Consider the following 54,725-nt stretch of genomic DNA (forward strand, 5'->3'; position numbering starts at 1 on the left):
AGGCAAGAGATGTAAAAGGGCAATATTTATGTAAATATATATTCCAGTTTGGTAAGATTCTTTAATATGTCATTCAATTTGATATAAACTATCTGTTGCTTAAGTATTCATTTTGGGGGTATAGTTTTCCTTTAAGGTGGGCATACACGGGCAGATTAATTCTGCTGATATCGGTCCATTAGACTGATTCGGCAGTTTATCTGCATGTGTATGGGGATTTCTGGTAGGTCTCCCAGATCGATCTCTGGCCAAAAATAAATAAATTTTTTAAAAATATTTTCCCCATTGGTGCCCATTTCCTTGTTATAATGTGATCATTTGGTCCTAGGGCCGAACAATCGGATTAACCTGAAATCTCCCTGCCGTTGGTGGAGACAGTAACACCAAAAATGAAAGTGTTTTAAAGTAATTCAAATATATTCTAATATATTGTTGCTCTGTGCTGGTAAAAGGCACAGGATATACAGCTGATAACAGATAATCTCTGTTTCTGCTCTGAAGCAGCATGCCTACAGATTGTACAGTTCAGTGCATACAGGGCATCATTCCGCAGGAAAGATTTGCACAACTAATTATTTTTATTCCACTGTTTGCCTTACGCATGGAATTCTGAACCTCCAGTTCTTTCTAACTAATCACGTTACATAAACCTTTAATAATTATTTACATAGCTTGGGCACAGGGAAGTTGGCTTATAACAATCTGACCATCTTGGAACGAATAGAAAAGCATGGTGCCGTGTCCAGCTTTGAGGTTTCAGCCTACTTTTAATTAGGGATGCACCGAATCCTTTGTGAAAGATTCAGCTGAATACCAAACCGAATCCGAACCTTAATTTGCATATGCAAATTAGGGGTGGGAAGGGGAAAACATTTTTTACTTCCTTGTTTTCTGACACGTTACGTGATTTCTCTCCCTGGCCGTAATTTGCATATGCAAATTTGTGTTCGGATTCGGTTCGGCCGGGAAGAAAGATTAGCCCGAATCCTGCTGAAAAAGGCCGAATCCCGAACTGAATCTTGGATTCGGTGCATCCCTACTTTTAATATAGTCCGACCTTTGAAAGTTCTGAATTATGGAAAGGCCATCCCCCATAGGCTCCATTTTATACAAATAATCCAAATAATCCAAATTTTTAAAAATTATTTTCTTTTTCTCTGTAATAACAAAACAGTACCTTGTACTTGATCCAAAGATATAATTAATTCTTATTGGAAGCAGAACCAGCCCATTGGGTTTATTTCATGTTTACATATTTTAAGCACGTTTGTAATTTACATTCATTATTTATTTTGTTTTGATTCCAAGATATTAAGGGATACATATACTGTTAATATGAATGAATTTTGTTACAACAGCGCCACCTGCTGGTCAGTTTCCCACCAGTCTGACCAGCAAGTAGTCAAGGAAGTTGTCAGGAGAAAGAAAGAGACTGCTCTGATGTTCTTCTGCTTAGGAAAGATGTGAGAAATGTTTCAACTTTTTTTTCCTAAGCAGAAGAACATCAGAGCAGCCTCTTTCTTTCTCCTGACAACTTCCTTGACTACTTGGTGGTCAGATTGGTCAGAAACTGACCAGCAGGTGGTGCTGTTGTAACAAAATTCATTCATATTAACAGTATATTTGAATACAACATACCAAGTGGATGGATCTTCTGTATCCACTCCGCCAGGTACCCCAGACATAGCCAAAGGAGACATGTTCTCCCATAGCAAGTTCCCATGAGGAGAACTAATATGGGCCTCCTCCAGTTTTTTGGCCTGAAGGGTTTTTTCCGTCATTTTTTGTTTGACTATTTTTTTCCAACCGTGAAGCCTTTTTTTTTTTTTTTTATCACATCAGAGGATCACTGCTCATGCTGTGATTTCATTCCAGCAGGCTGATTTTTGGGAATAGGATGTAAGGATCTAGCCAGTTCAAAACAGATCATCATATCTTTCAATGTTAGCTGTGATTAGTGCAGCATTTTTAACACTATGTATGATCATAAACAAAAGCTAAAACTGAAGCACAAGAAAAAGATAAAGTCTTTATTAGTAGTGAATATGTAAGATGGACAGAGAATTTACAAAATGAAACATCTGATTCATAGAAAAATTCTGTAAAAGGGTCCAAATCAGTTCCTTTCAGTGGGAGCAGCCAATAAGCACCATGATTTCAGACAGGTCATCAAATGTATCACACATATCTTGGTTCTCATCTTGCTGACAGTCCCTCCCACTGGGCCACCACTCAATCCATGTATCTTTACCAATGATATAGGAATACCTGCAAAACAACCACAATGTTAAATTTCATGCAAAATCTACATCTTGCTTTTGAGGCAGGCCCATGCTTGTGAATGGTTCAAGACAGGTTAGATTGTGATTGGATCATTATGTTCCTCCTTGAGAAAGTATCTTTTTTTTTTAGTCCTTTCCGACACATGGTAAATTAGACGTTACCAGGGCCGGATATTAAATTAACAGATTGGCTAGTCTCCACACATTATTTCTACCCCAGGGAAAACACATTGTGTAGGATAGTTCCAATCGGTGTCATAAATGCTTCATTCTTGCCGAGTAAGCCAGTTTACAGTACCTCCCTACAAAATAGAATTCACTTGCTTCTGAAACAAGCTGCTAGTAGGAATACATGTCAGTGTTGCTGGCTATAGGCTACCCAAATCAGAGCTTGATACCCCTTGCCACTAAGACTCAGTAGCTGGCTCCTTATTGAACAAAAGTTGTCCATGTGGCACTCGGTCAATATCCACTTGTAAGAATTAAAATAAATATTGACCTAGAAACTAGTTTAATCCTTGAAAATGACTTACCCATCTGGTTGTCTCCAAAGGTCATCGGTTATACCCCAGATTAAGTAATCTTTGCCAACCTTAAGGTCTAAAGCTTTTCGACATTTGATGTGGCTGATGAAATTACGTTCCTTACCCTCACCAACTTCATCTGTACCTGGAGGAACATGAGAAGAATATTGCTGAATATCTGCTGAAATGTGTGCACTCCTAGCACAAAATCGAATGATTGACCAAGTGTCAGGATTGCTCTGTCACTCCGCTTCAGTGACAAGATGGCGGCACCCAGAGCAGTGCACTGATGTCACCATGCTGCGCCATACGTGTGATGTCATAATGCCAAAAACGGTGCAAAAAATAAAAGGAACACCAAGACACGTGTTCAATGCCCAAAAATAGGTTGCACTTTTTGGGGTTCCTGGCTGCTATTTAATTCTTTATTAAGTGATTCCTGGACTTTAGACCCTCTGCATTGTTCCTAACGACAACCATTTGCCACCTGCTTTTGAACCTTTTTCCTGAATCACGACTTTGATCTTTCGTGACCCCTTGGACCACACACTGGACTTAATACCGAGTGTTTTCGCCTAACTGGCGAAAATTCACCAGCGACAGCTTCGCAGAAATCGCAACTACTTCGCCAGGCATAAATTCACTAGGACATGGCTAAAATGTGAAGTTGTGTCCAGGGCGCCGAATCCTTGCGAATTTTCACTAGCGTTACTTCGGCAATCGAAGCAAAGATGCAATAGCGTTTCCTAATTTGCATACAGCGGGAAATGATAAAGTTACAAGGATGTATATGTTGTTGTTATATTGCCCTACACATGAGCCCACTGTATAGTTTATGTTCCATATGTTATAAAATGTAGGGGGAAACCCGTTTAACCAAAATATATTTTATGGACCTTTGCAGGCTGTCACTCTGAAAAAAGGAAAAGACACCAGCATTTTTTGGGACTTATTTTTTCCACTAAAAATTGAGGAAATCCTATGCACTCCATTGCACTTCGTCTGGTCTGAGCTGGCGAAGGCAAGTCTGGCGAAAGTTATGTCCAGTTACGCCTGCGCCCGTTAGTAAATCGGCTAAGTGTCTGAAGGACGTCACGCTGGTGAATTCTCACCAGTGTTAGTCAATTCGCCCTTTAGCAAATCTGCCCCCTAGGTACTGGGCATTGCTAGGACACCATCAAAGGCATGTTCATGAGCCATCAATTAGATGAGAGAACTATAGGTTCCATGCAGGATGCTGCCACTTTGCAGCGTGATTTGATTAAATTGAAAAACTGGGCAGCAAACTGGAAAATGAGGTTCAATGTTGATAAATGCAGGTTATGCACTTTGGCAGAAATAATATAAATGCGAGTTATACACTAAATGGCAGTGTGTTGGGAGTTTCCTTAACTGAGAAGGATCTAGGGATTTTTGTGGATAACAAGCTATGTAATAGTAGGCAGTGCCGTTCTGTGGCTACTAAAGCAAATAAAGTTCTAGTATAAAAAAGGGCATTAACTCAATGGATGAAAACATAATTATGTCACTTTATAGGTCCCTGGTAAGGCCTAACCTGGAGTATGGGGGGCAGTACTTTGTGAGCACAAGGTCCCATTTAATAATCTGCAAAAAAGATATATGTCCCAAGGCCTCTTAGAGTAAAAACAAAAATAATTTATTGATCAATAAATTATTTTTATTTTTACTCTAAGAGGCCTTGGGACATATATCTTTTTTGATATAAACTTTTTTGCAGTTTGATTGCCTTTGGAACTGGGACGGGTCCCTTCGGCCAGGTTGAATAGTTAGATGGACTCCCGATCCCTCAATTGATATATCCCATATAATAATCACCCAACTTCCCTGTATCCTTTGTATCTGTATTGAGCTGAACTGAACAGCTCACCTTCCTTAACCACTGTCACAATTGTCAGCACATAGTTGTCGTAGTTGTCATTGTACTGTATCTCCTTGACGTTAGCCTTGTAGACTGTGAAGAAAAATACGCAATTAATGACGGAAGCAGAGTAACAAATTTGCTGGAAATCGTGTTTCTTGAACTTTTTATTTCTACTGTAAAAGCCAAATGCAAAACTGGCTGGTATTGTGCATGTGCTTAAAGGAAAACTCTACCCCCAACAATGCAGGTCTCTAGAAAAGTTTTTTGCATAATACAGCTCATATGTAGAACCCTGCTTAATTTTCATACTTTCTTACTAGTATGTACCATTGGGTACTCCTAAATAGAAAATTGCCATTTTAAGTAATAAGAACCGCCCTTTGCGACCATATGGTTCACAATTCACACAAACAAACCTATGGCACATAATGTTAAAGTAACACCAAAAAGTGTTTTAAAAGAAAGACAATATAATGTAGTGTTGCCTGCAACAGGTAAATTCTGTGTTGTATAAACACTACTATAATTTATATAAACAAGCTGCTGTGTAGCTATGGGGGCAGCCATTCAAGCACAGGATACACAGTAGATAACAGATAAGTACTACTATAGTTTATATAAACAAGCTGATGTGTAGCCATGGGGGCAGCCATTCAAGCACAGGATACACAGTAGATAACAGATAAGTACTACTATAGTTTATATAAACAAGTTGCTGTGTAGCCATGGGGGCAGCCATTCAAGCACAGGATACACAGTAGATAACAGATAAGTACTACTATAGTTTATATATACCAGCTGCTGTGTAGCCATGGGGACAGCCATTCAAGCACAGGATACACAGTAGATAACAGATAAGTACAACTATAGTTTATATAAACAAGCTGCTGTGTAGCCATGGGGGCAGCCATCCAAGCACAGGATACACAGTAGATAACAGATAAGTACTACTATAGTTTATATAAACAAGCTGCTGTGTAGCCATGGGGGCAGCCATTCAAGCACAGGATACACAGTAGATAACAGATAAGTACTACTATAGTTTATATAAACAAGCTGCTGTGTAGCCATGGGGGCAGCCATTCAAGCACAGGATACACAGTAGATAACAGATAAGCACTACTATAGTTTATATAAACAAGCTGCTGTGTAGCCACGGGGGCAGCCATTCAAGCACAGGATACACAGTAGATAACAGATAAGTACTACTATAGTTTATATAAACAAGCTGCTGTGTAGCCATGGGGGCAGCCATTCAAGCACAGGATACACAGTAGATAACAGATAAGCACTACTATAGTTTATATAAACAAGCTGCTGTGTAGCCATGGGGGCAGCCATCCAAGCACAGAATACACAGTAGATAACAGATAAGTACTACTATAGTTTATATAAACAAACTGCTGTGTAGCCATGGGGGCAGCCATTCAAGCACAGGATACACAGTAGATAACAGATAAGTACTACTATAGTTTATATAAACAAGCTGCTGTGTAGCCATGGGGGCAGCCATTCAAGCACAGGATACACAGTAGATAACAGATAAGTACTACTATAGTTGATATAAACAAGCTGCTGTGTAGCCATGGGGGACAGCCATTCAAGCACAGGATACACAGTAGTAAAACAGAGTTTTCAGGCATCAGATCCAAAAATTTTTGATTTTTTGCGCCATAATCTAGAAATGTCACAGTTTTTGTCATTTTCGTGATTTTTTCTTGGTTTTTAATGATAAATAACGGTAAATAGTGGATTCTAGATTGGTCAGCTTTTTTTCTATTAATCAGAAAAATTTGGATTTTAGTAAATAACCCCCTTAGTCTGCATAACTGACCATGAACCACTCTCAACTTTCTTCCCCAATTAGATATACAGCATTACATTGACTCCATTGTGGACTTGATTTGTGTAATTGCATGATTTGGTAAGCTCGGAGCACTTGCTACATGTCCCATGGAGTTATGCATGACCGATTCTTACCGTAATCCACACCCGGCGCACATGCCATTTCCATTCTCTTTTTGGCTGTGACTTCATCCTCTATTTGCTGCTGCAGGAAACAGTTCTCTGTAAGGAGGAGAGAGAGAAAAATCAAGGGTGAGACTGTTGAACAAAGAAGGCTGGAATAAACCAAACTCCCCATTGTTACTGTTAGATTATGTACATTTATTTTTCATGGATCTGTGTAAATTCTGGGCAGTGGGATTGTAATAGTGGTTAATTGCCTGAACATCAGTGTCTTAACTATAGAGCAAGCAGACCCCAAAGTCGCAGGGGAAAAGGGGGGCCCAGGCTGTGAGGTCTGCTTCCTCTGTAGCTAAGAAAAACCCTCTTCCCCAGCTGCTCTCTTACCTGCAGTGGGGCAGGAGCTCAAGTCGGCACGGGGCTGAGAGTGGGTGGAGTCAGGCAGTGAATGGGTGGGGTCTGAGTGGAGAGTGGGTGGAGCCATGGCAGGAAGTGGGTGGGAGAATGCAGATCAGAGTGTGCCGGGCCCCTCTGAAGATTTTTTTTCCAGGGGGGCCCGGCGCACTCTAGTTACGGCACTGCTGTACATATAGTATATCTACTAACCCAACAAGTTTACTGTCTTTTCTTGCCATTCTATACAACCATTCCTGCATTGTCCTCTCACCTAGTTGCATAGTTAAATTGGGTTGAAAAAGACAAAGTCCAAATAAAAACCCAGCATCCATACACAAACCCCTCTCTACTTTCACATAAATGATATATACCCATATCTATACTAACTATAGAGTTTAGTATCACAATAGTCTTTGTATTATGTCTGTCCAAGGAATCATCCAAGTCCCTCTTATAGTCATTAACTGAATCATCACCCGGCAGTGCATTCCCCAACCTCACTGTCCTGACTGTGATGAACCCCCTACTCTGTTCCTTTAAATGAAACTTCTTTTCCTCTAGTCTGAAGGGGAGGCCTCTGGTACGTGATTCTCTTTATGGGTAAAAAGGTCCCCTGCTATTTGTCTATAATGTCCTCTAATGCAGTGTCGGACTGGCCCGGCGGGACACCGGGAAAAAACCCGGTGGGCCCCGACCCTCGTGGGCCCCCGCCGGGCCAGGCCCCCTCAACAGATATCTTGTTTTTTGAAATAAAAAAAAAAATCTTCGTCGATGCGCAGTGTGCGCATGCGTGCAGACGCAGCGCCGTGCGCGCGTACACACAGAGGGTGCCACCGTGTGCGCATGCACACTGAAGGGCGCCGCACGGCGCGTTGCAGCAGGGGGACGGGGGCCTGTAGGGGGGCCCTGGACTGGAGTCCCGGTGGGCCCCGGGCCCCCCAGTCCGACCCTGCTCTAATGTACTTGTAAAGTCTAATCATGTCCCCTCTCAAGCATGTCTTTTCCCGCAGAATTCTCTCTCTATCTTCTTTTTATCTTCTTCTCTAGTGTGGTATGTTCTCCCCTTTTTTTTTTATTTTCCTTATGATGAATTTTCTTTCCATCCTCTTCATTATCTGAGCTATTACTGCTGCTTGAGTACTACCCCATCCTTTTGTTTTTCACTCCTAAGACCTCATTTACTCTCCCGTCTGTCAATGAGTTATACATTCAGCCTTTGCTTTGATTTCAATCCCAGATGCTTCTAAATGAAGACCTTTGCTCTAGAGCAATCCCCTTGTACACATTAGGGGGCCGATTCACTAACTTCGAGTGAAGGATTCGAAGGTAAAAAACTTCGAATTTGGGCTACTTCGACCATCGAGTGGGCTACTTCGACCTTCGACTATGACTTGGAATGGAAGGATTCGAACTAAAAATCGTTCAACCATTCGACCATTCGATAGTCGAAGTACTGTCTCTTTAAAAAGAACTTCGACCCACTAGTTCGTCATCTAAAAGCTACCGAAGTCAATGTTAGCCTATGGGGAAGGTCCCCATAGGCTTGGCTAACTTTTTTTGATTGAAGGATATTCCTTCGATCGTTGGATTAAAATCCTTCGAATCTTCGATTCGAAGGATTTTATCGTTCGATCGAAGGAATTATCGTTCGATCGAACTATCTGCGCTAAATCCTTCGACTTCGATATTCGAAGTCGAAGGATTTTAATTCCTAGTCGAATATCGAGGGTTAATTAACCCTCGATATTCGACCCTTAGTGAATCGGCCCCTAGTTGTAGTGCACTCATACAAACAGGGTGCATATCACTACATTTGAGCACCCCAATAAATCATCAACAGAGCATCTGAATTCTGACTCACCCTCTGCACAGCGACACACTTCTCCCTGACAAATCTTGCCAAACAGAGCACTGTTCTCATCAATGTGGTAAAATTTTGTGCAGCGGTTCTCTGTCATGGAAGAATAAGGAATAAAGTGCACATCAACTTGCATGAATTAAAGGAAAACTATACCCCCCAAACAATGTAGGTCTCTATTAAAAGATACTGAGTAAAACAGCTAATGTGTAAAACTCTGCTTCATGTAAATGAACCATTATCATAATAATATACTTTTTTAGTAGTATGTGCCATTGGGTAATCATAAATAGAAAATTGCCATTTTAAAAAATAAGGGCCGCCCCCTGAGATCGTACGATTCACTGTGCACACATACAAACCACATGTACGGTCACATGAGCCAATTAACAGACAGAGTTCTGCCTTTTGCTTCCTCACTTCTTCCTGTTACAGTTAGTGTTGTAGTATTTCTGGTCAGGTGATCTCTGAGGCAGCACAGATAGAGTCACGAAATGGTGGTTCAAGGCAAGAGATGTAAAAGGGCAATATTTATGTAAATATATATTCCAGTTTGGTAAGATTCTTTAATATGTCATTCAATTTGATATAAACTATCTGTTGCTTAAGTGTTCATTTTGGGGGGTATAGTTTTCCTTTAAATATAATAAAAACATTGTTAGTTAAGGGGTGTGCAAGATGGCTGTATGGCTTTTGTGGCCCAAGTCTTAAGGTAGCCAAACATACTGACTGACCTGTCATTTATCTGACTACTTGAGTCAGCTACATGGCAAATGGACAGATAGTGTCTCCAATAAGAATAGGAAATATGCCCTGTGAATCTCAACGTGTGACACTTCTTTGACGTCTTCTGTGGTTTAAATGTTGCCCTTTGGTTAAAGTCACACCACAGTTGTAGATGTTTGGCTTCCCAATTGTTTAGTAACTGTGTTGAAAACTCCCACAAGCAATTTCCTTTGTCGCAATGACCATCCCCTGTGATGGACTCATGGGTCAGGCAAATTTGTGTTTATGACAACAGTTTGTACAACACATTAGTGCACAAGTAAGCACTTGGGTTATAGGAGCTTTCACTTTACATCAGGAGCTTCACCTCAGACTCCTGAAAGAGTGCCAGGATTTTGAAAAATCGCTTGATTATCGAGAACCTGAAGGTCATGCAGCAAAGGTTGTGGAGCTCCCCGATTATGCTGAATTGATGTTGAACTGGCTAGTGTAACTACCATCATACGAAGCTAAGTAAATGTTTTTAAATTCTACCTTTACTTGTGTGTGTGTGTAAGTAATTGCTCACAAGCAGTATATCAAAAGGTTTAATCATTGATTCTGTATATTTGTATTCATATTTTTATCAATATTAATGAATACAATTATTAATATTGATAAAAGTTCACCCCATTATTACAATTTGTCAATCACCAGTGGAGCTATTAAAGGAGAACTAAAGCTTAACTTAAGAAGTAGCTAGAAATTTTGTACATGATGTTTTGTGCTTTTGTACCAGCCCAAGGCAACCACAGCCCTTTAGCAGTAAAGATCTGTGTCTCCAAAGATGCCCCAGTAGCTCCCCATCTTCTTTTCTGCTGATTCACTGCACATGCTCTGTGCTGCTGTCACTTACTGAGCTTAGGGAGCCACTCACAATATACAGTACACATAGAATAGAAATGTCACAATATAAGGCTGATTAGTAATTAATACACATAATTACTACATGGCAGCACAGAAACCATTGCAATTAGCATCAGAATTGAATAATCAGCAAACCTGTAGCATCAGCTGATATTACAGGCCAACCTCAGTGGTCCCCAACCATTTTTTACCACATTTAAATATAAAAAAGTTGGGGAGCAACACAAGAATGTCCTTAGGGGATGCCAAGTAAGGGTAGTCCCTATGTAGACTGGCAGACTACAGACGGATCTGTTTGGCAGTAAACATGCTTCCAAGTCAGAAATCCACAAATGTGCACCTGCTTTGAGGCCACTGGGAGCAACATCAGAGGACTTGGTGAGCAACATGTTGCTCATGAGCCACTGGTTGGGGACCACTGCCCTATAGTGTGAAAGGAAATACAGCCCTATTTAAAGGGGAACTATTGTGAAAATTTCATACAAGCTTCATCACACTGGAAAAAGAAACCTTTTTTTTTTTTTGCGATAGTCCCCTTTTAAAGAAACAAAGTGATCTGGAAAAATAGAAAAATGGTGAGAGAATTTTTTGATGATTTTTAAAGGTCAGGTTACATGGTAAAAATATACCGCAAAATGTTGTTTTACACGATTGTTCATGAAAACATCAATAACGTTTTTATTTCCTTTGACATTTACCGTGTCCCGCCTCTCATTATTCAAAGGACGATCCAGGTAGTGTGGTTAGGAGATCGGGGGAATGGTGAAAGAATTTAATAAAATAGATGGGAAGAAATCTCAGAGGAATAAGTGACATGGATTACAAAGACTGAGGTTGCCAATAAAAGACATTGTCCAGATGTGATTAAGATGGAACTCCTAACCTTTCACAGCTTTGGGTTGCAGCCCATTGCCGTTTCAAATCTATAGAATTTCAGGTTGGCCATCCCAGGGATAGATATTTTTATGGACTGGACAAGACATTAATATTGGAATATTGAGCAGAGATTGTGACTGTCCCTATGTGAGGGGCTAAGTGAAAAGGGCTACGTAATAGTAAGGAATACACTTTCATCATTTGAAGGATGGTTAGATGGGTAAATGTTTTGTTACTGTACAACAAGTCTGGAATTCCGAAGTGTTATATAACCTACAACATTAAACCTAATCATTTTAACATCCCTCTAGATTTTCTCCTTTAGCTGCAATGGTTATAACTTAGTCTTGGGGACAAACTATAGAAGAATATAAACCTCCTTACCTGGAGTATAATAGTCATACACTGTCACAGAAGCAGGTTGAACGAGACCCACCTCAAAATACTGGTGAGCATAAAACTTCACACACTCTGGCTCAGCATGAGAAATCTGAAATATGAAGTAGAAGAGGAAATGAAAAAGAGAAAGCAAATAAACTGAAGGAGTTGCCATCAGTTGTGGCAAAGACCACAAGAAGTAGACTTCCACCTCAGTTGTTATCAACCTAGGACTGTCCAGCCTATCTCCCTTCAATTCTTGGTGAATACTTTTCCTACCACACTTTAAAATAGAGAACTGTTGAAGACTGGTTTCTAAAAATATCAGTTGTAAAAAGAAAGAGCAAAGAACTGGAGAAATCATGATGGAGATGTAATAATTTAAGCAGGCAGAGGAATCAAATGAATGATCTGAGAAGAGAAGATCATCTTCATACAAGAAGGATAATTAGAGTATGGAGTAGAATATGGAGAAGAGTTACCATGATGTGGGACAACTGTACAGACCTGAGAGCAATATGAACTTACCTTATCTAAATATAGAATAAGGGTTCCCCTTTCCTTTGCTTCTTTGTTGATTTCATACTTGGAGATGTATTTGTCCACTCCTTTCATTAGCTGTGTGTAACAGTAAGAGTTAGTTGCCATTGGTCATGGACAGGCAGGAGAGAAACCTACCAGTAATAGCTCATAAGCTTCTGAAATTCCAGGTCGTACACTATTTAGCTTCAGACTTTTTCTCAGTTCCATGATGCTGAGGTGATGGTTGAAGTGATGGTAATGTATTTGGTACTTACCTTCTTAAGGGATTCAGTATCAGGAGAGAAGCCGGTCATCATTGAAATATCAATTATGGACATGGTGGCATCAGAATCTTTGAGATATCTGGTGAGGAAGAGAATTGTTTAGAGTTGTAAATATGCCAAAGTCCTCTATTCACAGAAGATCCTCAACTATGAAGCAAGATTCACTAAGGAGCCTATCTTCACAATGTTGGCGCTGCAAGTGAAAATGGGGTAAAAATGCCCTTCAAATCCAAAGCAACACTTAATTGCTGCTTAATACACTTTTCTTTTATTTGTACACAGTATTCCTATTGATTTCCAAGTCTAGAGTTGTGTAAAATATTTATGTTAATGATTTTGTTAGGAGATTCTGAAGGGGAATTTACTTATGCACAAAGTATATACTGTAAATAAGGGATATATATATATATATAGAACTGGAAATGCTGGCACAGCACGTATACTGGTATAAGGTGCCTGGGTGCAGAGCTATGTATTAGTATTTACAATGGCTCAAAAGAAGCTAGCACGCACAGGAGAAAAAAAGGTTTTTAGTTTAACAGAAAAAAACGAACGTTATGGCTAGGTCCCTAGCCTTTCTCACTTTGGAGCATTAAGCTGGTGAATTCAAAACTCCAAGGAAAAGTGTGTTACTGCAGCAAGTAAAGCTGTGCAAATTTTGTTCTGGCTCAGTAAAAGCTGGATTATGGGTCCCTGGAGTGGATGGATGGGCTTCCATTCCTCACTCCATGAAAGGGTTTGCAGCTGCCTAAGCTAGGTAGGTAGATAAGTAATTAGCTAATTCAGCTATAGGGGGTTGGAGCAAAACCTCAGAGCTTCTCCTTAGAGACCACCTTGAGTGGAGGAGGGTGAGGGCCACATGTGAACCTCCTTGAGTGGAGGGAAGAAGGAGTACTGGTGAGCACCTGGGAAAGTGTGTGATTTACCCTGAGTTGGAGAGAGCTCCAAAGGATTCTGGTATTTGTGTCAGCTAAAAGCCAGTGAGGGCTAAAGGAAAAGCATGAGTAAAGTGAACACCAGTGAGGGTGTGAATTGGGACTGTTCATGCTTATGTTAAGTGAATGTTATCCCCTTATGTAAAGCCAGTGGGCTGAAGATTTGAGTTTGTGCCCAAATAAAAGCCAGCAAAGCTGCAGTTTAAAAGCAAAAAGGCTGTGTCAGTCTCCATTTCTGTGCTGAAATCTGTGCCATGTCCTTGGGTTTCGCTATTTGAAGCTCACAGTATATTTATAGCACCTTCGGATGCACTTTTATAAAGAGGCCATTTTCTGAGGTACCCAGAACAAATGCCAAGATTCTGGTTTATGCCCACTCTTCTACCTATCAGCGGCATCTTTCGCTTCAGCATAAAGCGGGAGAAAATATTTGAATTTTGTACCTTGAGCAATGATGTCTCAATGTCATTGCACTGTAACAGGCTCAATAATAGCCAGAATGGAATGGGCGTGTGCACTGGATTGTGCACTGGAACTTTTCGGGCATCCCCACCGCCCCACTAGACCACCAGGTACCGTAATACTCTGTAAAGGCATTACATGGGAATCGGATAGGCCATCTGGTATTGTAAATCTGTGGTTGCGCAGACCATAATATACTGAGGATTTACCTGTTATTTTGTGAATCCCTGCCCAGGCTTTACTTACAAAGAAGAATCATGTTTTCCTCAGCATGGCCAAATAGCTCTCCAGTGAGACTGTACATTAAAAAGTTTGTAAGATGACCCTTTCTAGTGTTGCACTGGAACATATTGAAGTAGTGATATGAGATTACGGTTGTAAGGATGCCTGGTGGTCTAGGGGGGCAGCGACAGGGAGACCTGCCGCTGCCATCGCGGAGACGCCCACAGTCTTCTCATGAGCATCAAATGCATGACATTTTTTTCTCCCATTAGAGACTATGGGCGTTATTTCCATGGCGAAACTCGCTGAAAAACTTCGCTCATCCCTACAGGGCACCTGCTGGCAAGCAGGGTGCTGTCACCTCGGCGCAAAAACCTGCTTATTTAAACCTGTCCCAAGCTGCACTCCAATGCCTGCTGTAAGTCTATGCTCCATAGTAACTGGGTGAGTTCTTTTCTTTCTTGTTTCTGGCTGGAATTGACCTTTTACTATCTGACTTTGCTTGAACTCTGCCTGGAACGACCATAGCCTTTAAGTGACCATGAGTTATCCTGTTTGCCCATCTTTTTTTCCGGTGTGCTAGTGTTTTCTCTTACCCTCCTATCCACTACAATCGGCCCCTTTGCTCATTCAGAACTCTCTCTTGCTCCTCTCACACTAAGTCCTGGTGGCATCTGAATAGCTGAGGGCTCCCCCCAAAGCCAAAGGCAGTTGGTATAGGTAGAAGAGCCGTGACTGGGAGCCTGACATTATTTCTGGGTTTAGGATGCAGATTGTGACAACAGTCAAGGATCTGAAGATTCAGAGGGGCTGCTACCCCAGTGCCAGGCCGGCCAGGCAAAACGGACGGCCAACCCAGCCCACCACATGGCCCCCTCCACCATGCATGTGTACCTGAGCACGCTATTAAACAAACACACAGGTGCACAGATCAGGACCGGACTGGGGTAGGCAGCAGGGAAGGTACGTGCCTGGTTCCCCCCAACTTTGTCTCTTCTACAATTCATCTTTAGGGTTCATATTCTCACCATTTCTTAGGGTTATAATCTGGTCATAAGATGCCCAAGGTACAGTTGGCCACTTCATTATGAAAATAAATTAAGTGACATCAACCATGTAAAATAAACGTTTTTAAACGTGCTTAGTGGCATTAAGAAAAACTGGACAAAGACTTTATACATACCTCGCACAGACTTCCATAGACACCACAGCAAAAACACCATCAGGGAGCGGAACTGTTTGAAGAGAATGAAAACGGCTTACCAAGAAAACCAAAAATGAACCTCACCACAACATGGCAGGCAATTCTGGCCATAGGAACATGGAACATTTTGATAACTGCTGCTTGTAAACTTGATGGGTCTACCCCACTGCTGAAGAGACCTAGCATCATGCTAATGCTGTACCCCTGTGTGATGTCATCAGAATGGCTCAGATAAATTCAATAATATGAGGTAAGAGACCTTATAAAACAACAGGAAATAAAATACGCAAACTGACTCACCATCTTTCTCTTCCTTCACTTTCACAGAGAGATCAAAGTTATTACATTTCATTTGCTTCTCCGTTTCAAGGCTGTGATACACAGACACCACCTGCACAGGAAGTGACATCACCATGAACGTTATTAGAAATGATGACATCATTACTTTTAATATGTCATAGAGCTTGCGGCAAGTAAAATACTGCGCAAATATCTGATTGGTGTCATTGGGTTACTGACATGTCGGCCTTTGTTAGTGAGTCCAGTGAGTTCTTACGGAACAGCTGATTCTTGGTGATTTTTTCATTCCCAATACCATGATGGTGAAATAAATATAGGGGTAGGGCAGGGTTGCTTTTAAAACCCATGGTAGTTTCATGATACTTCCACGAGGCGAGTTGAGTTGGGTTGCAAGGCAATAAAAAGGATAAGAATTAAGTAACAATGAAGATGTCTGGATTACAAGTAATCATTTATTGGACTGGATTTGAAATTGTCATGGATATAAAGTAAAATGTGCAGGTGTGGTCGGGTTGTACTCACTGTCAGAAGAGCCTGTCCCTTGCCAGCAGCCTTGACCACAAAGTCTTTATTTATCTTGGTCTACAAAATAAATAAGTGCAAGTGTATGAGATGATACTGATGTAGATGTCTCCTGAATATTCACACAGCAGCACAAGTTGGTCATTCGACAGTAAAGTGATACTGAGAGATCCATCTATGGGCCTCAGGGCTGGTTTTTGGACAGTGTCTAGCTGGGACAACAGAGGCCCACCAAAAACTCTTATACCAGGGGCCCACCCAAAAACCCTTAGACCAGGGGCCCACCCAAAAACCCTTAGACCAGGGGCCCACCCAAAAACCCTTAGACCAGGGGCAGGGCCCACACAAAACTCTTAGAACAGGGGCAGGGCCCACACAAAACTCTTAGACCAGGGCCCACGCAAAAACTCTTAAGGTGGCCATACTCTATAAGATTAGCTCGTTTGGCAAGGTCCTAGGCACTAGGGCCGAACGATCGAATTACAATGCTTTGAATGGGCACCGACGGGTCGCAGGACTGCATCAACTAGCCAATGGGGTCCTGGATCATAGACAAAGAAATCATACTTGACTGATCGATATCTGCCTGATTTTTGGCCTGATATCGATCTGGAGGACCCGTTGGGAGCCCCCACACATGGGCAGATAAACTGCCAGATCGGTCTAAAGGACTGATATCGGCAGCTTTAATCTGCCACTTTTAGACCAAGGGCCCACTCGTATTATTTTGTTCCTCTCCTCACTCAACCTCTATTCTCTTATGCTCTTTTCTTTACATACGGTACTATTAGGGATGCACCGAATCCACTATTTGGATTCGGCCGAATCCTTTGAAAAAGATTCGGCCGAACCTAATCTGAATCCTAATTTGCATATGCAAATTAGGGATGGGAAGGGGAAAACATTTTTTACTTCCTTGTTTTGTGACAAAAAGTCATGCGATTTCCCTCCCCGCCCCTAATTTGTAAATGCAAATTAAGATTCGGTTCAGCCAGGCAGAAGGATTCGGCTGAATCAGAATCCTGCTGAAAAAGGCCGAATCTCTATGCATCTCTACATACTATAATCTATTATTCCATCTATTTAGCCTCTTTATTCTCATAGAAATAGGAAATAGCCATGAAATGTTCAGCAGGATGAGGGCCCACTGACACCTGGGACCCCCAGTAGTTTTCCTGGTATCCCGGTGGGCCAGTCCGACACTGTTTTTGGATACAGATATCAAGGCAAATTCCTTGTCCAAAAGCCTCATGCCAAACCCATGCAATATGTTCTCCCAATCAACATTGTAATAAGGGCCGTAGAGTAATTGCTGAGTTTTGTATAAGCCTTCATATATTTCTATACTCCTTCTATGCTTCTTAAAGGACAAGTAAACCTTTAAAGTGTAAAATGGATGAGGGTTCTATTCTAAGAACTTTTGTAATTTACATTCATTATTTGTTTTCTTTCAATTCCAAGATATTACGGCAGTGATCCCCAACCAGTAGCTCGTGAGTAACATGTTGCTCTCCAACCCCTTGGATGTTGCTCCCAGTGGCCTCAAAGCAGGTGCATATTTTTTGAATTCCGGGATTAGAGGCAAGTTTTGGTTTTATAAAAACCAGGTTTACTGCCAAACAGAGCCTCAATGTAGGTTGACAATCCACATAGGGGCTACCAAATGGCCAATCACAGCACTTATTTGACACCCCAAGAACATTTTTCATGCTAGCATTGCTCCCCAAATCCTTTTACTTCTGAATGTTGCTCATGGGTTCAAAAGGTTGGGGATCCCTGTATTAAGGGATACATGTGCTGTTAATATGAATGAATTTTGTTACAACAGCGCCACCTGCTGGTCAGTTTCCCACCAGTCTGGCCACCAAGTAGTCAAGGAAGTTGTCAGGAGAAAGAAAGAGGCTGCTCTGATGTTCTTCTGCTTAGGAAAACAATTAGAAACCTTTCTCACATGTTTCCTAAGCAGAAGAACATCAGAGCAGCCTCTTTCTCTCTCCTGACAACTTCCTTGACTACTTGGTGGTCACACTTGTTGGAAACTGACCAGCAGATGGTATTGTTGTAACAATTGTTTTAAAGGTTTACTTAATGCAGTGCTGGGCCAGAACCCCTCTCTAAATTTTTATATTTGATCGGCTTCCTTGCTGAGCCGGCTCGTCACAGTGGGGGACGGGTGGCCGGAGGGGGGCCCTCTGCAGCAGTCCCGGTGGGCCCCGGTCCCCCCCGTCCAACCCTGACTTAATGACCTTAAGAATAATAAGGTTCCTGGATGGCAATGTTTTTTCTTGTATATCAGGATTTTTTTTTATACTGTGAGGGATAGTCCAACTCCAGCTATTCTATACATACCTCGGCAGAACGTGCCAGTAAAGCATTTTCAAGATCGATCCGGACATTTATAGGGTTTTGTTTCTCAGGGAGGTAGAGGGATACGTCCAGCTCCAAGTCATTGACTCCAGGCACATCTATTTGATACTGAGCTAGAGCTTGGAACATTATAATGGTAGCCTGGAACAATGCAAAATACCAGTCAATGAGCAGCAGAGCAATCGCCTCGAACAGGATGCACCTGTAACGCAAATAACTGGAAGTCATGACTTACTTGTGTGGAATCAAAAACCGCTCCATAATATCTCTTCTCATTTAGCCAACGCACTATGGCCCTGGTTGGATCATGCTCCTTCATTTTAAGGAGGGTCAGAAGAGCGTACGATGTGGCCTCCAGGGTGATAAAAAAAGAATCTGGCTCATCCCAATGACTGTTATCTACATAACACAAGAACAAATACATCAATACGTATTGGAATAAAGTCATAGAGACCTTTGAGCAATGAGGCTTGTAGAAGTGCAATTTCAGATGTACCTTTGTTATGTTTATAAACACAGCAGATCTCATGAACAGGCATAAGAACTGAACCCGAACTTTGATTACTCTTAATACTGTCTCTTCATTTCACCCTTGCATAATTCTCCATTGAGCCTTTGATATTTGTCTATATCCTTTTTATGTTCTATCTCTGTCCTTCTATAGTACTATCGTCATATTAGAAGAAGCCAGGGTTGTCCCATGTTACTGTGTGTGTGACCATAAAACTGCATATGTACTGTATTCTCCTTCATTACTGCAAAGTAGTGCCTTAATCACTAGACACTGGAGCAACAAGTAATGGGGCATGTCTACAGTTGAAGAGTATGGCTCTGCAGCAGAAATAAGAAATAACAAAGCAGATAATATCCCTGGGTGCCATGCAGAGGGTGACTTGAAGAAGAAGCCTTAGCCAGGTTCAAGGGATATTGTCATGGGAAAACATTTCTGCAAAATATATGAGTGGGTAGTGCTACTCCAGCAGACTTCTGCACTGAAATTCGTTTTTTGAAAACAGCAAACAGATTTTTTTATATTTAATTTTGAAATCTGACATGGGGATACATATTGTCAGTTTCCCAGGTGCCTGCAGTCATGTGCTCTGATAAACTCCAGTCACTCTTTATTGCTGCACTACAAGTTGGAGTGATATCACCCCTCCCCCCATCAGCAGAACAATGGGAAGGTAAGCAGATAACAGCTCCCTGGTAGATATAAGAACCAAACACAAAAGTAAAATTCCATGTCCCACTGTGACTCCTTTAGTTACATTGTGTAGCCTGCCAGAAAGCAGTTCCATCCTAAAGTGCTGGCTCTTTCTGAAAGCACATGACCAGGCAAAATGACCTGAGATGCACCTACACACCAATATTACAACTAAAACAAAATACACTAGTTGAGTTAGGAATGAAATTTTACAAGGTAGAGTGAATTATTTGCGGTGTAAACCTCTGCAGATCTTTTTTGCCAGTCATTGGATCTTTAGCCAATTTTCACAAGAACATTCCAAATACATAATAACCCTTAATTACGTTTGCTATTTATATTTGACCTGTTATGTTATGTTGACTGTATATACCATGAAATGCGGGGTGGCCTTCAGAGATATATAAGCTGTTACCTGTTGATGCCTTCAGTAGTATCTGTGTGTCCTGGAGCTTCCCGGCCAGTGCAAGTGCATAGGATGTGATTGCAATTGAATAGGGTTTGCGCAGTTTAGAATATTTACTTGTCAGGAAGTTGTTGGCATTGTTAATAGATTCTTTCAGGCTCTAGGGTAAAGAATTGATAAAGTGATGCTATGAATGCAAGTTTGCAGCTATATATATATAACTAAATATGTTTTAAACAAGGTACAATCATTCCAAGCCATTCAAATATTAGATAAGATCCTTATAAATTTATAAGAAGTCAAGATGCGTCACTATGGGCTTTCTTTAATCCAGCACAGCTATGGGACCAGTTATCCTGAGTGCTCAGGACGTGGGGTTTTCTGGATAATGGATTGTTCCGTATACCTTAATTCTACTAGAAAATCATATAAACATTAAATAAACCCAATAGGCTGGTTTTGCTTCCAATAAGGATTAATTATATCTTAGTTGGGATCAAGTACAAGTTAATGTTTTATTATTACAGAGAAAAAGGAAATCATCTTTAAATAATTGTATTATTTGAATAAAATGGAGCATATTACATTTTACAACCATTCCTTAATTCGAACTTTCTGGTTTCCGGATAATGGATCCCTTACCATAATGGATCCAATATAGAAGTCACTGAGGGGTTGTTCTGTGACCATATAAAGACACAAGGCTGCAGGCTGAGTTATACAGGGAACTCTGAGTATCACTCATGTATTATAAGGGATAATGTACCCCCTACTGTAAATGATAAGGATATTAGAAGTCACTGAGGGGTTGTTCTGTGACCATATAAAGGCACCAGGCTGCAGGCTGAGTTATACAGGGAACTCTGAGTATCACTCATGTATTATAAGGGATAATGTACCCCCTACTGTAAATGATAAGGATATTAGAAGTCACTGAGGGGTTGTTCTGTGACCATATAAAGGCACAAGGCTGCAGGCTGAGTTATACAGGGAACTCTGAGTATCACTCATGTATTATAAGGGATAATGTACCCCCTACTGTAAATGATAAGGATATTAGAAGTCACTGAGGGGTTGTTCTGTGACCATATAAAGGCACAAGGCTGCAGGCTGAGTTATACAGGGAACTCTGAGTATCACTCATGTATTATAAGGGATAATGTACCCCCTACTGTAAATGATAAGGATATTAGAAGTCACTGAGGGGTTGTTCTGTGACCATATAAAGGCACAAGGCTGCAGGCTGAGTTATACAGGGAACTCTGAGTATCACTCATGTATTATAAGGGATAATGTACCCCCTACTGTAAATGATAAGGATATTAGAAGTCATTGAGGGGTTCTGTGACCATATAAAGGCACAAGGCTGCAGGCTGAGTTATACAGGGAACTCTGAGTATCACTCATGTATTATAAGGGATAATGTACCCCCTACTGTAAATGATAAGGATATTAGAAGTCACTGAGGGGTTGTTCTGTGACCATATAAAGGCATAAGGCTGCAGGCTGAGTTATACAGGGAACTCTGAGTATCACTCATGTATTATAAGGGATAATGTACCCCCTACTGTAAATGATAAGGATATTAGAAGTCACTGAGGGGTTGTTCTGTGACCATATAAAGGCACAAGGCTGCAGGCTGAGTTATACAGGGAACTCTGAGTATCACTCATGTATTATAAGGGATAATGTACCCCCTACTGTAAATGATAAGGATATTAGAAGTCATTGAGGGGTTCTGTGACCATATAAAGGCACAAGGCTGCAGGCTGAGTTATACAGGGAACTCTGAGTATCACTCATGTATTATAAGGGATAATGTACCCCCTACTGTAAATGATAAGGATATTAGAAGTCACTGAGGGGTTGTTCTGTGACCATATAAAGGCATAAGGCTGCAGGCTGAGTTATACAGGGAACTCTGAGTATCACTCATGTATTATAAGGGATAATGTACCCCCTACTGTAAATGATAAGGATATTAGAAGTCACTGAGGGGTTGTTCTGTGACCATATAAAGGCACAAGGCTGCAGGCTGAGTTATACAGGGAACTCTTGAGTGTATCCCATGGAACATATATAGATTGTGACCCAGTTACTCACGGTGAGTTGTTCAGTACAAGTCTCCCGACTCTCTAGCAAAGCGATGAGCACAAAGGCTGTGAGGGCTTCATTTATTTCTTCTGCTCCAGCCTTATTCCCCCCCTGTGAAACACACAAAAAACTTCCTTCAGCTTGGTAGGTAGGGGACATTATTTATTGCAGAGAGTCAAATTCAAGTTCATCCATCTCACCCTCCACTTTGATCAACTCTGTTCCAAGAGTAGGAGCTTAAATTAAGACCTAGACCTGTATGGATATCCCTAAGGTACATACCACCATCTCCTGATGAAGAACACGTTCCTTCTCTATGAACATTCCATTTTTCATATTTTTCTCCAGCCACTTGATTGTATCACATAGATCATGTTCACTGATATCTGCATATTCCTGGGCCATGGCAAATACTTTAGCAACATAAGCTGTGAGCCTGGAAGGGAAAAGTGAGAGAGGGAAACACTAAAGAGGTCGTTCAAGTTAACTTTTAGTATGTTATAGAATGGCCAAGTCTTATAAACATTTCAGTTGCTCCTTTATTTTTTTTTATTGATCATTTTTGAATTATTTGCCTTCTTGTTCTGACTCTTTCCAGCTTTTAAATAGGGGGTCACTGACCCTGGAAGCCAAAAAAAAAAAGATTGCTCTTTGATGCTGCCATTTTATTGTTATTGTTAGACTTTACGACTTATCATTGTGTTCATACCCCTCCTGTTCATATTCCAGTCTCTCGTTCAAACCACTGCCGTGTTGCTAAGGTCATTTGGACCCTAGCCACCAAAAAATCTGCTAAAATTCCAAACTGGAGAGCTGCTGAACAAAAAGCTAATAGTTCAGAACTATAAATAATGAAACATTAAGGCCATATTAACAGTTTAACATTTTAGAGGGAGAGGTCATGCTCAGCTTCGGTTTAAACCCAAAATTGCAAAGGAAAATGGTACATTTTTTTTTATCTGAAAGTATCACCCTTCATAGACAGAGGTAGGGAATCATTTATGGGTCTACACAGAGTTAGGAGTTGGCAGATGGGATGAAGTCAAGTGATAGAATTTGGTGCAATAAAGACTTTTCAGTGCAACTAAGGGCAATTCATGTTGATGTCCTATGGCAGTTGCTATTGGATCTCCACCTGGCAGCTGTGATTGGACCATTCTTTGTGGAATAACACAAGCAGAATGGCAGACAGTGGCGATTGGTTGCAGTCAGAATGTAGATATAGGAGCCTTACCACGTGCTGGGTGGTCTGTCTGGGAATACTGCAAAGGAGCCACCGGGTTTCCGATAAGCCAGCTCCTTCTGAAAACCTATAAAGACAGATATTCTATAGTAATAGAACCTTATATATCTATGTTTATACTATACCAGGTTCAAGTCTAGACTACAGTTTAGGTACAACACCAGCCCCAATGGGTCATCTAGTTCTGCTGCCACCTGAAGCAGCATAACCCCCTTACCTATCCACACTTATCTCCAGTTATGAGACAGGTCAAGGGGAAGGCAGGGTGGAGATTCCCTGGTACAGTTATGGGACCTGTTTTCCAGAATGCTCAGGACCTGGGGTTTTCCGGATAACGTATCTTTCTGTAATTTGGAACTTCATAACCTAAGTCTACTAGAAAATCATGTAACCATTAAATAAACCCAATAAACTGGTTTGGCCTAATTGATTATATCTTAGCTGGGATCAAGTACAAGTTATTGTTTTATTATTATAGAGAAAAAGGAACATTTTTTTAAAATTTGGATAAAATGGAGGCTATTGGAGATGGCCTTTCTGTAGTTTGGAGCTTTCTGGATAATGGGTCCCATTCCTGTATAAGCAAAATGTCAAATTTCTGGTACAAAAAAAAAAAAAGATTTCAGCTTTTAAAGTTCTTAATGCAGGCTTTTTTGTGTCAGAGTTGTCTTTATTTGATAAGCTCTAATACATGGGGAAGGTGGGCTGCAAGAGTAAGAACTGGAATAATAAGTGGCCGACGGGCTGTGTTTATATGTAGACCAAGAATCAGTCAATCCAGGGCCGGCCAAGCTGGCCAGGCACACTAGGCAACCTGGCCAGCCAAAGGATGATGATTGGATAGCATTGGGATTTGCCCCATGTAGGAAGAAATTGTTAAATGCCAACACTTTGGGGGTTATTTATTAAAGTCAGATTTTTTCTGGTCTGACTTTTAAAGGGAAAAACCACTATTTTTTCTAGATCTAATTTTTCAAGATCTATCAAACTGATGGTATCTGGAAACCCGCTACCCAGAGAGCTCAGAATTACATGAAGTCTCCCGTAGACTCCATTTTATTCAAACAAACCACATTTTAAAATGTGATTTCCTTTTTCTGTGTAATAATAAAACAGTCGCTTGTACTTGATCCCAACTAAAATATAATTAATCCTTATTGGAAGCAAAACCAGCCTATTGGGTCTATTTAATGTTTATATGATTTTCTTGTAGACTTAAGGTATGAAAGATCCGTTATCCAGAAAACCCCAGATCCTGAACATTTTGGATAACAGGTCCCATACCTGAACTCCAACTCAGACCTGGCGAGTTCATGAAGAAGTCAATTGCAGATGTCCCTCTGATATTTTAAAGATATGATGATCTGCGCAGGGTTTTGTTCATGAATTCGAAGATTTCATGGTTTGGTGAGTCAAATCTGAAAAAGTTGCAGTTTTTGGATCCGTAAAAATCGTACAATTCACCATTTTATTGAGTCTTTTCTCGCACAAGAAATTTTTTTGAAAATGTATTGATAAATAGGGGGGAAAGTCTGTGAGGATTTAGTCAGTATCCAAAGAAAATAGTGAGACCGATTTGGATTTTGATAAATAACCCCCTTTGTGTTGGATCCGTGTTGGATCCGTGTTGGACTGGCCCACTGGGATACCAGGAAAACTCCCGGTGGGTCCATGTGTCAGTGGGCCTCTTGCTTCTAACCATTTGGCCTATTTCATGGTCATTCCCTGTTTCTTTAAGGGGCTTAATATTGGAAGAATAGAGTATAGTAAATACATATAAAAGACTAGGAGAATAAAGAGGTTGAGTGATGAGAGCAGGGATAATAGTTTGGAAAGTGGTCCCACGGTCTACGATTTTCTGGTGGGCCCCTGCTATCCCAGTCCGACACTGTGTTGGATTATGTCCCCCAATGTTCTCACAGGCTTTCAGGATATATGAGCTATTATTTAAAGGAGAACTAAATCTCTCCAATAATGAAACTCCCTACCCACTACCCTACATAGTCCCCTCTCCCTGCTTCCCCCCACCCCCGCATGGGTGATTACCCCTGAAATTGCCCCTAATTCATTACTCACGTATAGGTGCAGAGTAAGCGCAGCAGAGCTCACAGGCACCATATTCCGGCTCTTCTGTATTCTTTAGGAACTGAGCGCTGTATTGGCGCATGGGCAATTGGAGCAGTCTTTCGGTTCGTAGAAACTGTGCATGCGCCAAAAGTGACAGAAATTGCTGAAGGGAAGTAAGAGGACCAGAAGAATACAGATGGCGCCCTGATACTCCGCTGCGCTTGCTCTGCACCTCTACGTGAGTAATGAACTTTCAGGGGTGATTAACTATGCGGGCGGGGGGGACTATGTGGGGTAGTGGGTAGGGTTTTTTATTTTTTGGGGGGTTAGTTCTCCTTTAATACTCTGCAATGTAATACTCTGTAGTACTATGTCTAGGTCCAAAATACTCAAGATGATATAACAAGCAGCAAAGAGGGAAAGTAAGTTCATCTCCAAAACCGCAATTCAATTGATAATCATTTCATCACCATTACTTTGCCTGAGAGATACTTGATTTATGACTTTGCACAGTGACTGTTACTCTCGCACTTACTGTCTACTCACCGTCTTTAATGTTTTTGATGGCTGTGTCTCGGTGGTCCAATCCAACTCGATGCCACTGTCCGGTGGCATCAAGATAGCGAGTAGTGATGACGTTAGTAGTCATTCTCATCATGTTCTGCTCTCCACACCCGTGTGGCAATTGAATCAAATGATGCAGATTGTTGCCATCAATGGCATTCTCCACCAGCTGACTGATTGGAGACCCTACGTATAATTAATAAGGGGGATACTTAATATTGAATTAGAAGAATAGATATATAGTGTGTTACGTATTTAGCCCAACGTTTCCCTTCTTTCTATTCACCTTGTAAAATGACTTTAATGTCAATGTCCGACTTGGGAACAATATTCAGTGCAGTCAGTGCTCCAATTTTCACTTCTTGGACCCCATCTAAGGGAATATATTATTGTTATGAATACACTTTGTGTAGTCATGAAATTGCTGGACCCCAAAACACCTCCGCTAAAGAACAGTTGGGAAGACTGACCTTTTCCTACTACCTCTGGTTCTAAAATCACAGAAGTCAATGTTTTTGAAAGAAGCACTCCTTCAGGCTAGAACAGATCAAGAAGAAAATGGCAAATAAAAATGCAAAAACATTCAGCTTCCTAATGTGTCATCGCAGTGAATAAGTGACCTGTGCATTCTGGGATGAGTCTCCATGACATGATGCAATATCCTTTTTCCTTTCGTTATTAAAGGAACAATAACAACAAAAAATTAAAGTGTCTTAAAGGAAAGACAATGCCATGACTGATGAGTTTGCTTCAGAAACACAAATATAGTTTATAAAAACAAGCTGCTGTGTAGCCATGGGGGCGGCCATTCAAGCACAGGATACACAGTAGATAACAGATAAGTACTACTATAGTTTATATAAACAAGCTGCTGTGTAGCCATGGGGGCAGCCATTCAAGCACAGGATACACAGTAGATAACAGATAAGTACTACTATAGTTTATATAAACAAGCTGCTGTGTAGCCATGGGGGCAGCCATTCAAGCACAGGATACACAGTAGATAACAGATAAGTACTACTATAGTTTATAAAAACAAGCTGCTGTGTAGCCATGGGGGCGGCCATTCAAGCACAGGATACACAGTAGTTAACAGATAAGTTCTGAAGATTCCCATTGTATACTACAGAGAATATCTGTTATCTGCTGTGTATCCTGTGTCTTTTCTCATTTTTCAGGTTTGAATGGCTGCCCCCATGGCTACACAGCAACTTGTTTATATAAACTATAGTAGTACTTATCTGTTATCTACTGTGTATCCTGTGCTTGAATGGCTGCCCCCATGGCTACACAGCAGCTTGTTTATATAAACTATAGTAGTACTTATCTGTTATCTACTGTGTATCCTGTGCTTGAATGGCTGCCCCCATGGCTACACAGCAGCTTGCTTATATAAACTATAGTAGTACTTATCTGTTATCTACTGTGTATCCTGTGTTTGAATGGCTGCCCCCATGGCTACACAGCAGCTTGTTTATATAAACTATAGTAGTACTTATCTGTTATCTACTGTGTATCCTGTGCTTGAATGGCTGCCCCCATGGCTACACAGCAGCTTGTTTATATAAACTATAGTAGTACTTATCTGTTATCTACTGTGTATCCTGTGCTTGCATGGCTGCCCCCATGACTACACAGCAGCTTGTTTATATAAACTATAGTAGTACTTATCTGTTATCTACTGTGTATCCTGTGCTTGAATGGCTGCCCCCGTGGCTAAACAGCAGCTTGTTTATATAAACTATAGTAGTATTTATCTGTTATCTACTGTGTATCCTGTGCTTGAATGGCTGCCCCCATGGCTACACAGCAGCTTGTTTATATAAACTATAGTAGTACTTATCTGTTATCTACTGTGTATCCTGTGCTTGAATGGCTGCCCCCATGGCTACACAGCAGCTTGTTTATATAAACTATAGTAGTACTTATCTGTTATCTACTGTGTATCCTGTGCTTGAATGGCTGCCCCCATGACTACACAGCAGCTTGTTTATATAAACTATAGTAGTACTTATCTGTTATCTACTGTCCTGAACATCATAGCACCAGATTATCAACTCCGTTCTCCCTCCAATACCACCTAGAATTTACTATCCATGGAGCTTACTCACCACAACTTTAAGCGTTTTACGGACACCATCTGAAAAGAAATGCCTATAGACTGCTGCCTTTACTTCTACATCATGATGTCCAATGGTGAGTGGCACAATGACAAAGGGAACAGCAGTAGAGGATTCAGCACCAACCCAAACCTCCTGCTGGAACTTCTTCTTGGCTTTGGACAGACTGCAGAACTCTGGATTGTAGCTGAACTCCACCCGCACCTTTCAGAAGAAACAACTTTAAGTTGGTCTTGACAAACATTTGTTGGGATAGATAGAAAGAGAGAGAGAGCGAGAGAGAGAGAGAGAGAGAGAGAGAGAGAGAGAGAGAGAGAGAGAGAGAGAGAGAGATAGATAGATAGATAGATAGATAGATAGATAGATAGATAGATAGATAGATATACAAACTGATAGATAAAGGTGAAAGGAGAGCGATACCCCAGAATGAAAAGTAAACCTATCATAATATCATATTAAGTAGCTTAATCTTACTGAACTGGAATATATATATAAATATTGCCCTTTCACACCTTTTACCTTGACCCTCCATGATGTGATGTTCTGTGTGCTGCCTCAGAGATCACCTAAGAGGAAATAATGCAGATCTAACTGCTCACTCAGAGATCACCTGACAGGAAATGAACGCAGCTCTAACTGCTCACTCAGAGATCACATGACAGGAAATAACGCAGTTCTAACGGCTCACTCAGAGATATCTGACAGGAAATAACTCCGCGTTAACTGCTCACTCAGAGATCACATGACAGGAAATAACGCAGTTTTAACGGCTCACTCACAGATCACATGACAGAAAATGAATGCAGCTCTTACTGCAGTGCTCACTCAGAAATCACATGACAGAAAATGAACGCAGCTCTAACTGCTCACTCAGAGATCACATGACAGGAAATAATGCAGATCTAACTGCTCACTCAGAGATCACCTGACAGGAAATAATGCAGATCTAACAGCTCACTCAGAGATCACCTGACAGGAAATAACGCAGTTCTAATGGCTCACTCAGAGATCACATGACAGGAAATTAATGCAGCTCTAACTGCTCACTCAGAGATCACATGACAGGAAATAATGCAGATCTAACTGCTCACTCAGAGATATCTGACAGGAAATAACACCGTTCTAACTGCTCACTCAGAGATCACCTGACAGGAAATAACGCAGCTCTAACTGCTCACTCAGAGATACCTGACAGGAAATAACGCAGTTATAATGGCTCACTCAGAGATACCTGACAGGAAATAATGCAGCTATAACTGCTCACTCAGAGATACCTGACAGGAAATAACGCAGTTCTAATGGCTCACTCAGAGATCACATTACAGGAAATTAATGCAACTCTAACTGCTCACTCAGAGATCACATGACAGGAAATAATGCAGATCTAACTGCTCACTCAGAGATATCTGACAGGAAATAACACCGTTCTAACTGCTCACTCAGAGATCACCTGACAGGAAATAATGCAGATCTAACTGCTCACTCAGAGATACCTGACAGGAAATAATGCAGCTATAACTGCTCACTCAGACATCACATGACAGAAAATGAATGCAGCTGTAACTGCTCATTTAGCGATCACTTGACAGGAAATAACGCAGTTCTAACAGCTCACTCATAGATGGCTCTTTTAGAATCAACAGGGTTTTACATAAATGTTATTTTATGCAGTATATTTTAATAGTGGCCGACGTATAGTTTTCCTAAATTATTTTTCCAATGTACCTTCACCCTGTTGCTGTTATAGTTGTAGATAACGGCTCGAATCTCCACCTGCTCGTTCCTCACAACAGAATAAGGCAGTTTTAGATCGATAAAGAATTCCTTCATTGCCTTAATCTCGTGGGGAGGAGCCACACACAGACCTGTGTATAGAATAGAAGACAACACACCAATGTCAGAACATATTTTTATATATTTATAACATGAAACGCACCTTAGATCACTAAAAGGCTAAAAGAAATCTACATTGACAAAAAGAAGAAAGAAAACCTTTTTTTCAAAGAAGGGTTCCTCAAAATTCCAAAATATTTGAAAAAAATAAAAATAAAAAATGTTTCATGTAAATTTTCATGACATTTTCTTTTACATTTTATAAATGTAATTTGATATATGTATAACATTTGGTATTATTGTGAAGTTTGGATATGCTCTTATGTCATTATGAATCATTGATCTGGAACAGTGATTAATGTTTACACGATAAGTAAATGATTTCACATGTTATCATATAATGTACCAGAGCTTATTATAAAAACGGAAAACCAATAAAAAAAAATTATTGAGAAAAAGTGAGACCAAACATTCATCTAATAATTATATAGTTCCATAGTTAAATTGAGTTGAAGAAAGACCAAAGTCCATGAAGTTCAACCCCTCCAAATGAAACCGAGCATCCATACACACACCCCTCCATATATATATATACAAGGTCCCCTGCTATTTGTCTATAATGTCCTCTAATGTACTTGTAAAGTCTAATCATGTCCCCTCACAAGCACCTTTTTTCCCAGAGAAAACAACCCCAACCTTGTCAGTCTCCCCTCATAATTTAACTCTTCCCTCCCTCTAACCAGTTTAGTTGCACTTAGTCTCTGCACTCTCTCCAGCTCATTTATATCCCTCTTAAGGACTGGAGTCCAAAACTGCCCCCATACTCCAGATGAGGCCTCACCAGGGACCTATAAAGAGACAGAATTATGTTTTCATCCCTTGAGTTAATGCCATTTTTTATGCAAGACAGTAATGAAAAGGAAAGTTCCTGATGTACTTCAGCATTTCTTTCTATTTTTTCTATTTACAGTAGAAATGCACTTTATATTAGAGATGTGTGGGCGGGTTCGGGCCGACCCCTGAACAAAATGCGCTGGTGCAGGTCGAGCTCTTCTTCTGCTCTCCCCGCCCACGACCTAGTACTGCCGGCTTCCGGCACCGGAATTTAAAGACTTCCGCCTGATACGGGTAGGGAGCGGGCGGGTTAGGGTTGGGTGCGGGTTGAGAAATTCTCGACCCACTCATCACTACTTTATATATATATATATATATATATATATCCCATGTTTAATGCTTAGATAATAAACTAAATGGAGGCTGGCAAACACATATTGCATTTACCATTATTTCCCATATTATTTATATACATGGCTGCTAGTGAATTGCATAAATAAATTGCAATTGCATAATAAAGTCACCTACTATAGTGTAAGTGAGTGATGTCCAACTCTTTCCATATATAGCAGCCATCTTCACATGTTCTGGGCTAGACTTTAATAAACTGATGATGATGTCACCCAAGGAGGTCAGTTGAGCTCTAAAGCAGTCTGGGGACTATAAAGTTCTTGTGGAGGTCTAACGCCAACCTGACTGCTTCCAGGTGGATCCTACATTTCTATGTTTTAGTAACATTACACATATTTTCAGGCACCGTTTGTCGATAGTAACTGTAATTACTATCATTAGTTATAATTTTTTAATTAATATTTTTTATTATGAGTTGATAAGAAGGGGGTAAAGGTGCCTACCAGTTTATAGTCACTGGAAGCCCCTAAATATACATACCCCTCCAAAAAGAACAAAGCAATGTGTCAATTTTTATTTTGGAATTATATTGTACTATTATTATTGTTGTTATTATGATGTCATCGTTTTAGTATCTCAATATTTCAAGTGCCCAAGTGCTTAAGTCTGAGATGTCTAAAGGCTCAAAACCTAATCTCAAAGTAAGAACTGCTGGAAAAGCCTGAAGCATCAGACCTATACTCAATACATGGAAGAAGGTTTCTATCTCCCCACAATTTCTAGCCTAATGGCAAAGTGATGTCAAGGTATACTTTAGCTAGGTGTTCTGGGCACTGTGTCTGTGGTGGCTTCCTAAATTTGCCAATTTGTTCTGTATGTCAGTGGTATAGGCTTTGGTCTAGTGTTAAGGTCTAGATCCCAGTCCTCCATGTAAAGGTGTGTAACTGAGCTGATGTTATAGTGTAGATAGTGCTCTATATGTGATCAATACTAATTGACGACTAGTTGATATAAAATCTCTGAGGTGTATGTAACAGTAATTACGCAAGTTCAGGATGTTGTATTTTCTAACTCTAAAAAATAGAATTTGGCCTTCCCCCACAAGACACAGGTATGTTGCTGGAAGTTGTTATGGAGGAATAGGATCTTCCCTACCTGCTTTGTCCTCCACTTATGAAAAGTCACATTCAGGACATATTATCATGTTGTTTTCTTAAAATATGCTTTATGGGATTTTTAATACCTTTGTTTTCAGACAAACTAACAGTCAGAATCTCCCAGGTTGTGATAGAGTCTTTCAGGCTCAACTTTATGATCTTGGTCGAAATGCTGTGGAGATAAACAGAGTTATATCTATTTAAGGGCAATACACATACATGTTCATTGTGAGTCTGTATGTTTTGAAAAAATGTTTTGTTTAGGGATAAGGTGGTCAGAAAAAAAGCAGGATATAGTTATTGCACCACACAGTTTATGGCAACTTCTACTGACCAACTGGAACCAAGAATCCAAAACTTCCAGCTCTAATTTTTTTTTATTTTAAAGCTAAATAACTGCATTCGGGAGAAATTGTGTATTTGGAATAATACTTTGTTTTCTCAAGACAAGCTTTGATTAGATTAGCTTTTTTGTAGTACTCATAACCACATGCCTACTGAACCCAAATACTTGAGCTCAGCCACCTAGGGACCACCAAAGAACAGGACATCTATGGCTCAATTTCACAAAAGTTTGGTGCAGAAAGTGCTAAAAATTATCAGTGTTAAAGTACTAAGCTTTTGATGGAAAAAAGAGAGGGCTGGTGGAAATGGTTGTGGCCAACTGAAGATCCTTTAGATCTCTTGCAGGCCAGTCCAACCCTGATGTAAGATCTTTTTTTTAACACCACAAGTCTCATAGCCTGGTGGCTTGGGAGAATAGTGGTAACATCACTAACTTCTGTTTATCTGGTTCTTCTCTCATTTGGAAAACATCCCATCGCCAGCTCTCTGGAAATTCCGACCTGACGTCAATTTCAGATTCAAGAATGTAATCAGACTCCTCTTCACCTGCGACACGAAATGCAAAAGTCAAGGATCATTTCGCTTAGGTGGCACTTGGAAAAGGGATTGAAAATGATCATGTTTCATTGTAATGGTGCTTTCTTTCTAAATGTTACCAAGATTGTTGGTCATCCATGATGGCACATCATTTTGATTTAGAGTTTAAATTATTTCTATGTGTCACACACAGGTCTTTATGGATGAATCCACATTATCAAACTAATATCTGTCACCTTGGAACAGATCTCACATATGACAATCACAATGGGATATCTTTGGCTCCTTCTCTATTCTGAATTTCTGCCTGAAACCTGGTTTATTGATCTCTTCATTCCTTTTTATGCATGAGAAGGTGGCACTATTTTATAGCAGTTTTATGTTTTCCTTATTTTTGCCTTAAAATGTTCTCCAAAGGTTCTTCTTTTTCATGGGACTGACCAACTTCCCATGGTTCCTTACTTCTTGCCAGAGTATCCTCATCTTTACTTTTCCTCTCCTCTTCTTTCTTCTTCTCGTAGTATTTGCAGCAGTCCAGGAAAGCATCCACACATTCCATGCCATCCAAGATGTAGCGGGCACGTCGGTCACAGGTGTGGCCCATCAGGTTCTCCTGCATTCCATCCAGGCAGCACTTCTTTGCCTTTTCCTTGTAGTTTGAGGCTAAAGGACAGAAAGTTATTTAGATGTTTTCCATAATGTGGTGTGTTTTCCGTCACTGATCCAATGATACCATTCATGGGTAAGGGTGTTAGGCATGGAACAAATAGTTTATATGAAATGTTCTTCACGTGAGGTGTTTGAAGCAGACTCATGTCCCACCATATCTTACCTTTGCCGGTTTTAATCTCAATGAGCGCAGCAGTTGAACGACGTTTGCGCTGCCCGGGAATTTTACAATGAGGCTCTGTGGGTAAAGAAATAATTTAGAAAATAGATATGACAATATAAAAATGCCAGGTCTTCTGAATGTTTTGTACCAATATGCATATTATTGTCAAACCCATGTGGCATGTAAGAAAACCCCCAAAAAAGCCATTATTGTAAAAAGACCCTAAAATACACTAACCCTATAAAACTATATATTTTTTGGAAATCTTTCTACCACAAACTACTAAAAGCAGAACAACCTTCCTTCCTGTGCCACCTGTCTCAGAAAGGGTCTTTTTTGTATATCTGCTTAAAAAATATAGTCTAATGCAGAGGGATTGACTGGCACCATCTCAAACCACTTTGGGTCCTTTTCTGTGCAATCGTCGACACAGATCATGTGCAATTCAAGCCAGATCCAATCAGCACAGAAGAGGACCCAAAGCAGCAGGAGATGTTGGAGGTGACATGGGAGTTGGATTTCATTCTCCTTTAATAAAAAGTGATTTTCAACAAAAAGTGGCAGTTTGCAGGATTATATCTCCCACATGTTTGTGGATACAATGTAAATAATCATATCCTAAGAAAACTATGGGTCTTCTGATTTGTTTAATGCCACAAATGTATATGATTGCCATATTAGGCTACAGGCTGAGTTATACAGAGAATCACTCATGTATTATAAGGGATAGTGTACCCCCTACTGTAAATGATAAGGATATTAGAAGTCACTGAGGGGTTGTTCTGTGACCATATAAAGGCACAAGGCTGCAGGCTGAGTTATACAGGGAACTCTGAGTATCACTCATGTATTATAAGGGATAATGTACCCCCTACTGTAAATGATAAGGATATTAGAAGTCACTGAGGGGTTGTTCTGTGACCATATAAAGGCACAAGGCTGCAGGCTGAGTTATACAGGGAACTCTGAGTATCACTCATGTATTATAAGGGATAATGTACCCCCTACTGTAAATGATAAGGATATTAGAAGTCACTGAGGGGTTGTTCTGTGACCATATAAAGGCACAAGGCTGCAGGCTGAGTTATACAGGGAACTCTGAGTATCACTCATGTATTATAAGGGATAATGTACCCCCTACTGTAAATGATAAGGATATTATAAGTCACTGAGGGGTTCTGTGACCATATAAAGACACAAGGCTGCAGGCTGAGTTATATAGGGAACTCTGAGTATCACTCATGTATTATTAGGGAAAATATACCCCCTGCTGTAAATAATAAGGATATTAGAAGTCACTGAGGGGTTGTTCTGTGACCATATAAAGGCACAAGGCTGCAGGCTGACTTATACAGGGAACTCTGATATAATAGTTTAATGCCACAAATGTATATGATTGCCATATTAGGCTACAGGCTGAGTTATACAGAGAATCACTCATGTATTATAAGGGATAGTGTACCCCAACTCAAAATGATAAGGATATTAGGAGTCACTGAGGGGGTTCTGTGACCATATAAAGGCACAAGGCTGCAGGCTGAGTTATACAGGGAACTCTGAGTATCACTCATGTATTATAAGGGATAATGTACCCCCTACTGTAAATGATAAGGATATTAGAAGTCACTGAGGGGTTGTTCTGTGACCATATAAAGACACAAGGCTGCAGGCTGACTTATACAGGGAACTCTGAGTATCACTCATGTGTTATAAGGGATAATGTACCCCCTAATGTAAATGATAAGGATATTAGAAGTCACTGAGGGGTTGTTCTGTGGCCATATAAAGGCACAAGGCTGCAGGCTGAGTTATTCAGGGAACTCTGAGTATCACTCATGTATTATAAGGGATAATGTACCCCCTACTGTAAATGATAAGGATATTAGAAGTCACTGAGAGGAGGTTCTGTGACCATATAAAGGCACAAGGCTGCAGGCTGAGTTATACAGGGAACTCTGAGTATCACTCATGTATTATAAGGGACAATGTAGCCCCTACTGTAAATGATAAGGATATTAGAAGTCACTGAGAGGTTGTTCTGTGACCATATAAAGGCACAAGGCTGCAGGCTGAGTTATACAAGGAACTCTGAGTATCACTCATGTATTATAAGGGATAATGTACCCCCTACTGTAAATGATAAGGATATTAGAAGTCACTGAGAGGTTGTAATGTGGCCATATAAAGGCACAAGGCTGCAGGCTGAGTTATACAGGGAACTCTGAGTATCACTCATGTATTATAAGGGATAATGTACCCCCTACTGTAAATGATAAGGATATTAGAAGTCACTGAGGGGTTGTTCTGTGACCATATAAAGGCACAAGGCTGCAGGCTGAGTTATACAGGGAACTCTGAGTATCACTCATGTATTGTAAGTGATAATGTACCCCCTACTGTAAATGATAAGGATATTAGAAGTCACTGAGAGGTTGTAATGTGGCCATATAAAGGCACAAGGCTGCAGGCTGAGTTATACAGGGAACTCTGAGTATCACTCATGTATTATAAGGGATAATGTACCCCCTACTGTAAATGATAAGGATATTAGAAGTCACTGAGGGGTTGTTCTGTGACCATATAAAGGCACAAGGCTGCAGGCTGAGTTATACAGGGAACGCTAAGGGATAATGTCTCCCATACTGTCAATAAGGATGTTAGACGTGTAACAGAGCCCTTTGATACTCACCTATCCTTTGATTGGACGTAATACCAAAAGAGGTGTGTAGAGAAAGACCAGCATCATAAAAGACCCCAGGGCTGTCAGCACCGCTTCCGGGGGTACATCCAATGTCTGACTTTTCCACTGAATCCCATATCTGAATAAAGGATTAAATAAATAGAGCAGGAATTCAAAGGGGTAAATTTCAGAAGGCCAAAATTCTGGGACTTTTGCATTTCTTTATGTTTAAATATAAAGATATATATATATTTTTTTTCTGTAGAACATACATAAACGATGCCTTTTGCTATTATTATTTCTAGACAAAATGGCATAATATGCCATCATATATATATATATGGATAGAGTGCTGTACAAATTGTACTTACAAACACACTAACATCACCATGTGCACCTTGGAAATGTGTTGCGGCCTTCCATTGACCTTGGTGGGAACCAAGGATTCTGGATTTACTATATGGCCATGAATGATTCCTCACCTTACTCTGAGTGAGTTTAAACTTCTTGTTCAGCACGAAGACACCTTTGTCCACCACCACGAGCCCCACGTTGGCTTTGTGGTCGGCTCTGAGTTTCAGCTGCACAGTTGCAGGCAGTTTTTGGATTGCGTTGTCTTTATCCCTTAATCCTGTTACCTCCAACTGTGCAAGAACCATCATCAACATGTCAGTGAAAAATACATTGATCAGGCTCTATCATTCTTATCCACATCTACTATACCATGCTACAGCATTAGATGAGTGCATGAATGCAAATGTGATCCTATAGTATAATTTTCAGATGTTCTTGTGCAATTGTGGTATTGTTTTGTCATCAATACACCAACATTTAATAGAATTGTCTCTCCTATGGAGACTTCTATCTAAGGCTGCTAACCAAGACACCAACAGACCACATCTGAGTTACTAGGTCATGGTCATGCTATCTGTATAAGGTCTATGGGAGGTGATAAGGAAAATGTTGACCAAGACATTGGCTGTTTAAAGGGGTTGTTCACCTTTGTGTTGACTTTTAGTATGATGTAGACTTGTAGAGGGTGATGTTCCGAGATAATTTGCAATCGATTTTCATTTTTTATTATTTGTGGTTTTTGAGTTATTATGCTCTTTATTCAGCAGTGGCAATTTCAGCCATCTGGTTGCTAGGGTCTAAATTACTCTAACAACGATTCATTAATTTGAATAAATGAATGTAATGTGAATAGGAGATGGTCTGAATAGAAAGACGAGTAATAAAAGGTAGAAATAACAATACATTTGTAGCCTTACAGAGTAGTTGTTTTTAAATGGGGTCAGTGACCCCCATTTGAAAGCTGGAAAGATCAAGAAGAAGAAGGAAAATAATTCAAAAACTATAAAAAATAAACAATGAAGACCAATTTAAATATTGCTTATTCTTTAACATGCTAACAGGTAACTTCAAGGTAAAACACCAGTTTAAATGAATCAGTTAATAGTGCTGATCGAGCAGAATTCTGCACTGAAATCCATTTCTCAAAAGAGCAAACAGATTTTTTAAATTCAATTTTGAAATCTGACATGGGGCTAGACATATTGTCAATTTCCCAGCTGCCCCAAGTCATGTGACTTGTGCTCTGATAAACTTCAATCACTCTTTACTGCTGTACTACAAGTTGGAGTGATATCACCCCCTCCCTTCCCCCCAGCAGCCAAACAACAGAACAATGGGAAGGTAACCAGATAGCAGCTCCCTAACACAAGATAACAGCTGCCTGGTAGATCTAAGAACAACACTCAATAGTAAAAACCCATGTCCCACTGAGACACACTCAGTTACATTGAGAAGGAAAAACAGCAGCCTGCCAGAAAGCATTTCTCTCCTAAAGTGCAGGCACAAGTCACATGACATGGGGCAGCTGGGAAATTGACAAAATATCTAGCCCCATGTCAGATTTCAAAATTGAATATAAAAAAATCTGTTTGCTCTTTTGAGAAATGGATTTCAGTGCAGAAGTCTGCTGGAATAGCACTATTAACTGATGCGTTTTGAAAAAAAACATGTACACCAGCCCATACTCTTCAGTATCTGACTGGCTCATGGGTTAAGAACACTGATACTATACAATCAGACATGCATGGTATGGACACCATTTCATTAAGTTGACTTACCGTACCCATGCAGGTATCTAACACATCTACCCAGGCAGAGTCAGATACAATATCATGTTTTCCATTCTTTGTCACCATGTAATATGCCACAATACGGAAAGATGGTAGGTAGTCTTCAGTGACCCTCAGAGTCATGGAAACCATTTGCTGATTAGGTAACCGTTCCTGTCTTCCCACCTTCATGATCCTCCCCCGGCTCATTATCTGGAAGAGAAATGATAATGTCAGGAATTTTAATGTGACTTTTGCCTCTAAAATTATTTAAGAGAACTAATACTTCCAGGTTAATTTCCCAACTCATATCTGTCAACCCTACAGCTCTGCTTATGAACAGGTTCTGCAAATGAGGCAACATAAGGAGTCCAACGTGGTGTCATTTGGAAGGGGGCATAGAGTTCTCCGGAGGGGCATAGGTTTTTTAAAAATCTTTAATTCTACTTTAAATCATGAAATGGAAAAGCCCATTCATAGCAAAAGGTACCCAACTCACATAATGGAAATAGTCTGGTTTTATTGGCCTGCACCTGGCTAAGTTTGCCCTAGAGAAGACATACAATTTCCATTAGTAACTGTGTGACCTATCACAATACCCAGAGTGGGTTTCTTTCAGGTTTCAGAGGTTGTATGTCTGGTTACCAAAAATCTGACATGTTGGATTTGATTCTGAATGTGAGTTTCCGAGTCACTGAAAAACAAATTCATTGTGAGAGTTTTTCCAAGTGCTATTTCTGAACCAGTGATGCTGATGTGCAGGTAATTTCCAGTCCTTGAACTGTAGGCTGTAGGAGTCATGGTTGCAGTCACTTGGTGCTGGGGTAGCAATCCTTTCTGGTCTGTTTTCAACTGGAAACAAAAAAATAAAAGACATAAAGCACTATCCTGGGAATCCTACAAACTTCAAACTTCACTTGGCCCAGTAACATTCCTTCCTGAAGCACACATGCTCAGGGCTCTTCCTTTTGTGAATTTGTTCTTGGCAGACAAGTAAGAAAACTTGGTCTAATAGGAGAGCCATGATAGGATATACTATGTCAGAGATCCCACTAGGTGTGATACTGAAGAACTTAAGAGTAGGGTAGCTAGTGAGTAATTTGCACTCCATCAAGGATGTTCTTAAGGATTACATTCTTGGGTGTACTACCCAAGAGTAGGGATCAATTTCACAAACCTAGGGGTAGATGCTCTTCTGACCAGGTTCCAATTGTGAGGACTGAAAGATTGTGGTGACACTTTCAAGTCAACTAAGCATGTTTTGAACATTGTACCCAATGGGCAATTACTCCTGAAGAGTTTCTGTGTAAGTATCTAATCTACCACTAGTAGCAAATAGGCAGAGGTCCTCAAGTGCTTGCACCAACTGGTACCCTTTTGCATGACTATGTGTAAAAAGAGGCTAATAACTTGACAGCAGCCTTTACAAACCACAAGGTTAACAACCTCTTTTGTAAATACAGAACAGGGTTTGATTCTTTCGGCAAACCACAAAGGCAGCTTCCAGAAGTGGACAATCTCATGATCTTCTACTTTAGCATAACTCTTCACAGTTGTGCTGGGAAATAGGAGATAATCTTTTGGTAACCCACTGGAATTATCTAGGTGCTTCTGTTCCATATTTTTATATGATACTCACAGTAATGGTCATTTATCTTATTCCCAAGTCATCCTATTGGTTCCACCTGCAAGAGTTTCTCCACGAATGTCTCCTGGCTGACCCAACCCAGGGATACGTTTAGCTAGAAGACTGGTTATCCACTATTAGAGTAACTGTTAGATTTATTTTAAATGGCTTCAGAAGTTTTCCATTATAGTGTAACACTTAGGGCCTTATTTATCAAAATCCGCATTTATCTGACTATTTAATTAAGAAAAAGTATGGCCAAACTAGAATCCACAATTGGAGTATATTTATTTTTAAAAAAGCGCAATATAATCTGATCGGAGAAAAACATGAAAAAAATTCCAGCACAGACCACAGAAACTTCTGAATAGGATAGGGACCTCTCCTATTAACTTATACACGATCTTGGTAGGTCAGAGATTTAGGAATTTTGGATTCAGACTTTTACCATCCTCCGGGTATAGTAAATCTCTAAGAATTAAAGTTTTTTCCACTAAAAATTTGGATTGTATAGTAAAAAAAACCTTGAATCTTTAGAGTTTTTTGGATTTGGAGATTGATAAATAACCTTCTTAGAATGGTAGATTCCAATGATAGCTAAAAGTAGATCCCTCCATTAATATCATCTGTCATTCCTTATTTATTATTATTATTTTTTAGGTTTTTACATAATCAAAATGTATTTCATACTCACAGTTATGAGCAGATCATTTATTCCTGGAGGTGTGTTCAATGTCAGCCTAGTGGTTCCATCTGCTTTACTGTCCCCAGAACTTTCCTCTGACTGAACCAAAACAGGGACACTGTTAGCTCGTTCATACCCTTCTGTGTACTACCCATATTTAGATTTTTTTCAATGGCTTCAGAAGTGTTCCATGGCACTTAAAATGGTATATATCCAATGATAATTACATCAAAATAAAAATGTTTTTGATACTCACAATTTTCTTTTTCCCATCTTGTTGAGTATATTCTAGATTAGCCACAACAGGGATGCCTTTAGCTGGTGACCCATCAGGATTGGTTACAAATGCCTGATAAAGTACATGTATATATAAAGAGAGAGAATGATCCTGCATATATATGAAATACAAATGGCGTCATTCTAACTTTGTGGGGTTGTCTTTGCCAGTTGCTTTTAGAAGTATCCCACTAACTTCCCAGAAGAGGACTTTAGAAATGAAAACCAGTTTGTGAAAGTGTTGTTTGTGGAGGCATAATGATATAACCCTGGGCAGAAAGGGGCAGATGTTTAGAGTTATGTGTTGCTTATAGGGAAAGTTCCTTGGCAAAGCAGAATCAATCCTCAGGATAGCTTTAAAGGGGAAGGAAACGTCGGCGCTAACCCCCTCCCCCTCCCGTGTATTGCCCCCCTCCCTCCTCCCCCTGGCCTACCCCTCCCGCTGGGCAAATGCCCATAACTTGTTACTTACCCTTCTGCGCAGGTCCAGTCCAGGGAGTTCACAGGCGACATCTTCTTCCACGCGATCTTCTTCCTCCTTTGACCGGCGTTTTGGCGCATGCGCAGTAGGATCGTTTCGCCGGTACGGATCTACTGCGCATTGCGCCAAAAGTCACGCGCATGCGCAGTAGATCGTACCGGCGAAATGATCCTACTGCGCATGCGCCGGTCAAAGGAGGAAGAAGATCGCGTGGAAGAAGATGTCGCCTGTGAACTCCCTGGACTGGACCTGCGCAGAAGGGTAAGTAACAAGTTAGGGGCATTTGCCCAGCGGGAGGGGTAGGCCAGGGGGGAGGAGGGAGGGGGGGCAATACACGGGAGGGGGGTTAGCGCCGACGAGGTTTCCTTCCCCTTTAAGAAGGGGTTGGATGGTGTTTAGCAAGTGAGGGAATACAGGGTTATGGAAGATAGCTCATAGTACAAGTTGATCCAGGGACTGACTCCAATTGCCATCTTGGAGTCAGGAAAGATTTTTTCCTTCTCTGAGGCAAATTGGAGAGGCTTCCAACTGGGGTTTTTCCTCCATCTGCATCAACCAGCAGTTAGGCAGGTTATATATAGACTTAAAAGGTTATGGAACAAAGTGTCTTCTTACATAAGCAGATGAATGTCATATGATGCATGGTCTAGTGAGTTAAATGTTCTACCATGTCAAGTGTCCATTGGCATTATTAGTAGATTATGACCCTAGAATTTGTAGTTTGGGTGTTTTACTTTTGAAAGCAGCTAGTAAGTTGCAGGTAAAACTTAGTCCCTTTGTAAAATGTATAATGAAGAAATTGAATTCTTAATGAATCAGATGAAAATTAAGCGTAGGACTGGCCAGATATGGGATGACTTTGACGTAGTTGTTCAGTTTAAATATATTGCAATGTATGGACAAACAATCCCTGTTTTGTTTAAAGGGTAAGGCATTTTTTAGTAGCTGTATGCCCAAAATGTCTCAATGTCCTAAATATATTGATAATGGGTTGAGTGCAGAGGACTCTTGTATTTGACCCTAGATTTTGTAGGTTTAGCTTCATCATAACATCAGATCAATACACATTCAAGTTCCCCATGCACACAGGCCAACATCAAGTATATACAATTATATAGCCCTTGGTTAAATATTGTCAATTCCAACAAGATTCTATGTGTTATGAAACAACCATCCTTGTGTCACCAACATGGAATACAAGAAGACAGATGAAGCTTAGACAGGCTATTACCACCACATCAAAAGGCAATCCAGGCTTGAAATATTGGGAGGTTTTGGTGAAGAAGACTTTGTAAGGTGATGTCACAATGTAGATCTCCTCTAACAGAGCCTCTGCCATGTCCGTGCCTGAAGGAGACACATTTAGTATTTAATTTATAATACACAATGTGTAATAATCATAACCTGAAGGTAAACTCTGGGTTCTAAACCAAAGAAGTACCTCCTGGCCTATCCAGAAACAAAAACTAAAGGACCACTGTTTGGGCAACTGCCCTACAGCTACTGCAGCAATTCCCTCTGTGCTGGCTTAAGAATAAAGGCTTTGCACAATGGCAATATTTTGTATTTATTCTAAGCCTATTACAAAGCTTCCGTCCATAATTTCTGCAAATGTAGAAGACTTTTTAGATGCTTATGGGGCTCATGGTGCTCACTGATAATGATGGGCGAATTTGTCCAGTTTTGCAGAAAAATTCACGAAACGCATTGAAGTCAATGGGCGAATTTATTCATCGAAATGCAGAAATTCGCTGCCGATTTGTGCCTGCCGAATTTATTTGCCCATCACTACTCACCGACCATTGAGAAAAGGATGTAGATGGGTTCTCCATTTGGTTCAGTTATACCTGTACGGTTATTTTCCTTTATATTGGCCTCACCAAGACTATGTTCTGCACTTATAAGGCACTTTTATCCCCCCTTCTGTATGGAATAATCTAAACACACTGCACTGCTCACCTGTTGCAGTGATCAAAGAGACCGTCATGTATAACCTGTATTGCAACATGTCCTCAGTCGTATTAAAATAATTCCGGAGGTGGTCCCCTTTCAGCTCAGCCCGACCTTCACCTTCATAAATCTAAATGATAAAATTAGGTAAAATAGACAAGAACAGCATCTCTGGACCACTAGACAGCTACAGTTAATGCCAAATCATGGGGCCAGTAAGCCTACATCTAAGGCACAAACTATTAGACCTGGGCCAACTTTGTTAACATCATGTTTTTAGCCTCTGCATGAATTTTGACATAGGGATTTAGATATTCACTTCTAGATATTCCTATCTGGATCCCAAAAGTTATGTCTTATCTACTAATAAAGTCTTTATATTTCTTATTCAGCATAACCACTGACATCAAATCTCCAGATGCCCTTGTAACCCCCATGCTCCACCCGTCCTCCATGTTCTTCCCTTCCAACAATTAGAGGATTTGCTTGCAATGCAGGGCCACTTATTTTGTGGTATTGGGAAATAAAGGAGCAATAAATGAATTCCAGAATAACAAAAAAAAAAGAAGAGAGGAACAAAATGTATGTGCTACCTGTACTCTCGCTAGAGACTCTGTAATTCCTGTCTTTATGCCATCCTTCTGTAGCCCAAAGAGCACAAACGCGTGTCCTTCCACCGGCTTCCCAAACAGATACCTGGGCACATAGAGCTGATATCAGCACCTGGGGATGTCACTGATCCCTATACCCAGGACCGCCATCAGAAATCACAGGGCCCCATACGACAAAATTTCCTGGGCCCCCTGGGCTTCACCCCCAAGCAAGCCCCACCTACAGGTCTGCCCTCCCCACCCCACAGGTCCGCCCCCACCACACAGTAAAAAAATTGTTTGCTAGGGTTCCCACATGTTATTAAAAAATAAAAAGATATTGGTGGTCAGGGCCCCACATAAAAAAACATTTGTGGCCAGGCCCCCCCCATTAAAAAATATTGGTGGCTAGAACCCCACATGAGGAAAAAAAATTGGTGGCCAAAATTGGTGGCCAGGGCCCCTTAAACGTCCATGCCTTCCCGAAGTCAGCAGCTCTCAGAAAGATGGGGGGCCCAGCTAATCAAGTAAGTGCGGTGTGGCCGGGCCCCCCTTACCCTCGGGGCCCCTACAACGCTCCCCCCTGTCCCCCCCTGATGGCTGCCCTGCCTATACCCCCCACTCACCCTGCACAGGTAATCACTGAGTGTAACTTATACATACCCCCTACTCACCCTATAGCAGATTTTTTTGCAGATACTCACTGTGCCTCAATATTCACTGTAAATGTCTCAGTATCAGTATAAAAGAAACTATTTTCTGGTTTCAGAATTATTTCTATTATGGGCAGTACTGCAATCAGAAAAAAATAAAAGGAAAATATATGAGCAATATATGGAAGAAAAAGAAATGCACTTAACGAGGAAGTGGTTGCCTATTATTGTTAAAGAAGGCTTTAGAGACTCCACCATAAATTCAGAGAAGTATTAACATGAATTCAGAGAAGTATTAACATGATTATTATTATGTTCTATGCTGGTCTATGAGACAGATTAGTGTATGCCACAACATCTACACTATCCCCAAAGATTTTCTAGATGACTTGAAAATCACAAGGGCTGAAGTAGGACAGTTGGAGACAACACACTATAAAGAAATATTTTCATAACTCAATGTTTTGAGCTTCCCCTTTGTCTACATCAAGTGATAATATGGCACGTTGCATTGGGACTTACTGTATTCTTTCACCTCAAAATTGCTGGTGTAATTCTGCTGAGGGGTGTCTGCATACTTTGCTGAGATAGTCCATACCCCGAGGCTGCAAAATTGATAGTGAAAATGGATTTCTCAAGAGTAGGTATGTAGTCACTTTTGGCCTCTTAAATGCACTTTACCTTCCCACTCTACACTTTTTTGACAGTCCATGTATATATATATATGTCAGGGCTTCTGCATTCTCTGATAGTATTACTAAACCCATTTTTAGAGTAACAGTCCCTCTTTTGACAGCTCAACCTGCAGTCCCTCGTTTGTACTGGAAAGTCCCGTTTTTCTCTGCATTGAACAGCCAGAAAAATAAACAAGATTCTAACTTAATTGGCTTTTGGCAGACAGCCCAGAATAGCCACAGCTGCAGATAAGATACTTTTTTAACAAATTCTAGATAAGCAAACAAGTAATCGTAACAATATAAGATAACTGGTCCCTTGGGAAAAGTTAGACTCAGCTTAAAAAGGCAATTCACCTTCATTAGCAAAACTGTAATAACTGAAAAATAAAACACAGAAATATGTTCAAACTTTCTATAACCTGCCAAATTTTGTAAAATGAACATGTTAATTAGGGGGTGTTGCCACAAAAATGGGCATGGTCAAAAAAGCCAACTTTTTGTCCCTCTTTTTATTTCCAAAATGTTGGGAGGTATGCTGTTTAACAGAGAATTTGTGCTCAAATGCCATAACTCCATCTCCATCTAGATGCTCCATCTAGGACTTATTTGAAGTTTGAATCCCTGTTTCCAATTACAAGCTCAGAGGTCTAAAAATTATTACTAGAGAAAGGTGTGCACCCTGGGGGTAGTAGGACCTACAGGTCAATAGTTCCTGGTTCTCTACAGCTGAGGATCCCCATGGTCAAGCTCATGTAGTAAGGGTCAATACTGGAGACTTAATTCAGCAGTAGAAGGAACATACTCCATACAATTGCTACCATGTTTATCCTTTCATGCCCCTCAGGGCTGAGACATGATAATCTGAGTTCCATCCGGTGAAGAAAGAATGGAGAAGGACTAAGTTGTATTCAAAGATCAACTATGCCTCCTGGCTCATGCTCCCTCAATAACATCAGTCCCATCTGTACTACTATTGGAGATGTGTAAGCAAATGGATGTGAAAACACTGTGGCCTGAGAGCAGAGTCCACTAGGTGAGCAATTCTTTGAGTTTTCAGCCATGGACAAGCAGTAGTGGCATATCCCTTAGTTCTCAGAATAACTGTAATGCTATATCATTATCATAAACATCAGTTGCAAAGAATGAATGTCCTCTCGCTTCTCTTAGTACCTTCCATGATCTATTTTGTATTTCTGTTATTCTCTCACCTTACAAGTTCAGGCAGATTATGTGTCTCAGACAAGATCCCCGAATTACCGGCAGGGTGGATGGAATTCCTTAAAACAATTATGCCATCTGGGTTCTACAAAGATAAAGCTTTTTTTAAATTTTGACTTATGGCTAAACATACAGAAATAACATACATCTAGTTTTCCTATAAATATTATTTCCTCTCACACAGCCTGATGGTGAAACTTAAAGCATGGCATATGTATTTCCTTCCCAAAGAGGTTGATGAAAGCCATCGCCAAAGGAAAAGCTATATTGCTGAAGAACTACAGACACCTTTATGGTCTAGTACATTGACTAAATAGAATACCCTGGTGGAAGAAACCTCATCATTCTGCATGACCCTTGTGTGTTGAAGCACAATACAGAAACACAACACTACACAAGGTTTCTTGAAAATGAAGACACTCCAATAATATACAGTAACTCTTGGTGGCGTTGTGTCCTCTCTCAGTTTCAAGTTACGTCCCTCAGGATTTAATTTAATGCTTGAACTCCTGTCAATGTCTATATTTCTTATGAAGTTGTATTTTCACTTACAATAACAACATAGTCATTCTCATCCCCACCCTGGTCCATCTCTGTACTCATCATCAATACAGTTGTTAAACAATTTTTCAGTAGAGCAAATGTGGAGGAAGCCTCATAGAGAAGCTTACTTTCTCCAAATAGCCTACTCCTATCATAAATCAGTTCTGCTGTCTAAAATCCGAAATAATTACAACTTCAAATGTTTATATTGCGCTGCTGAATAAACATTAGTCAGGATCCATTGCTGTTATTGTACTGAATTTAGCAGAGCTCCAAGGCCAATAAAAGAAAAGGACGGAATTCCTACCACAAATTCGATGATCATTGGTTTTGAGACTGGAGCCATCTTATAGTTCATGGAGAAAACCCGGTACCTAACTGTGGAGAAATAGATTTAATAATAAGACAAAGAAGGGCATTGAAGTGTGACCAGAGGGCAGGAGAAGAGGAAACAGAATTACATAAAAAGACTGTAAATATGAAGATGTAATTGCACCTTCTGGAACTCTTGTATAAGAACTTGTTTTTTTCTTTTAATTGACCTAAGTAATTGACCTTTCTTAAAACCCAAACTGACTTTAAGCTACACACACTGCAGATTTGTCCAGATCCTCCTACAAGGAGGACACATTCGGGATGGAGTCAATTGTTCTACATAGGTTTGTGTCAATGGCACAATAACATTTCTCTCAATGCCCCCCTGCAAATCATTAACAAAAAGACTGAATGAAAGTGGACCCAATGCAGAACCTTTCAACACTCCACATAAAACTGTAATAATACCTGCACTGAATCCTGAATTGACGTGCGCCACGCATGCTCGTTTGTTGTATTTGGCGTGCTTTATTGTCTGATCTTTTTTCTTGACCTAGCCTGTTCCTGACCTTTTTTGGTTTGCTGACTGCCTGTTTATTTACCATTGGATCCCATTTCTGTATTACGCTTTAACCCGGAAATTCGGCTCAGTTATTGCGCTCAATGCACTAGCGATGCTGCTCCGAAGCTGATTATTAAGTGCGGGAGAGGGGGGCGGCAGCAGTACCAAAATCACCCCTGCTGGGACCTTGATGTTAGTCCTGGGTTTTGGGATACCTTATGTTACAGAAAAGCTGATCTAGTTAGAGAATATACCACTAGTCTCTCTCCCTCTCTATATGATGTCTTAGCCAGCTGGTTAGAGTTTATGATTCTATTTTGATGTGGGTGCCTAAACCTAAATGAAAGTGATGTGAAATTAATCCTTCATCTATAAGTGATTTCCACTGCTATAACTTTTGACTAAAGCAACCATCAGACATGGCAGACCCCTCATTAAGGGGCAAATTCACTAAGCGCCGAAGCGCCGAACGCTAGCGTTACTTCGCTAGCGTTTGTCATTTTCGTTACTGCGCAAATTCACTAACGAACGCTGGCGTAGTTTTGCTAGTGTTACTTCGCACCCTTACGCCTGGCGAAGTTTCGCTAGCGACGTAACTACGCAAATTCACTAACTTGCGCAGTGTACTGAACGCTACCTTTTACGCTAGACTTCCTTCGCCACCTCAGACCTGGCGAAGCGCAATAGAGTAGATAGGGATTGTTTCAAAAAAAGTCAAAAAATTTTCTAAGTCCCAAAAAACGCTGGCGTGTTTTCTACATTATGGGTGATAGGCTGAAAAAAATCGAATTTTGGGGCTCTCCTCCTTCCCCCCTACATTTCCTGACTCATGGCAACTTACCTAGACAGTGGGCACATGTGTAGGGCAAAATAACATTTTTATTTGCTGATTTGAAGGTTTTCTAGGCATTTGTAGTGCTGATACGTATTCCTCCATTGAAATTTGAATTTCACGCCGTATGCAAATTAGCCTTCGCTAGCGTAACTTCGCTTTACTTAGCGAATCAACGCTAGCGCAACTTCGCAACCTTACGCTACCCCTGAGCGCAACTTCGGATTTTAGTGAATTTGCGAAGCGCTGGCGAAACTACGCCTGGTGAAGTGTGGCGAAGTGCGGCGAAGTTACACCTGGCGCAACTACGAATCTTAGTGAATTTGCCCCTTAGTATCTTTCCTGGAGATCTGCCCATTTTGTCATTATGGATTGTCTAGTCTGCTTCTGTTAGTACAGAACATTTCTTTATTGCCTGTTTATTGTATTCAAGTTCACCTGCTTGAGGATAGTATTATAACCACATTTTGGTGGAGTCTGTAGGTGCCAAGCATTAAGATCTTTCCCTTGTGCCAAATGGTACATTGAAGCAGACATGACTGCATAAAGCCCAACTAGCTATCCTTCTTCTCAACACATGATGCGTTCCACAATTACAAACGTGAGTTTACAACAGGGACCTAGCGCAGTCGTGGTCAGTCACCAAAGGATTCCCTCCTGTTCACTAGGAGCTTCAACCTAAAGAGCAACATGTTTTAAGGCTTTGTTAGACCCTACCCTTCAGGAGGTATGTGACCCCTCTAGTTATTCTAGTTTTATTATATGCTGTGGAAGATTTGCTCCATTTAGGAGTTTCATCTGATAGACCTGCCCAACCGGAGGGTTGAAAATTTCATTGGGTGGGAACTGCATAAGTGTGTAATTGCCCAATATGATCCGGGTGCCTCTGAAGCAACAACCATTTCATCCCAAATTTGGCCCAGTTTGTGGGTGGCAAAATCAGTAAGTTTGACACATATTGCATGGCCTTCTTACTTTTACTTACCTTTAGTTCCTGGGGTGTAGATAGTCTTATCTGTCTGAATGAAGATATAGCCACTGCTGTACTGCAACATCACAACTTTCTCTAGTGTACAGGAACCAGAACTCACAACGACATACACAAACTGATTATTTCTTGTGTCTTTGGGGAGTTGGTCAGAGGGAATCTATGGGGAGACAGGTTATTTATACATTATAGGCAGAACACAGTCAATCAAGGTGCTGAACATCTTCCATATTACACAGGGTTCCACACAAAATGATCCTTACCAAACACAACACAAATATGATAACACGTGTAAGGCTGTCAGAACCCAAAATACATTTATTGCTGCATCATGGGTAGCCATTTTGGTACAGTTACATGTTATTACATCTCACCTTCACTGTGGCAGTTCCAAGAAAGCCATTGTTATTATTCAATGAGACTTTGGCTGTTGCAAGATTGAGTTTCTTCTGAGGAAAGTCCTTGATGTAGATGTCAGCATCGAATGGAGAGTTGTGTTCTTGGGAATCGACCACAATGGTCTCTTCACTATCTACACGTAGCAAGCTTGCTGTTATCAGAGTGCATCTGTTGGGTAAATGTATTGTAATATGACTATGAAGATTTTCATTTATCCAGGTCATGGTATATCTAATATAGGTCAATCTAAAAACAACTGGACTTGCTGAGTAATCAATGAAGACGTTTCACTACTCATCCGAGAAGCTTCTTCAGTTCAACTGACTGGTGTGGGAAGTTCTCGGCATATAAACTCTTCCACTAATCCATTTACAATGGCACCTTGTAACTCTTCAAAGAGGTGACATCTGAAGAAACTCACAGATTGACCTATTTTTTTAGATTGACCTATACTAGATGTATTGTAATATGACACTTCTGAGATGTGTGTTATTCTGTATTGATTAACTCCAAAAATATTAAGAGGTGGGTGTAACTTACCGGCAGGAAGGCGACAGATAGTAAGACTCATTGATTAACATAAGTGCAATGACCAAAAATAGATGCAAATTGCTGTGTTTTTACCCTGAATTCAGCTTTTTCTGCAAACTGCTGTGTTTTTACCCTGAATTCAGCTTTTTCTTCCCATTATTCCAGGGAAACTGTAGACTTTTTGTAGACACATTAGCATTCTGGCCTGGTAAAATGGTGGTGAAATGTGATGAGTGCTCACTAATTGCATTTGTAGCCATAGCTTATTAATGGAACACTGGATTTAGGACCTCTTCAAGACAGATGTTAATTTCAGGGGTGTCATATATCCCTTCCCCATGCCCTATACTTTACATCTTGTGTAAAAGACCTTTGGTGCTCACTGCAAGGTGTTTCAGTCCAGTTTTGCACTGTGCACTTCCACTGGTAACTGAGTCTTACTTGCAGAGCTTGGTGTATCTGCACTGCTCATGCACTGTACATCTTGTATGAGTCTGTTCATTCTAGCCCAGTATAACAGAGAGGGTGAAGTTAATGCCCCAGTAGCATAAAAGGCTGAGGGTGGAGATAGAAATACAATCTCTTAGATCAATGTCAATAAAGTAGGAGATCAAGGTCCAGAGTTGAGGTTTGAAGGTCACAGTGAAAATTAAAGCTATGCAAATTGAAGGTGTAGTTGTCCTATGTAGCTACATATAGGGTGCTGATGCCATTGGTCCAATGAGGAGTAATATTTGGGTTTCAGCCCTGCTGTTATCCAACAGTACAGGAGGACCTGTAGTCCAGGCACAGGTAAGGACAGGCAGTGAGTGGGATGGTAAGGAGCATGTCAAGAGTCAATAACTGGAATATCATATACTACAGAACAGAATAACTGATACAAAACTTAGCAAAGTAACACCTACAATCGAGAACTGAACCCAGGTCCTAGTGGTGGTCACCATGGTGGGATTAGCTTATTGGTTTCACTGAATTCCTTGAGTATGAGAGACTAAATTAGAGCATGTCATTTTTCCCTAGCATAATATACACACACACATATATATATACACATCAAATTTTGTTGAGCACAGAACTAAACAAAGCTGACACTTTACTTGTTTATAATCAGTGGACGTTTACGTGCTTTTAGCTCTTTGTATTTATAAATGAGACCTACAGTCTCATTTAATTTCTGCTTAATTTGCCAATGTTAAGTGGAAGAGCCAAGCTATTCAGCAAGACCTAACCATGACCTAATTCTAGCAAATGACTAATTAGTGAGTCAAGTCAATTAGTGAGTCAAGTCTTGCAGGAGGGGCGGTGGAGGAACCAGATGTAAATTTTAGGAAAACTGCCTCAGTTCCCTTCTTAACTGCCTGTCAGATGCAGCCGTGTGCTTTGGTACCTTTAAAAACTCAACCTTCTGTGGAATAGAGAAAAATATTTCCTTCTGTACTCTCAAACCGAATACTAATACAGAATACCAAGCACTTCTCATACAACCTTAAAGGAGAAGGAAAGCTACAGAGGCATTTTATTGCCAATTGATTAGCCACAATAGTGCAAGCTAGAATTCTGTATTTATTCTGTAGAATGTTTTACTATACCTGAGTAAAAAACTCTAGAAGCTTTCTGTTTGTTTAGGATAGTAGCTGCCATATTAGCTTGGTGTGATATCACTTCCTGCCTGAGTCTCTCCCTGCTCACTTATAGCTCTGGGCTCAGATTACACCAGAGAAGGGAGGGGAGGGGAGAGAGGAGTAAACTGAGCATGCTCAAGCCCTAGCCTGAGCTAGGGTTTAAGATGAAAACAGGAAGTCTGATACAGAAGCCCATGAGTACACAATAGAAGGAAAGAAATGTGCTGTTTCTTTTGACAGAGCAACATTACTTTGAGGGTTTACTGGTATATTTAGGTGGACCTTTCTGAAAAGGCTTACTTACTTTTAACCTTACCTTCTCCTTTAATACATGACTATAAAAGGAGAACATCTAAAAGAGTTTGCAGTGGAAAGATGCAAAAGCAAACTGAGAACATGAGAAAGGAACATGTTGCACAAAACTGCTTCCGACATCGTGGCAGTTGGCACAAGCAAAGTAGAGGGACCATACAACTACATACAAACACCCTGAGCCAGAGAATGGGCAGGTAAATGGGGATTTTGGGAAATTTATACTCACTGTTGGGCATAGGATCCGGCCACTGCCAACAGCAGAGCCAGGCAGAGAGTTCTATACCCCATGGTGCAGGCTGGACACTGAGCAGACTTATCTGGATGGGGCAGTTTAAATGGAATGTCCCTGTGAGGGTGATGCCCTTGAGTACACAGTCCTATCAGTAACTGGGTGGAGTGAAAGAGATTTCCAAACTCACAGATTTCTTTGGCAAAATAATTTTTGTTTATGTCTAGAAATACTTCTTTCAACTTGCACCTAGTACCATTACACCTGCCCAGCTTTGGTGCATACAAGAAGCTAAATGCATTGCAAATTCACAGGCTGTGCTATTTCCAGGACTCCCTTTGTGTGTTGCACATACACATTCACTTAATACAACTGCACTTAATACAACTGCACTTAATACAACTGCACTTAATACAACTACACTTAATACAACTGCACTTAATACAACTGCACTTAATACAACTGCACTTAAAAATACAACAGCACTTAATACAACAGCACTTAATACAACTGCACTTAATACAACAGCACTTAATACAACTGCACTTAATACAACTGCACTTAATACAACTGCACTTAATACAACAGCACTTAATACAACTGCACTCTACTGCCATTGCTGGCACCATGAGAGCTGGGCCTCTGCAGTAGTGATGTGCGGGTCAACAAAAAGTTGACCTACACCAGACCATAACCCACCCCCATCTGCACCCATTCCAAACCTGTCCAGCATTTCTTTATATTTATTTTTCGAACAGTTATTTGAACAATTGACCAGCGGTGATGGGTACAAAGAGTTTGAGCTTCTAGATGTATATATTTCTGAAGTTGCCATAAGGAAATGGGACCCACTTCTTGGGATCATCATGGTTAGAGGATAAAGATAATCAGATAAACAGTGCTTCTAGGCTTATGGCAGATGTTTTTAATGCTGGCCTTTTTTCAGCAGTCAAATCACCAGTGGTGACAGGTTCAAAATCTATAATGATTATTAAATTATTAAAGCTCCTACAAACAAAGGAATTGCCCCCTGTAATTATATCATAATCATAAGCAGTCGCCTTCTCCAATATAACCTTGATCTGCTATTGGGCTGCAGTTAAGAGCATGTTTTAAATGTCATCATAACAGCTGGATGGCCATTTCTTGGGCTTTATGTTCTCTGGCTCCTCTTTTTAAGGCAAAAACAGAACATTTAGGTGGAACAGCTCTGAATTGTGAACCTCAAACG

The 54,725-nt window shown here is 40.5% G+C and overlaps 1 protein-coding gene across 1 annotated transcript; it reads right to left on the reverse strand.

Annotated features, from left to right (window-relative positions):
- Nucleotides 1–2,015: 2,015 nt before the first annotated feature.
- On the reverse strand, nt 2,016–53,597 carry LOC108703501 (A.superbus venom factor 1). Its single transcript, XM_041588931.1, has 42 exons — nt 53,492–53,597; nt 50,773–50,965; nt 50,396–50,558; nt 48,009–48,079; nt 47,149–47,243; nt 45,786–45,868; nt 45,315–45,402; nt 44,614–44,716; nt 44,030–44,150; nt 43,302–43,417; nt 41,570–41,662; nt 41,323–41,412; nt 39,647–39,853; nt 39,011–39,214; nt 37,361–37,522; nt 36,888–37,017; nt 34,199–34,273; nt 33,829–34,029; nt 33,264–33,375; nt 32,571–32,656; nt 30,035–30,174; nt 28,301–28,513; nt 26,660–26,726; nt 26,476–26,562; nt 26,172–26,375; nt 23,550–23,625; nt 22,598–22,751; nt 22,325–22,426; nt 20,231–20,381; nt 18,847–19,010; nt 18,594–18,752; nt 16,245–16,304; nt 15,723–15,813; nt 15,402–15,453; nt 12,591–12,678; nt 12,322–12,411; nt 11,800–11,905; nt 8,911–9,000; nt 6,669–6,755; nt 4,695–4,778; nt 2,816–2,951; nt 2,016–2,268 (listed from the first exon to the last, which is right to left on the reverse strand). Exons 1-42 carry the CDS (start codon nt 53,551–53,553, stop codon nt 2,127–2,129), a joined length of 4,998 nt encoding a protein of 1,665 aa, XP_041444865.1. The 5' UTR covers nt 53,554–53,597; the 3' UTR covers nt 2,016–2,126.
- Nucleotides 53,598–54,725: the final 1,128 nt, after the last annotated feature.

Source organism: Xenopus laevis, chromosome 3S (genome assembly GCF_017654675.1).
Source record: "Xenopus laevis strain J_2021 chromosome 3S, Xenopus_laevis_v10.1, whole genome shotgun sequence".
NCBI classification, from domain to species: Eukaryota; Metazoa; Chordata; class Amphibia; order Anura; family Pipidae; genus Xenopus; species Xenopus laevis.

Excerpts from the sequence above, each read along its gene's own strand:
- LOC108703501 (XM_041588931.1), bottom strand. The coding sequence starts at position 53,553 with ATGGGGTATAGAACTCTCTGCCTGGCTCTGCTGTTGGCAGTGGCCGGA. Across the intron at positions 34,030-34,198 it reads TGAGATTAAAACCGGCAAAG|CCTCAAACTACAAGGAAAAG; the intron begins GTAAGATATGGT and ends TCTGTCCTTTAG. Across the intron at positions 28,514-30,034 it reads ATAACAGCAACAGGGTGAAG|GTGCGGGTGGAGTTCAGCTA; the intron begins GTACATTGGAAA and ends TTCTTCTGAAAG.